Source organism: Miniopterus schreibersii (assembly GCF_964146895.1).
Source record: "Miniopterus schreibersii genome assembly, chromosome: 8".
NCBI classification, from domain to species: Eukaryota; Metazoa; Chordata; class Mammalia; order Chiroptera; family Miniopteridae; genus Miniopterus; species Miniopterus schreibersii.
In genome coordinates this window covers 70,970,045-71,042,133 of record NC_138109.1, presented here as the reverse complement: position 1 = coordinate 71,042,133, position 72,089 = coordinate 70,970,045, and the positions used below count along the sequence as shown (strand labels likewise).

The 72,089-nt window shown below is 43.4% G+C and overlaps 1 protein-coding gene across 2 annotated transcripts; it reads right to left on the bottom strand.

Moving 5' to 3' along the window:
• Positions 1-15,785: 15,785 nt before the first annotated feature.
• On the bottom strand, positions 15,786-71,425 carry ADTRP (androgen dependent TFPI regulating protein). Of its 2 annotated transcripts, none has more exons than XM_081144566.1 (6): positions 71,206-71,425; positions 61,391-61,525; positions 59,455-59,556; positions 33,833-33,948; positions 22,096-22,247; positions 15,786-16,953 (listed from the first exon to the last, which is right to left on the bottom strand). In XM_081144566.1, the coding sequence occupies exons 1-6, from the start codon at positions 71,356-71,358 to the stop codon at positions 16,922-16,924; spliced, it is 690 nt and encodes a 229-aa protein (XP_081000692.1). In that variant the 5' UTR covers positions 71,359-71,425; the 3' UTR covers positions 15,786-16,921. The 2 variants fall into 2 exon arrangements, with proteins under 2 accessions (XP_081000692.1, XP_081000693.1); XM_081144567.1 differs by lacking the exon at positions 71,206-71,425 and adding an exon at positions 63,512-63,839 and having other exon boundaries at positions 16,154-16,953.
• Between the last annotated feature and the right edge of the window lie 664 nt (positions 71,426-72,089).

Genomic DNA, 72,089 nt, shown 5'->3' with positions numbered 1-72,089 from the left:
CAGCTTCTGGGGCAGAAGCAGAGCAATACCAGGCAGCAGGCCCGCGGAGCTCACTGGCATCAGACTCAGTCTGGGGTGGGGACACCTAGAGAGGATCAGGTGGAGGCTGCCCCGAGTCTGCTTATGGGCAGGGTCACATCAGTCCCGGAGGACCCTGTTGCCCTGAGGTTTCTTACATTGACTCGGCGTTAATGGTACATTCCTCGGAAGAGGAGAAGGCAGAGCGTGGTCAGGGGACCTGGCAGTATGTGGAGTACCATGGCTTCTATGTGGTCACTTTCTTTCACAGGCCTGGGCTTGCCTGGGAATAAGGGCTGTGTGCCAATTGATGCAGCAGAATCAACCTGGCAGCCAACCCCTTGGGGTTGACATGAGTCAGAAGAACTGTAGTTCTGTCCCTTCCTTTGATTTATGAACATGGCCTGTGATTTAGCGAGGCCTTGTAGCTTTCAAATTACCTATGAAAATGATGTTTTCATTTAAGGATATTATAATTTCAGTGTTTCAGAAGGCTTGGGAGCATAAAATATAGCTAAACAAAGTTTAAGTTATATTCCCTAGCTTATATAAAAATGAACATGGCTATAAGTGAGGCACTTTTTGTCTAGAAAAACTGATCGCAAGTTAGCACACATGGTTCACTTTATTCACATTAGTGAAAAGTCAGAGCTGTGATGTTTAAACTAGACCAGAAAGTTTCCACGAGAGAGCAAGGGACACACATGTTTGCAAATACTTTGACTTATTGCTTGAATGTGACGTGATTGACACCATGCAGTTCTCTAATGGACGTTCTGATTGGTTGTTTTGGTCAAAGATTTTGGCTGAGAGACAGAGAAAAATAAAGCCTGGTTAGAGGCACTCCTACCTACCAGGGAGTGACAAGTTGGCCAGGAATGAAAAAAACAAACTTAGTGCAAACAAGCAAGCCAGGGGCTGCAGCAGCAGCAGCTCGGTGCTGAGCGTTTATTCAGAATCAGCTACGGTACTGGATTGTATCTTACAATCATCACAAGGCAGTAGGTGTAATTATCCCCTTCTTACAAGTTAACAGTAACCCATCTAAGGCCACACTGCAAGTGGTCAAATGATGATAATGATGACAATGAGGGTGAGCTCTTACCTGCTTATAGTGCTTCTCTGTTTACAGGATGAATTATTAAATAAATGTCTCATTTATGCAGGTTTTGTTATTATCTTCATATTTTTGTGTGTGTAGGAAAACCTGACTGATATTGCTTTTATAAGAAAATAAGCATTAAAATTAATACTTATTAAAATAATAAGTCAAAAGTTTCTCCTTCTGCAGACCCACCAGCTGTGTGACATTAAGCAAATTACTTAACTGCTATGAGCCTTAGTTCCTTGCACTGTCTTTTTGGAGAACAAGGAATGAAAGTGGTGATCGCTGTGAGATGTTTAGTATTGTAAGGGTTCAATAAATATTAAATTAAAAATTCGATTATTAGATTCAAAATTCCTTGGGCTTTTGTCATGGAATTTATTTTACAAAATTGTCTATTTATTAAGGGGTTCATACTTTTGAAACACTACCACTGTATAATAAAGACAAGATGGATTGAAGCTATAGTGTCTGCTTATAGTTTGTAGTTTTGATATTTTCTCCTCAATATATTGACTCAGTAAGTATCTCGTTAATGCCTCCTGTGTGCCGTTTACTGTGCAAGGCATCTGAGATAAGCCAGTGAACCAAACCTGACCCTGCTTTCAAAGAGCTTACTGTCCAATGGGGTAGCCATTTATGGGGATTATTCCAGTATATGAGTGCATTTTAACTCAGCAGTTCCCCTTCTAAGTATTTCCCAAGAGAAAAGAGGAAATGGCTCTACATATGTTCATAAAAGTCTTTGCTGTAACTTTATTTACAATGCCTCAGACAGAAATTGACACAAATGTCTAAATGTAGGAAAATGGGTAGAGAAATTGCAATGTACCCATATAGCCTAAAAGTGACAAAAAAGATGAAACATAGATGTAAAGGCATGGAAAACCTTAGGAACATCATGCCCTTTCCTAAGGGAAATAAGCCAGACACAAAAGAGTACATCCTATGTGTACAATTTATATGGAATTCTTTAAAAGACAACTCTATAGTCTGTGATAAAAGGAATCAGAAAGTAGTTACTTGGGGTTGGAGATGGAATAGGTATTGATGGGGAAGGGGCCTAAGGGAGCTTTCTGGAGTGAAGAAACGTTCTGTATCTAGATGGGGGAGGTGTGGGATAAGATACACAGCTGTATGCATTCGTCCAGTCTCATCACACTGAGCACTAAGATGTGTACTTTTCACTGTACATAAATTCTCCCTAAATTAAAAAAAAACCTTAAGTATTTTGTTTTTATACTATTTATTATAAATAGCATTTTTGAAAGTCTTACTTTCCAAATGTTTGCTATTAATATATAGCAGGACAATTGATTTTTGTATATTGACCTTCTTTCTTCTAACATTGATAAATTCACTAATTAGATCTGGTAGTTGTGTTTTGTTTAAATATAATTTTCTTTGGCTTCTACATACAGTAGACCTTTGTCAATCTTCCATTTCTCTTAACTACCCCCTTATGTTTCCCACTTTTGTTTCTTTATGTTACAGTTGGGATAATTTCTTTTGTTTTATGTTCTAGTTCTCTGTCTTTGTGAATTATTCTCTTAAACTCATCTACTGAGGGGTGTTTTTTTGGTATTTTATTTATTTTTTACTTAATTGTTTAAAAATTTTAAATTAAATTTATTTGGGTGGCATTGGTTAAATAAAATTTTATAGGTTTCAAGTGTATAATTCTATAACACATCATCTGTATATTGCATTGTATGTTTGCCTCCCAAAGTCAAATATCCTTCCGTCACCATATATTTGACCCCCTTTACCCTTAGCTATGCCCCCCTTCCTTCTGGTAGCCACGGTACTGTCGTCTGTGGCCATGAGATTCTGTTTGTCTTGTGTGTTCATTTCTTGCTTTCAGTTTTATATCCCATGTCTGAGTGAAATCATGTAAGTTTTTAACTTATGTTTTTGTGTTTTTTCATTTCTAGATGCTCTGTTTGGTTCTTCAAATCTGCTAGGTCAGCCCTGGCTGGTTTGGCTCAGCGGTTAGAACATCAGGACCGGGACTGAAGGGTCCTGGGCTCGATTTTCAAGTGTGGGAGGCAGCTGATCAATGTGTCTCTCTCACATTGATGTTTCTCTCTCCCTTCCTCTCTCTCTCTCCCTTCCTATCTCTGAAAAGCAATGGAAACAATATCCTGGGTTGAGGATCTAAAAAAAAAAAAATCTGCTAGGTCCCCCCCCCCCCACAAGTTTCTGTTTACTACAGATATTTTAAATCTTTATTTCTTTAAACACAGCTATTTTATAATTTGCCTCTGATTATTCCAGGACCTGGAGTCTTTCAGGATCTGTTTATATAGAGTGTTGTTTTTGCTACTTTTTCTTTCTCATTATGACTTAGTTCCTTGTGACTTGGTTACCATCGACTTGGGCGCTGTTCATTGTCCATGAGACCGGAGTTTGGTGACTCTCTTGAGATGGGAGGAGGAGCCTCTCTCCAGGGTTCCCCATTTGCCTGTACCAGGCACTTAGGGGCGCTACTTCTCTGTAACCAATCCAAATTAAAGTCATGGCTTGACGTTTTCTGAGCTACTCCAGGGTTTTAAATATAGGCTGAAATTTAAAATCAGGGGGCTGGGCTCTGGGTAGAACCACTCAGGGACAGATCATGAATGTGTTTTTTCTCCTTTGCTCTACTCAGCATTGAGACACCTCAATCTCGGGACTGTTTTTTGAGGGGGAGGAGCAGGTTGTTTTACTTCTGGTTTCCCTTTGTTCTGAGGGCCCTTCCTTTAGGATTCTAGGTTAACTTAAGAGTGGGTGTCTACTATTAACCTTTCAACCTGGTGGATCCTGAGCTTTGACTTCTGTCCTTCTTATTCTGCGAGGTCTTCAAAATAATAACACAAGTCCCCCAGCATGTGTCCTCAGGGCCGAAGGCTTTGGTGGCTTTTCTTGCCTTTATTGGTTCTTAGAGCCTCTTAGACTTTAGTCTAGTAATGCCTTATTATCTTGTCATTTCTTTGATGATTTTAAGGTGATTAGAAAATTATTTTATCTATTATCTTTAGTTCACTTAAGCAGGAGGATTGGTTCAAAAGCCCAGCTTTTGTTAGAAATGGAGGAAAATGAAATTTCAATATTGTTTAATATAGGCATACCTCAGAGATATTGTGGTTTAGTTCCAGACAACCGCAGTAAAGTGTATATTGCAATAAAGTGAGTCATATGAATTTTTTGGCTTCCCAGTGCATATAAAAGTTATGTTTACACTATACTGTAGCCTATTAAGTGTGCAATAGCATTATGTCTAAAAAAACAATGTGCATAGGTTAATTAAAAATACTTTATTGCTAAAAAATGCTAACCGTCAACTAAGTCATAATCTTTTCGCTGGTGGAAGGTCTTGCCTCAATGTTGATGGAAATGCAATATCGTGAAGCACAATAAAATGAGCTGCAATAAAACAAAGTATCCCTGTAGTCTCTTTTTCATCATTTCTAAGTAAAAAGTAATTTCCTCTGGCAACTGCCAGTTCTCTCTCAGAATCTATGAGTCACTTTCAATTTTGTTTGTTCATTTATTTTGTTCTTTAGATTCCACATATAAGTGAAACCACATTCTGTGCGATTTGTCTTTCTCTGACTGACTTATTTCACTGAGCACAATACCCTCTAGGTTGCAAATGGTAAGGTTTAATTTTAATTTTTATGGCTGAGTAATATTCCATTGTATATATGTACCACAGCTTTTTTATTCACTCATCTATTCTGAGCACTGGGTTGCTTCCAAAGCTTATGGAAGTAGCACTGCAATGAACATAGGAGTGCACATATTCTTTCAAATGGGGGGAGGGTTGTGGCACTGGCTGAAAGAGGTGAAGGGATTAAGAAGCACAAACTGGTACTTACAATATGGTCATGGGGAAGTCAGTAAAGCATAAGAAATATAGTCAATAATATTGTGATAACTGTGTATGGTGCCAGTTGGCGTACTGGAAATATTGAGGGGAACACTATGTAAAGTATGTAATTGTCTAACCACTAAATTGTATACCCAAAACCAATACATAATAATAAAATAATAATAAAAGGACTCTACTAAAAAAAAAAGTAATTTCCTAAGTTGGTAAGTTTTGCTATGTAAAAATTAAAATTTTTCTTGTGGCAAGAAAGAAAGGAAATAAAGGAAAAAATCATACAGAAGTCCAATAGACATTCAACAAATAGGAACTATTTGAAACTTGTATAAAGAAGCAGAAACTCAAGAGAGAGGACTTATTTTCTTAATGCATTTAGAGCTTTATATTATTACTGATTGAACATAACAAATTACCCCCAAATTTAGTGGCTTAGAACAATATACATTTATTATCGCTCAGTTTTAAAGAGTCAGGAATCTGGGAATGGTTTAGCTGGGTGGTTCTGGCTCACTCTCTCATGAGAGGCCTGTTAAGCAGTCAGCTGGGGGTGCAGTCTCATCTGAAGGCTCACCTGGGGCTGGAGGATCCACTTCGGAGGTTATGCATGTGACTCTTCGCAGGAACCCTCAGTTCCTCACCAAGCAGTCTTCTCCATCAGGTACTGGTTGACATGACAGCTGGTTTCACCCAGAGCAAGTGACGCGAGAGAGAGAGAGAGCGAGAGCTACCGACTTACAAGCATTTTACAAGTGAATTTTGAAAAGGACATACCATCACTTCTGTCATATACCATTGGCCACTCAGACCACCCTTGATACAATGTGAGAGGGGACTGAAAGGGTGTATATACCAGGAGGCGAGAGTCGTCTGGGGTATTTTGGAGGCTGCCACTACAAGCTCTTATAGTTCAATAAGAAACTTTTTAAAAAACCTCAAAACGTAAAAACAGACATAAGACATAAAAGTCTGTTCATAGAAAATACATATAAATAATATATATTAAGATACACCTTAAACATAAAAAGATGTTCAACCTCACTCAACATTAAAATAATGCAAATTAAAACTATATTGTGATACCATTTCTACCCATAAGATTTTACAACACACCGCATTTGGGGATTTGGGGGAATATGGTCTCATATTTTGTCAGGGAGTGTAGATATTGGTAAAACTTCCATGAAGAATAATTTGGCAATACCTATCAAAAGTAAAAATACACATTTCCTTTGATTCAACAGTTCCAGTTCTAGGAATTTATTCCAAGTATATTCTGACACGTGTAAAATGATGTCTCTATGATTATCTGAATTTCCATCAACAGGGAACTGAGTACATAAATTATGGTAATATACATATAATAGAATTCTATGCATCTCTTTAAAAAGATTGAAGCAGCCCTCTTTACACTGATTTAGAATTTTCTCCAACATATGCTGAAATACGTGAAGGCAAGGTGCAGAATAGCATGTCATCATTTGTGGGGAAAAATCTGTATGTGCTTGGACGTGAATACAGTGTCAGTGGAAGCATATACAAGAGATTGGAATTGTAGTTGCTTTTGTAGAGGGGAATGGGGTGGCTAAGGGATTGGATATGAGAGAGATTTACTTTTTATGCAGGCACTATTGTACATTTTGAATTTTATGGTGTGTGCATGTATTAACCACTCAAAAATAATTTAAAAACATTTTTTAAAGTATATTGTAAGAAACCAAAATAATGGTGCCTTAAGCTAAGCTGGTGTCAATAGAAACAAAGAGAAGTAGAATTGGCAGTGCACAATAAATAACTGGATTGGCAAGTGGGAGAAGGAAGAGTCCAGAATGGTGCTCAGATTCCTGCTAACGGTGCTCTGAGTGCATAGAAGACAGAGAACCTAAGAGCATATCTCTGGAAAGAAAATGTAATGTATTTGATAAAGCAGGTTTATAGAAAAGCCACATTTTAAAAAATTCTAGGCTGTTCTTTTCTGTACTTTACTATCTCTACTTGTAATTAGAGACTATAGTTTAAATTTCCTTGTAAGTATTACAGTACTTAGTATGGTATTTGACTTGTTATAGATGCCCAATAGATACTTGTTAGATAAATGTCGGAAAATTAAATTTCTAAACATGTGTATTTTTTTCCAGAAAGTAGATTAAATACTTGCCCAGATATTTTCTGAGCGTGAGTATCAAAGAGATTGAAAATAAACTATATCATCATCTCTTTACCCTGAGGGTGAACGGGCACAGGTGGAGAAAAGATGTAGTTCCTGCAGCAAGCTGCTAATTGGAACAAGGCATAGGGCTTGCAAAACACAAGATCATTTGTTTTAATATCTCTAAGTAAAGGAAAAAGTCAGTTTAACCACCAGAGGGCTCTCATCATTGCATTTAATACCAAAAAATATATATATATAGTTGAAGACTAGAAGAGAATATATATTCTCCCCACACCATTAAATTTATACTACCATTGTAAGGCCATCCTGCCAAAGTCATCTTATTATAAGATGAGAGAAGTTAAACTCAGCAAATGTGCTTTAAATACTCCATGTCCAAATGTCAAGGATGGCCTTCTTGCCTTTGTTAAAAAATTAATATATCTCTAGTGCCTTGTAATGCAAGGACTGCTCGGGAGGCATTCTCATAGGTGGGGTGGCAAGAAAGAGGAATTTGCAATGGGCCACTTCCCTTAATGTAAGCCTACCTGACATGGTGATGTTTGTTGAAATTTTGGTGTTTTTTGAAGACTTAGAGGGTTCTAAAAATGAAGATTATTGGTGTCTATGGCATTTACAATTTTTCATTGCCTTCTCTCCATTTTTATTCTGTTGGGTCATATGTAATGGTCTCTCTCTTTTCTTTTCTTTTCTCTTCACCAGAGGATATTTTTCTATTGTTTTCCAGAGAGAGTGGGGGGGGAGGCAGAGAGAGGGAGAGAGAAACATCGATGTGAGAGAGGCACATCGATTGGCTGCCTCCTGCACGAGCCCTGACCAGGGCTGGGGATCGAGTCTGCAACTGAGGTACGTGCCCTTGGCCGGAATCAAACCCAGGACCTTTCAGTCTGCAGGCTGATGCTCTAACCACTGAGCAAACCGGCCAGGGCTGTGATGGTCTCTTATTTGTACTTCAGGTCAGGGGATGATTGGGACTCCCTCGCTGATTCTGTAAAGTCACACAGATAAAAAGTTATTCTGCCCCCTTGCATCCCATCAGCCTTTTCGTCCTCTGTGATTTAACACTAACTATTCCAGGCTCACAGTGATAACCTGTAACTATCCCGCATTGGGTTAATAGAGCTTTTGAGTTAAGAGAAGGAATGTGATGTTTACTGACGGTGGGACCCTGGTGTATTCTAGGTCCATCATGACATTCCACCCATACTTTATAGTAACTGCAATACAAGGAAATATTTTACCCTCAATTTATGTATGAGGAAGCCCAGCTCTGAAAGGCTGAATGAGTCATCCAAGGTGACAGAGGCTGTGGAAATGGGACTAACACTTTTGCCTGCCTATAAATCTCATGCTCTTTCTGACGTTGCAGTAGCCCCTATAATGTGAGCTGATACTTTGGGCTTTCTTTATCCTGTGGCTGCCACCTTCTCCCCAAGCCATTCAGGGGTCTTTGGCACCGTAGCTCCTTGGTGGAGTTTTAAGGCAGTGTGTTCGGCAGCCCCTTCAAACCCTCTGGGAGTGTGGTTCAATGGTGGCTGCAGAAACAGCGCATGGCTGCTCCCTAGGTGCAGTAGGAAGGGGAGGGTAGTGGCTCCCCCAAACCCCCATCAGCCCAGTGCAGGGAACAGTGATGAGACCCTCGAGGTTCTTTCGCAGTAACTGCCATGATCTTGGCCGTGGCTGTTCTTCTCATTCCAGCTACTAATGGCCTCTGACCCTGGCTGGACCTGCAGGTAAACACCGGGGAAGTTAATGGGCCACTAGATCAGTGATTGTGTGCCTTTCTGTGGACCTTATGTATTGATCATTTGCTTTGAGCTTATACAATAATGGGCCTTGCTCCCAGGAGGAAGGCACAGTGACCCACAGTCTAAAGGACACAAGCTTATGGATTCGCAGTGACTCCTTCACATCCTTTCACCCAGTTCACCTGGTAAGCAGTGTTACTGAGCAGGATGGCAGCGTGAGGTTGCTTATAAGATCTGTAACCTGGGAGGGCAGTGGCCTTAATACCCCAATCAGGGAGCCACGCCCAAGAGCATGGCTTTGTGAGTGTCATTAGCACATTTGCCAAACATGAACACGCACAGCAAAGACCCAGCCCTGGGCAGCCAATCACTAAGGCAGAGCATTTGGAAACGCCAAGTCCCCTTACGGTCACATGTGGAAGAGTTTCAAAGCAGCACTCACATGTTAAGGTTTTCTTCCTGAAATCTGTTCACTGAATGAGCTCATCTGAGGGAGGGCAGGCTGTTGTTTCCTTGATTGGAAGATGTGGGATTTCGGGAGACTCCTGAATGAAGGGAAGAGAGACTTTGGCAAATGGAAGCTGAGGACTTATTATAGGCCTATGAGTCACAGGGACTGCAGGCAGATGATCTGTAGAACAAGTGACTGAGGGCAGGTGCGGAGCAGGGCTGGAGGGCAAACCCAGGGGAAGGTGGAGGAGTGTATTCGTCAGGGTTCTCCAGAGAAACAGAACCAATAGAGTGTGTATGTGCCTTTGTGTGTGTGTGTGTGTGTGTGTGTGTACATACGTGTGTATAATTGATGTAGAGATTTAATTTAAGGAATTGGCTCATGCTACTGAGGAGGCTGGCAAGTCCAGAATCTGCAGGGTGGGCCGGCAGGCTGGAGACCCAGGAGAGCTGAGGCTGCAATTTAATCCAAAGGCTGACTGCTTGTAGAATTCCCACAGGGAGCTGCCAGCACGTCCAGCGGTCCAGGCTCTTCCACCACTGGGGAAGTGGATTGAGGTGTGTAGGTAGATGTGAGAACACCCAACTGGAAAGCTCTGTAGACATCTCCGAACATTCCAAAGCCTGGCCCTGCACTCTGCCTTGAAGTCACCTCTGGTGTTGCATGCAAAAGGACTGGGCATCAGTCATGCCACCAAATTTGTGGAGCATCAGATCAGATGGCTGGGCTCTAGAAGATGGCTAGTAAAGAAGTTTATAGCTCTCCCAGGCAATGTTTAAAACAACCCAATACATATTATATTGGTAAGACCTCAGCTGCTTCCACTTCAAAATAAAATTCAAGAAGTTGGCTGAGAGAAGTTCATCTGTGCGTTGGAAGGATATTTTGCAACGGGTCTTTTCTTTCCCTTGATGTGAGGCTCACCCAGAAAGCCAGATTGTCTTGCAGGGGACTGTGATTGAATTGGTTGTAGATAGATCCCTTGGCCTCTTGCTTTTAGTGTGGTGATATGGGAGGGCACTAGAAGGTCGTGATGGAAGAAAGTCTAGCAGAGGAAAATACAGACAGTAGCCATACAACCTACTTTATAATAAAAAGAATTTTATTTAATCACATGACTTTAAAAATTGGCAAAGTTGAGTTAATGCATGTACATAAAATGACATGAGTACATTTTAGTATGTAGTTAGAAAATTTTTCAAATGGAATAAAATATGCCTAGATTGAGAGTTTTCAGAATTGTGTACAGATTTCTGGCAAGGTGAAGTCATACAGTATTTGTTTTCCTAACTCTCCGTCATCTAACTTCATAACTTGAGCCTTAATAAAATTAAATGTTGAGTGAAAACAAATCCCTAAAATGTAACCAAATCTACCTGCTCAGACCAGGCTTAAGCCTCAGCGGAAGGTTTTGTAAGCTCTTGTAGAGGAAGCGTTTTTTTTCTCTTTTTCCTGTCAGCATCTCAAAGGAGTTCAGTCTAGTAGAGCAGCTGCTAATGAGTGAGCTGGAAAAACAGGGCTCAGTTCTGCATTCCCCAAAGTGCTGCACAATGAAAGGGTGGAAACCTCTAATCCTAATGCAGATGACCTGATGATGACCATGGTAGCCCTATCCTCATGCTATGGCTTGCACATGGCCAGGGCCAAACACATAGTAGGCACTTTATAATTACTTATTTAATGAATCCTACAGTATGGTGGAGTGCAGTGTTGTTCAACTTACTGGTTGCAACCTTATTGTTGGATTAGGAGATCAATTTAATGGCCACAATGTATTTCAAATGATAGAACAAGGTAGAAAATAAAGGGTCTGTCATATGCATTGAAAGTACATGTTTGCATTTCTGAGGATATCAGGAAATATTAAAAGCCAATGGTGGAGTGGAAACTACTGGGGTCAGATAGATCTAGGTTTGAATTCTAATGCCAGCATGAGACATTTGAGCATATTACTTAAATCTGTCTGAGCGTTGAGTGTATTTCAAGTCTATGGTATATTATGCACTGTGCTGTGCGTGGATGATACAGCGGTAAGATATAGTCATGCCCTCAAGGCAGCACATAGTGTGCCTTTAATACATGTAAGTCTCTCTTCAACACTTCAGTAGCTCTGGGACTGCTTAGTACGATGTTTGTGTAAGAAGGGAATTTGGGGAAATTCAACTCTGGCTAAATCTCTTCATGAGCCATTGGAATCCAATTTTTTTTCTTTGCTCTGTTGCTTCTCTTCTCAAGAATGACAACCCAATACCGACTTCTCTCCCCAGCCATAAAACAAGTTTAAATTCCCATAGTGCCAGCCCAGCAGTCAAGACTAGACACAAAGAGTGACGTGTCGCAGCTGTGCCTCCTCCTTCCACTCCAAAGGCATGCAGAATTTTGTTGACCCAAGACCACTGTCTGGCTCTATTTTGGGGCACGCTAACCATAGATTAGGTCTCTCAGAGAGGTGTGGAAAGCCAGACACATACCCAGTCTTTTCTTGGCAGCTCACATGGTAAAATGTTGTGAACTAGGCAAGGTTTGTCCTCAACATCTGCAGCTGACCCTTTCTGAAGCTGTTCTTTTCCTCACAATATCCCCATTTTGCTCTGCCAAGCATGCCCCCTCCCATGTTAATACTTGCTTTCAAATTATGGACTATCTCTCATTGGTAATTGTACATGAATGACTGTAAGTCAATAGGTCACCTCTCTCACAAGCACTTATATGTTAAATTTCTCTCTCCATGTCCCATGGAAGGCTTTACCCCAGCGAAGGATTTTGTTGGTACATTAGCAGGATATATGGGTGGCAGTAAGAGTGGAGACCCTTCTCATGATCCCTGGAAAATCTCCCCACAGGACTGGCTAAAGAAGCCTCCCAATGATAAAGAAAGACAGACTCAGGCTAGACCAGGTCTTGCTGATAGCAGGTATCATCTGCAAGGAAGGAGTGAGCAGGCATCTAAAGAAAAATCATTTCCAATGTAAAGAAGATTGTCTTCAGTGCTCCCCCTGCCCCACTTCTCTTTTAAAGATCAGTCTCCCTGACTTGGAACCTCAAACCCCATACACTGTCCTTGGGGTAATCAGGCCATTCACTGGTCCAATCTGGAGCCTCACCTACATGTGACCTTTATACTCCAGGCCATTCCTCATCCCCTTTTGCTCTTTACCAAAATTTATTTGTCCTGTGTCCCATTTTATCACTATGTTTTCCACTGCTAGGTCACATGAACTATAACTTGGTCATCACTGTTAGTAGGATTCTGGAATATAAGCTGGAGAGAGTATCTTAAATGAAATAAGGAGCCTCATGCTGGGAATATCAGCTTCTAGGAGAGGAGGCAGATATTTGGTGAGGAAGCTTATAGGATTAAGCAGCTGCAAGTATCCTTAAATCAGTCCGTATATATTCCCAGTATGTTATCATAGCGGTGAATCAGGCCTTGTGGGGGATACAGACAACTAAACATGACCATGGCCTCAAGGAGTCTGCAGTTAAGCAGGGTGGGATGGGGAATCCCAGATGCCAAGTACTTGCACCCACCCCTTTAATCATATTTTATCATGGTAGATATGGTAAATATGTGACTTCAAGGGACCAAGGCTCAGAAAAGTAAACTATTTTCCCCATGTTCTATATACATTGTGAGTGGTGGAGTAGGGATTTGGATTCGAATCTGGTCTGCTTCTGAAGCTTATGCTCCTTCCAGCATTGCACACTGTCATGGAACCAGAAGCCAAGAGGACAGATGAAGAGAGGGATGGATGCTGTGCAGGACCGATGTGGCCTGCGATGGGGGTCTAAAGAAGGGAATGAGCCCAGTGCCTGAGAGCAGAGAGAAAACTTTCTAGAACTGGGAAGTGGTGCTCCAGCAAGTTCTGGAGCCATGAAGGACAATATATTTATTCAGTAGTAGCTGGAAGGTCTTTCCAGGTAGGATGACCAGTTTAAGGAGAAGCTTAGGAGTAGGAATAAAAGTGTGCTGGAGGCCAAAGGGGGGAGACTGCATTAAGGAAATGAAACATTCCTTGTGGGCCACCTTCTCATTTTACCGCATCCTAGTTGAGCTGAGGGAGGGAGACCAAAGGCAGGAGAGGTTTCCCCTCGCAGGGACAGACACTCAGCAGGCCCAGCTTCCTCACAGCCCTACCTGGAGCCGCGGCCTCCAAGGAGGAAGCTCGGGGGTCCCCAAGGCAAGGGGCCTCTTCTCCGAGTCCCTAATGACGCAGGTGGCCAACTTCTGGGAGGAAGGGTGAGGGAGCCAGGTGGTTCTCTGTTTTCTTTTCGGAATCCTGGCCAGTTTCAATTTACATAACACAGCTTAATCCACAGGAACCGGAGCCAGGAGGCAGGTTCTTTTCTTTCCTCCTCTCCAAGACACGGAAACCTTGATTTTCTCCCCATACCGCAAGCCAGTGCTGTTAAACAATATTGGATAATTGCACCTGTCGGCCTCCCTATATTGTGCTGAGGAAAAATAATTGCCGGTTTTCTGCTTTGCAGTTTAGCTGTGACTCCATCATTTGACTCGGAGCATGTCATTTTCTCCCATTTTAGGCTGTGCACAGTCAAGCTCGGTGAAAGGACTCACAGATAGCGGCCCCGCGTGTGTGAGTGGGCGCGGGCCTCATTCAGCAACGATTTCTAATTTATACAGCATTGAAAATCCACAGCTATAAATAAACAGTTCTGGCTGGCTTTGCTGCCTACTCAAATGCTTTATTAAAAAAAAAAAAAAAGCCGCCAACTGCATGAGGGAGGAAAGCAAGGTGTGGATATGGGCTCTGGTTTCTGACACTTGGCCCTCTGAGGGGGTCGCCCAGGTTAGGGGTGGGCTCACTGCTCAGCCAGGCGGCCTCTGGGAGGCCTGGCCTCACCTCACTCCTTCCTCGCCCCCTCCCACTCCTCGTGCAGGTGCAACGTGTTTGGGGACTACGGTATATGAAACTGACTTCCTGTTATGACAAGTATTGCAAGTAGGTGCAGAGGAGCTGGAAATAGCTTGAGAAATATATGACTCTTTTTGGGGGTGGGTGGGTAGGCCTAATGTACTGTGTAGGCAAACAAGATAAATCTCCCCAAATTCAAAATTGATGTCACACGTGAGACAGCGCCTCCAGAACATAAGCACGGGGATAGACCTGTGAGGTCCCTGTGGCAGGGGTGTCCTTCCTCCCTCTGCCTGTATGAATGGGTGAGAATTTCCACCAAGTTGGGGGTCCCCCGACCACTGTTTTTGGTCCAGCCTTGCAGCCCTACATACATTTTTGCTTTATGCTTTCAGATGACCATTTATTGCTTTGCTCTGTAATAAAAGGGAAAGTTGGCTCAGGAATCCACCATCTGTGGGAACTTGGACCAGTCCTTTCCCTCCTCTGAACCCAGTGCTGAACTGACACTAGCTGGCACAGGCATGTGAGGACCAAGTGGCTGTTCATATCTCCTCTCAATTCTGAATTCAGTGACTTGTTGATAGCTTGAAAAAGGTCATGGCACAGTGTTTGTACCATGGAAATAGGCAAAAACTGTAAATCAGAACCTTAAAATTTTCTTCCAGAGAGTTGGTTTAAAAACATTTACCAGGACACCAATGTCAGAAACTCAGTTTACTCATTTGTAGAGTGAGAATAATACATTTTCTACCTGTAAGATTTTTGTGAGTATGAAACGAGATCATGGAGGTGGAGTGTGGTTGTAAACTTCAAGACACTACACATATTATTGCTGGTTATGCTGTCATCGTTATTGTTGTTTTTTAAGCACTAATAGCTTGACACAGCCTTATGTGGGCACCACATGCCCTCTAATGAATGTTTAATCAGTGTTCTTCCTAGGGGTTTTGTTGTTTCTCTTTTCTAAAGCTACAGCAGCACCGAGGAAGCTGTGTGCTGATGTATGTGCTCAGAGGGAAATGGTTCTGAGGAATTTCTGGTGTTGGAATAGATACTGCACAGTGGTCAGTCATGCAGAAATCAAGGTTTAATTTGGTCCTGGGGACAGTAAAGCCCACAAATAGAAATCTGCAGGCTCATCCCAGCCAAGAGCTTACTATGACTCTGAGAACTATGCAGCCGGAGTCATCTTTGGGGTGTGGAAAATTTGGGTGATCCCCTGTGGGCTTCATATTTGGGGAATTTCCACTGTGACAACTGCTTTGGGGCTCCTGCTGAGACCAGGTGCTTGGAGCAGTCAAGAAGCAGCAGGTATAGGAAGAGAAGGGGTGTTCCCAGCTCAGTCCAGAAAGACTTGAGTCTCATGTTTATATGAGAGTAGAGTTGGGGTCAAGCAGGCTTCTTGGTGCCTGTCCTAGTCTTCCCTTATACCTCCTGCCCTACTGGTACAGTCTGCTCTCTTCCTTCACCCTGCAAGACCACATTGGCATTTTTGAGATATTTCTGGTGTTGGAACAGATATTGCACAATGGTAGGTTATGTAGTGATCAAGGTTTAATTTGGTCCCAGGCACAGTTTTACCATAATTTACCCATTTTCACCAAATGTCTCCTATATCATGTTTGGTTGGGAAGCCCAAGTACAATTTACTCTGGTGCCCACACCCCAAATTCCCTAGGCCTATGACACACCAATAGATTTGACTGTCTTTACTCACCACATAATTCTTCACAAAACATGCCTGTAAATAAAGACCTGGAAAATTCCAGTAGGAAAATCGAAGCAGGGTTCATGAATGTGCTTGCTGACATTCAGCTCTGTTCAATCATAAACAAAAATACAGCCAAGTGCTCTGTATCAGAGCAATCTCAGCAGTCCTCATAATCACATCACTTCCCACTTAGGCTGCTCCCCAAGTAAGATATACATTTATTTGACAAGTTAATCAATACTTGAATGGAAGAGTTTTTGACAATGTCACTATGTTCAGTGTTTATATCTGCCCTGAATGCTTGCTCACAAGGGGGACAGATTTCCTAATATTTTTATAACTTATTTTCTCATTGCCCCAATCATTTGCTATTATACCATACAGGGTAGAATCTCCCTATACTTTTGCCTAGATTGGGGGGAGGGGGGAAATAGATGACCAATCCATGAAAATAACTAGCTTATGAAAGTGCTTATTTTTAGGAAAGATGGGATTATTAAAAAATGACGCAGGATTGGGAGTTAAAGATCTGGGCAACAAAGCTCCTGGCTCAGTTCTGACACGAACTCTTTGGCCTCAGACAGGTAACTTCTCATCTAGGTCCTCAGCAACCTGTCCTGTAAAGTGAAGTTTGAATGATCCTAAATTTTTTTCTCTGTCTAAACCTTCTCTAACACTGAGTTTATGAATTTCTTTGGCCTATGGTCAGATTTTGACCACAGACTATCCTCCACAGAGTTCAGACAAAGGTAACAAATTCTGAGACAGTAGGAGTTATTTTTGCATGTCCAGCAAGCCTTTTAAAATTCAAGAGTCCTCACCCCCTTCTTAAGTTTAAATGTTGTTTCCCGTCCTTCCTACTTTCTTAATGTTTCTCCACCACCTCCCCATACCAAAAATAAGAAAAAAGAAAAGAAAAACCCTCTTGTGTTTTCTTCCTTTTTAGTTCTTGGAAAATAGCATATAATCACTTCTCCTTCTTTGGCTGCCTCATGTCACCTGTGAAAACAAGAACAGAGAGAGCGACTTCAGATTTCAGGGTTTCCCTAATGGGTTCTTATGTAGGTAGACAGTCACCCTGACTTGAGGCAGTGGAAAGTTGAGGACGCTTTTCCCAAGGCAGGAGGTTGCCCTTCAAGGAGTTCTAAAAACTACCATCACTATCACAAGGGCTAGAAGTCACTCTGCTCTCTCCCCTTGGTGCTCAGCTCATAGCAGCCAGTTGACCCATGGTGCTGCGGGCCTTTGTGCAGGTCTTTGTATCTAATATGAGCCACTGATTGCTGTTTGCAGGTTGTACACAAATATAGAGACAAAGAGATCACATCAAATTAGAGAGGAACTCAAAGACTGAGTAGTCACCTAATTAGGGGTCATTCTGTGACCTCTCACCAAATCAACTTATCAGCCTGGGTAGAAAAGTACTTGCATATTGATTAGTTTTTAGTAAGCTCATTAAAGGGCCTTTATTTGGCTGAAATTATAGCTTTGGATTTCTAGAATTACTTCTATTCAGCCAACAAGTTGTTGTCTCCATATTTAATGATCATAAATCTTTGCATAACCTTTGAAATTTCTGAAGCTTTGTATACCAACCCCCAGTGCTTTGAGTCTAACTATAATCATAACCTCACTTCTTCAACCCCAGGTACCAAGGATTGCAGATTTTATTTCCATTTAAGGAACACAACAAAACATGGAGGGTTGGAGAAAAGCAGCAGAAGCAGGAGTGGAAGTAGTGGTGGGAAGTTCCTTTGGGAGAAGAGAGCAGGTGGCTCCTTCCACTGGACCAGAGTCTCCCATATCCAACACTAAGTAGCTGGATGGAGCACTAAGAAATTCTCACATACCCACCAATGTGCTAGAAAAGGCACTTTACCCAAAAGTGTATCTGTGTGGAGCTCCAACAGTCATTTCATTCCATAGAGACTTACATGGTGTGACTATAACAGGAATAATATTTTCCTTTTTGTTTTTACAAGTGGGGGTGGGTCCTTAGTCTTACATTCTCATGGGGTTGAGCAGTTTCTAGGCTTCTTTGAGTCTTCAAAATTCCTCTCTTACCATGTTTCCATAGTGCTAGAGATAAGGAAACTGTTGACTTAGTACTAGATCATACTATCTTACCCAAACAAAGTTCACAAAATGGATTTCTAACTCTGATTGGGAAATAATGTTATTTGTTATCACTCTTTTCTTCATTGGGAGGTTTTCCTAGGGGAACACTTCATCACTGGTGGTTAGGGAGTTAGGTCCACTCCTGACTTTACTCCTTTCTTCACCCTCATTCGATAGGACCAAAGAGTAGAGATATTTTAAGCCAAACACTTAATGTTCTTCTGCAAGATCCAAACATTTCCTGCTGGCATTGTAAATGAACCATTCTTTTAATCAATATCACTATGGATACTGTATGTAATTATACATCCTGTTATTCCAATAATCAGAACACAGGCTAAGTAAAAACATGCTGTTCACAAAGATTTACACCTATGTATCTACAATCACAAAAGCTACTTCTAGACTTCGAGTTGAAAATTTGAAGAACGTTTGCCTGGTTTTAGTGGGTTGGCCTGGAAAAGGGTGAGAAGGCAGATGGTTAGGGGGATATGAGGTGTTAGAGGAGTGAGACTGGAGCACCGATGAGCAGTCACAACGCAGAAGTAGCAGGAGACAGGTGGAGCTGAGGGCTGGCTGGAGAAACCCTTGCGGGTAAAGAGGTTGAGGAAGAAGGATATGGAATTAACCCAGAGTAGACTATTTAAAGAGAAGAAGTTAGGACAAGAAGGCAAAAATGCTTCAGAAATACATGAGGAGTCATCTCAAGATAAGATTCTTTTCACGTGAAATGATGAGGGACAACACGCAGAGCAGAACTTACAACAAATTTCTTCATGGATGAAAGGAGGCCGACAAGATGTCCTCTAAGCAGCTTTGGCAATAAATCTCCTTAAAAAGAAACCTTCTCTAGAGCAAGTAGCATTAAGGGACGGTTTGAATGTCATTCTGCCCAAGGCACCATAACAAGGCCACTTGGCCAGATCGAATGTTCTATTATAAACTGTCTTTAGGATAAAAAGGATTGATGGTCTCAGGCCTCAGCACATACCCCTCGGGGATGTAAGAAGAGGGGTCATGGGTTCCAGGCCAACATGGAAGTCCTCCTATATGTAGACGAACAGTCAGTTTATTGTCCATGATCCCCAACTGGGCCAGACTGCGCCTCAGGATTTCAGAAGCAGAGATTCTAATTAATCCTAGCTTGGATTAGCTTGCTCTCCTATTTCACTCATGATGTTCTTTAGGAACTGCACCATCCCTGTCAATTGGCATGCAGTTAGGTGGTTGTTACTTTTAATCGCCTTAACTGGGGAAACTGGTAACTTACGCAAAAATAGAAGGGGAGGATTAGAATATCCACCTAGAAAAGGTTTCTGATTTTTGCTGGAGGCGAATTAGATTAACAGTCATTGTGACTAACCCTATGTGCCAGGCCTTGTTCCTGTGTTGTCTCCATGATGCACAAGAGAAAACGGAAACAAAAAGACATTGAGTGCCTTGCACAGAGTCACAGGTCTACAAGTGGGAAGAATAAGGGAGGATCCCAGGCAGCCCAGCACAGAACTTTTCTGCTAACCATGGCGTCACCAGTGTACTCCTTTGAATTTCTGTTCTCATGTAAGGAATCTCAGGTTGTGGAAGGAGAGGAGAAAGTAGGGTTAGCCCTAGTTTTGGACAGAGTAGGTGGCTGCTTAATAGGCATTCCCACAGATCCAGAACAGAGGCTTGGAGAGGAACTCAGAGATAGAGGAACCATGCAGCTGACTGCCCAAGCCTAGGCAATGCTGTAGTATACACCCGCTCACACGGCAGGCATTAACCCGGACCCAACTGAGATGTGCGGTTGCCCTACTTAGAGGGCATCTGAATGGTATTGACACGGGTCACACAGTGGAGGGAAGCCTTAGAGTGTTTTACCCAGACAAGGACATGGGAACATGTGTTTGAATAGATAGTTCTGATTAGCCTTAGGCAATTTAAAAGTGTTCACTGTGCCTGGCCAGGTATGGCTCAGCGGTTAAGCGTCGACCTAGGATCCAGGCGATCGGGTTCGATTCCGGGTCAGGGCACATGCCCGGGTTGTGGGCTCGAACAATGACTCTCTCATCATTGATGTTTCTCTCTCTCTCTCCCTTTCCTTTCCTCTCTCTGAAATCCATAAAGATATATTAAAAAATAAATAAAAATAAAAATAAAAAATAAATAAAAGTGTTCACTGTCATTGAAATTTTAAGTGATCTAACTTCTCTTTTAATGTCTAATATCCATTTCTGATTAAGATCTCAGAATTTAACATCATTTATGATCCTATTTTGATGCTATATAGCATGAATGGCTTTTCACTTATTCTATTCTTAAGGAGTTAAAAGCCTAGAGAGAGGAGAGACACAGTAGTCTCTGTCTGTTTATAGTAGTCTATCCTTCACATAAACATTCACATATGCATGATGTAAATGAAGGCCCAGGGGGTGATGCCTGGCCTGTTTGCTTTTTGAGACCTAATTGTAGTGAAACATTGGATATAGTACTTAAACAACAAGGCCTATTAAAAAGGACTTGTTGAAAATAATGATTCAATAATATTAAATATTGTGAAAATTTTGTTTTTTAATTCAATGGATGTTTCAAAGTCACTGTTTAACAATTTAAAAATTAATCATTGAACCAAATACAATTGATTAAAAAGTTATTGTTCTCTAAGCTCTGAGTAATCAATTATTTTTCTCTGCACATCTTTATCTGCCAAATTTTAAGTGGATTAGTTCCTGCCTTTCTTCTTTTTTTAAATATAGATTTGGGGAAGGCATCAAAAATCTTTACCCAGAATTTCAAGGAGCCAAAACTAGTTAGAATTAGATATCAGCACATCTGAAATGTCAACACTTGTTTTTTCTGCCTAGTTTCCTGTGATTTGGAGTCCTGATTTTTGGGAGTAATTTTTAGTATTCCATTTTTTAAATGCTTTCAAGGAGGATATTGCCATTGGGACTTTCTTAACCAGCTAAATTCTCAAGTAGAAAACATGTGAAAAAGCCAAGTTGTGTGCTTATTTATCCAGGGTCTCAGTCTCCTCTGGGAAACATACCTTCGGAAGCTGTTGTGTGTGTTTTTTTTGCACATACGGCTTATGTTCTCACACCAGTTCATAGATTGGGAGGAAGATGCCGCTTCTGCCATTTCTATTTTGATAGAACAGAATGGCGTGTGGGTGTGTGATGTGGGGGATTGTATGCGACTCTTGCCTTCCTTATATACCAAATCAGGGCAGAGTTCCTGCACTTCTTGGGTAGGGAAAAAATCATGGGTATTGTGCAACCTGACTTTTTGGTGGTTAATTTTCCAACAAAATAATATTTTGGGCATTGGAGGGATAGGGAAAGCAGGGAGAAGAATAAAACTTTCCATTTGAAAATCAACTAAGTTAAGATTATTTTTTTCTGATGAAGCAGCAGCATGGTTCTACCCACCTATAATTAGAAAGCTTAGCTTTCCAACACACGCACATTGCCCAAGACCCTGTCTAAATGAGAACTCCAATCTCAAGCACAGGATGTGATCTTATCTGGTAAATGCCTCACTAAAGGTTGGAAAGCAACCTCGTGGGAAAGGGATGAGAGCTCATCCCGGAAGGCACTGCTGAGGCTGCAAGAGCTAAAAGGGTCATTTCCTTCAAACCAAACCAAATCAAAACAAATAACAAAAAACCTTGACATTTAAACATCTTGTATCCCTCAAGCCCTTCCTTAAGTGGGGAAGACCCTGAGTTCATTTTTTCATGCTGGGGTTGGTGACACCTTGCTCTCTGGGTCCTGAGTTCTCTAAGGGTTCTTTTTAGCCTTAAAGGTAAAGGAAGTGCTGTTTGGGGGAGGAGGGGAGATCATTTGGTAGGGTTCTTTAGAAAGTATGACTCTACCCCAGGCTCTTCCTTTGCCTACCTTGATAAGACCTGTCTGAGACCTTGGACAAAGGCATCAAGCATCACTGCCTTCTGCTTTGAATTAGTTTCTCCTCTGTTTCCAGGAGGAGTGGAGAGAGGGCAAGGAAGAGGTGTCTCTGCAGGTAAAATACAAATAAACTGACCCCATTTCCAGTGGTTGAGCTTCTCTCCAAGTAGGTAGATGCCAGCACTAAAGATGTAGCTGAGAGAGAAGAAGGCTGCTAGACCCACTGGGCTGAGTTTGGCAAACACAGGATACACCCACGTACCAGTCTCAACGTAGATCCATAGGACCCTGCAGAAAATGACAAGTCACAATGATTAGGACAGTAGGGGGAAAAGCTTTCTATTTAGATCAATGAGTTCTAGAGCTCAGGGAAATGAAAAGAAGCCATGGGGGATATTTGTCATCAGTTCAGGTGTTGCACAAACCTACAGAAGTGAGTCTTTTCTAGATAGAACTGAGTCAATGAGACATCCTATATTTCATGGGCTGGGCTTGGATATTTTAACTAACCTATTAAATTCAACTATGGTGAAAAAATATGGGAGGACACTGAATACATCATTAGTCAAAGACAGTGTGGGAGACATGAATCATTCCTTTCCCTGAGAGGTATGACCTGCTGAGACATTGAGCCTGTTAAGATGGTATCCATTTGCTGGCTCTCAACCAGACAGATGGGCTTTGAATTTCTGTACCTAAGAGTCATGTGTAGTTTTCCATTAACTTTCCAAGTCTGTTGGGGTAGGAGGGACAGCGATTGAGCATTATTACTCTAGCACAATATGCCTGGGGTTTAATTGTTGGCCCTGATTTTACCTCCTGGATGAAGCCATGGATGGAGTGTTAAGTAGGAATGGATGGAATTACAGGAGGCTCAGATCTTGCTCATGTGAGGATAGAATATAAATCATTTCTGTAAGCCAAGAGAAGGAAAGAAATGCTAGGAGAGGAGGCACAATGTCTTAAGTGAAGCCTAAAAATGCAGCTTTCTGGAAATCAACTGCACTGGAAGATGCCAAAATCTGAAATAAATTTTAAAATTAAACATGGGGAAGATGATGTATCAGCTACAGTTTATAATTGGTTAAGAGTACAGAATCTGGAACCAGGCTTCCGTGATTCAAATCCTCATTCTGCCACCTATTAGTCATGTCGCCTTCAACAATTTATTCAACCTTTCTGTCCCCTGCCCTCCTGTGTAAAGTGAAGGGTGAAAATATTATGTACCTTATAAGGCCATTGTAAGGATTAAGGGAGTTAACACACGTAAAATAGAGCATTGCCTGGCACATTGCGATCATTTAATAGCAGTTTAAAAGCTTCTCTCCTCTGGGGATGACGGCACAGTGGGAGTATTCTCAGCAATCTTCCTTTTAAGGCTGTTCGTCTCTTGTAACACTTAAGATAGGTTAGGTTATGCTTCATAAACAACATTCAAATTTGGATACCCCAAGTTATCAAAGGATCGAAGAATGAAATTCTGTGCTTAATTAAACTTTCAGAAACCCAAGTGTGATCTTGATTGTTCAAATACTTGTAGTCTGTTAAATGCTTGTGGACAAGACAAGGGCTAATATCAGGGCCAGGACTAGGATGAGGCAAGGGAGGCCCCTATGGCATGAAATTTTAGGGGCCATTTCTGCGTGTCAAAGGACACAATCAACAGAGTGAAAATGCAAGCTATGGAATGGGAAAAACGTTGGCAAAACACATATCTGATAAGGAATTAATATCCTGAATATACAAAGAACTCCTACATGCAACTCAACAAATAACCTAATTAAAAATGGGAGAAGGACTTGAATAGACATTTCTCCAAAAAGGATATACAAATGGCCAACAATCACATGAAAAGATTTGCATTTGCATTTTCCTACAACATCATTAATCATTAGGGAAATGCAAATCAAAACTAGCATGAAATACCACTTTATACCCATTAGGGTGGCTACTACCGAAACAGCAGAAAATATTAAGTGTTGGAGAGGGTGTGAAGAAACTGCAACTCTTGTGCACTATTGATAACCATGTAAAATGCTGTAACTACTGTGGAAAACAATATGCCAGCTGCTCAAAACAATTAAACACAGAACTACTGTATGATCCAGCAATCTTACTTCTGGGTATATATCCAAAAGAATTAAGAGCAACGACTCAAATTGAAACTTGTACACCTATGCTCATAGCAGTATTATCCACAATAGCTAAAACATGAAAGCCACCAAGAGTCCAACTATGGGTGAACAGATAAATAAAATGTGGTGTATATACACAACAGAATATTATTATTAGGTCTTGAAAACGAGGGAGCTTCTGACACATGCTACAACATGGATGAACCTTGAGGATACTATGTTAAGTGAAATAAGTGAATCACAAAAGGACAAATATTGCATGATTCCGCTTATATGAGGTACCTAGAGTCATCAAATTCAGAGACACAAAGTAGAATGGAGGTTGTCAGGGGCTGGGTGGGGTGTAGGGGCAGGGGAAATGGAGAGTTACTGTTTAATGGGTACAGAATTTCAGTTTGGGAAGAAAAAAGTTCTGTAGATAGATGGTGGTGATGGCTAACAACAGTGAGAATGTACTTAATGCCACTAAAACTACATACATAAAAATGGTTCAAAATGAATAATTTCACGTTATGTGTATTGTACAATAAAAATTTTTCTTTAAAGGAGGCATCGCTCTTGGGGGCATTAGGCATCACTCTTAGGCAACTCTACAAGTGTAGGGTTGGCCCTTGGTCCCTAGTCATGGCCCTGCTCTACCACTCCGCTGTCTCAAACTTGCCTAGATGCCCCCCTCATGTAATCAAATATTTGCTAGATTAAAAACAAATGGTAATTATTATTTCAGATAGTGGAATTCTGTGAATGTGCGTCCTGTTAACGTGCATTTTAGAAGGGTATTCACTGCAGTCCTTCCCTCTATGGCTGCTCCTCCCAACAGGTCGGGAGGTGTAAGGGGCAGGAAGTAAACAGTCCCGAGGGGCTTGGGGTTAGGAGTCTGGGGTCAGTGAGGACATCTGAATATATTCTAAGCAGGTTGCATTAATTAGTTCACTTTGTTTACTTTATATACTTGAAATTAGGGCTTCCTGGTTCCCATGCACATTTATATAAGATAGTCTACAAATAAGGACATTGCCCTAGAGGCCTGGAAAGTTCCTGTTTATTTACTTCATTTTTGTTTCCTTCAGCTTCGGGCTCTGGAAAGGAGAGTTTCTGAGGTAAAATGAGGAAGTCTGTACTTTCACAGAAAAAGTGCAGGAAAGTTATATTAGCTGACAGTGAGGAAAGTAATGAAAATACAAATACAATATCAGGCAAGAATGCAGTTATTTAATGAAGGGCAGTCAGTAGAGACCTGAGCGGAGATGTCATGCTCGGTATTGCTGCTTTATGGCTTCCCTGAATATATGGTGGGAGGAGAGAGAGGGAGCTGAGAATGGAGAGGGAGAGGAACTGGAAGAAGAGGAGAAGGAGAGGAAGGGAGGGAAGGAGGGGCTGAGGGAGGGAGGGAAGGAAGAAAGGAGGGAAGGAGGGAGGGCTGACTTAGCATGTCCAAAACTGAATTCGTCATTGTTGTCTATCTTAGTCAGTGTCAGCTTTTCCTGAGCTTCCAAGTATGATCCCTTAAAACCATATCTAAAGGTTTCCACAGTGCACTCATTTCATGATCTCAGTCCAGGCTCCTTCATCTACTTGGGTTTCTGTAATTGTCTGCTCACTGTGCTTTCTTGCTCCCTTCAATCCACTTTCCATACCACAGGCCACCAGTAATCCAATACTCTCTAAAAGAGAAGTCTGTTAATGGCACACCCCTGATTCCAGGGGATCCCTGTTGTTTTAGGAAAATATCCAAGCTCCTCACCCAGCCTACCTGGCCTTGCCCTGTCCATCCATCCACCCTCAGATCTGCAGTCCACTCATATTGAATCCCTTTCTGTTTTTGAATGAACCAAGGTCTGGAGCTCCTAGACCTTCACCCATGCTCTTGTCTCAGCTTGGAACACCTCTGACCTTTTCATCTCCTGGGACACACTTCTCCTTGCTCTAGGTCTGGCTGAATCATACTCATGCTTCAAGCCTCAGCTTAAAAGTCAATTTCTCTAGGAAAGATTTCTGGAACATCCTTTAACCCCCATTCAGTTAGGCTCTTAGCCACATGCTACCTGTTCTGCTCATTTGACCGCCTTTCTCACTAACCTGGAAGCTCTACAGGATGGGGATCCTATCTGTCATGCACGTCAGTTTCCTAAATGCGGGAACACAGCAAGTTCTTCATTAAATGAATGGTGGTTTGGGTGGCTCTACTGGCACCTCTGGTTCCCTTTCAACTGCTGTTCACTGCAGCTGCTCTAGACAGCTCTCAGCTGCCTGACCCAACAAGAGCACCACAGCCCCGAAAAACTGGGAACTGTCCCCGGCAGCCTTCCAAATTAGTCATTCTGATGTTCACTGTATGAACACTTTGAAGAGGCCAATGTTTCTGACCCTCAGTTGAGATATCAATAATATATGTTCTTTTGGAACTGTCTGCAATGTGAATCTGTTTGAGTAGCCAAAATTAACCTTAGAGTCTTCTCATCCTACATCTTATAGCATCAAATGATTATCATGAAATGCATATTTTCTGTGTTTCATCAGTAGGGAAACAGGGGAAGTCTGTGGGTTAGAGATTAGGAGATAGATAGGGATTTTGTGGGCTTTAAGCATCATAATTCTTAAATCGTTAACTCTCATGTCATATCTTTCTAGTCCAGCAGAATAAATAGAATAACAGGACCTTGTGGTCTCATGTTTCATGCTCACTTCATACATGTGAGAGGGTCATGGCTGCACCTAATGCCAGAGGCAAGCACAACCTGCATGTGCATTTGCAAATGAATTCAACAAGTTAGCAGAAGACGCCCCACAGTGAGCATGCCCCTGAGAGCAGGCGACCTGATGATTCCTGAGTGTGGAGCTTTAGTCTGCTGCACCCGTGAAACCCACCTCCCGGTCACACCTAAGTTCACCTACCACCCCAGGCTTTCTGCTCATCCCATACAGAATGTTCCTAACCAAATATGAATACTGACATATAAAAACAACCTCTAGCTTTAATCGCTAAAAAATTAAATCTGATTTTTAACATTAAGTTGTAAGTTTCAATACCATTGTCTTAGAAAGTAAATTCCCATTGTGATTTACTTTACCTTCAATAAATTTTAGGTGAAGCAAAAATAAGTAGATAGGTGATTAATTGACAGATGGATGGATGGATGGGTCGGTAGATAGAATGAAAAGAAATTGTGAAGCTAGAGTGTTAGCTAAATAGTTTACCTGGGTGCTGAAAGTGCTGGCAATAACGAAAGGAGGGATGGCAACCTCTTCATGGCATTTAAAACTGTTGCCCAACCCTCCCTAGAACACTCCCTTCTGGCTTAAAGCTTACTCTGCCCTTCAAGGACCATAAGGTTCTTGTACATTCTTGATTTTCTACTTTGCTGCCCCCTTACCCCTATTGTTCCTTAGGTGAGGGCATTTCCGTAGCATTCACTTCCCATTCCTCTCTCTCTTCCTCCCCTTCCCCTTCCTTCCCCTCCCTCTCCCCACCTCTCTCTTTGCCAGCAATCTCATCCCACCGAAGGGTTCAGCTCCCTGGATCTCTGCAGCCAGGTTTAACTGAATGTAAGTTCCTCTAAGCAAGTGGTTCTCAACCTTGGCTGATGATTAAAATTGCCTTGGGGGCTATAAAACTTCTGATGCCCAGGACATACCCTGAACCAATTAAATCAGAATTTTTTGGAATGAGACTCAGATATGGGGTTTTAAGCTTTTTTTACTTATACCTAAAATTATTTCTTTCCTAACTTTTCTGCACCTATTAATGGAATAACTATCTTCCCAGGCTGCTGACTGAAAATTCTTAGAATTATCCTTGATATTTTCATTTGCCTGCTACATGCCAATTAATGCCCAGAACCTCTGTCACTTCAACAATGCACTTCGGTTATGTCCCTCATTCCTGCTTGTACAGCTGTAACCCTCTTCAGTTTGTTCCTATTTCTAACTTCTGTGGCAGGCATTTTGGGTGAGCAGGAGCTGAGGTTTGGAAAGGAAGGGTGAGAAGCATAGATAACCATTTCCTCTCCTGGCCCTCCACTAATGCCCCTCTTCGAAGTGCATGCTGGCTGGCCTGCACCCCAAGTGTTGATAATAAGGGGAGTTGTCTGGCATTTTCATATTTATTTTCATATATTAATTTACATGAGAGCTAAGGAGTCTTTCTGTGGAAAAATGAGGCTGGGATTTTGATCCCCACGAAGATTTGAGGTTATAATACTATGCATCTAGATGGTCCCAGGAGCTCATATTTCAGGGAAGGGTAACAGTGGCTCTGGGAGAGAATTCACACAATGCACTAGTGGGAGCGGAAGGGTACTGTCGATGGCAGATATGACATGGTGGCTGACCCTGGGACTTAGCTTAGCCAAGCCCTCCAGCAGTTTTTAAGGGATCTCAGGGTATGATGTCTGTATGTGTAAGTGTAAGTGGGGGCATTAATTTAGAGGACTGTTAAACTTGGGGGTCCTGGCAGCTTTGCTGTGGTCTTCACCTGAGAAAGCATAGCATAGAAGACAGTAATCACCTCTGTTGCTTCATACAAACAGCTATTGAGAAGTGACTTTGTGAATATCTCCCCCAAGGCTGGGTTATTGCTGCATATCTGTGCAACACTTGCACTTGGCACGCAGCCCCTTACACACTGGCAGAGATACCCATGGCATCAGCAGACATCTGGTCTACCAAGAGCAAGGTGGTGATGTATTCCAGGCCAGCTGAGGCTCTTGCAGTGGCCAGCACCATTTTTCTATTTCTCCGACATAGGGACACTGGTGGTGCGGCAGTGCTAGCAGTGGGGGTGGAATGCTAAGCTTAAAGCAGAGCAAGGTGGAGATGCTGGGCCCAGAAGACTAGGTACTGTGGCTCTACGGTCTTTGTGGGAGAGCAGTTTGCAGGCCTGTGTCCAACACGGGCACGTGTGAGTAGTCAGTGGATTATGAGAACTCTCTAGAGGTGGAGGTCTCCGAGCACTGGACCACCTGCCGCCAGGTAGAAGGCGCTCTGAGCACTTGGACCTGGGATGACACCGGGACCATGAAATAACCATGGATGAAGAATAAGATGATGCGATTAAAATAGATGAAAAGGGTATTTAAAGCCCAGTCGGTGTAGCTCAGCGGTTGAGCATAGACCTATGATCCAGGAGATCGCAGTTCAATTCCCGGTCAGGGCACATGCCCGGGTTGTGGGCTCCATCCCCAGTAGGGAGAGTGCAGGAGGCAGCCCATCAATGACTCTCTCATCACTAATGTTTCTCTCTCTCTCCCTCTCAGCTTCTTCTCTCTGAAATCATTAAAGATATATTTAAAAAAGAAAAAGGTACTTAAAGAGAGTGGAATGGCGGGAGGGAGGGGGGAGAGAGAGAGAGAGAGAGAAACATCCATGTGAGAAAGATACATTCATTGGCTGCTTCCCACGGCGCCCAACTGGGGCCAGGGGTATGTGCCCTTGTCTGGGAATCGACCTGTGACCCTTCGGTGCACAGGCCAATGCTCTACCCACTGAGCCACACCAACCAGGGCAAGATAGCCTTTTGAAAGCATAATTCTCTAGCCATGTTACTAATCCTTCTCATTCCCACCTCCATGCCATAGAAATAAACAGCAACAATCAAATCTCACATTGTCTAAACTATGTCAAACTGCTTCTCACCAGCCATCCACAAGCCTCCTCAAGAGGGCAGTTCCAGGGTGATTTTCTATCAGTCTCTCCCAGTAAGAGGTCCAGCTAAAGCAAACTGCTGACCATTGTTCTAATGAGATCTGTTCCCCTTTGGCCTTGGGACTATGCCATGTTGCTTCCCTTCTCCTGTTTTTCAAAGCTCCAATCCAGCCAGTCCTTCAGGGCCTAGGCCCCATGCACACTTTTCCCACACTGCCCAGCAAGACACAACCATTTCTGCCCCCATGTGTCTGTGGCTCCTTGTATTTGTTCTGACATTTTATCACTTTCCATTGTGGGTCTTATAATTTGTATGTATGGCTCATCTCCACTTATTAAGTACAAAGCCCCTACAGGCTCAGGGTTAGCGTCATATAACTTTGCTTTTCCCAGAAAGCCCAGCCCTGTGTTAGGGGAAATCTTTGTTAAAAAAAAAAAAAAAAAAAAAAAGAATAAATAAGAGCCAGCAGTAGGAACCTTTGTATTTTCCTGTTCCTTGCCACTGCCTCCGAGAGAGGTAGGTGAGGTGTGAGGGAAGGGCGGAGTGAGGGAGCTGCCGTATTTATAGGTGACTAACGCTTTCCAAAGGAAATGAAAGATTTGCAGTCATTACTACTTTGCAAAGCTTTATTTTCCCACTTAGAGGCCAGCCCTCCAATTTTGCAATCTGAAAAATAACAGAAAGCCAGTTCCACATGTACGGCAGTCCCCATGGTCCCGGCAATTATTTTTAGGTCATTGTGATGTGATTTCTGCGGTGAAATGCACTCCTGGCTCAGAGTCCCTGCCGTTTCTCTGACTTGTGTTTGCTTCTCACGCTCTGTCTGGCCCGGGCCCATGTTCTTGACCTCATTTCTGCTATACCATTTCCCTATTTGACCATCCAAATAGGCACGCCTAGCAGCTGACCCGCAGCCACTTCCCCAAAACATCTCCATGGATATCCACAGTTTGTGGAGCTTGTTGATGGCCATCTGTGGCCGTGAGGGCTCACGGGCCCCCGAGCATTGCATAAGGGTGGAGATAGCAGGCAGCAGAGTCTGAGCTCCCTAAACCAGGGAATGGACAGAAGGGGGGCAGCTTCAGCCAGTGGTGCAGCGTAACGTGCCCACACACAGGTGTATTCTAGGATTGATGGGGCCTGGTGGGCCAAATGCTGATTCACTGCTACATTAATGATAAGAAGATCCAAATCCCTAAGCACTGGGTCCACCCAGTCACATTTCTGCTGGTGCTTCCTTCCACTTGCTCCATTGCATCACTTTTCCATCACAAGCACAGCACTGGAAACATCATCATCATGAAAGCTTTTAGAAAGCAGGGACCATGTTAAGCGTTTTTGCATACCGACCCCTCCAGCCCTCAGCACAATATGTTTTGCACACTCAGTGAGCTGAACAAATACCTGCCACGTGAATAAAGTGGAAAGAGAAATGTGTTTGGAAATAGACCTGCATTCAAATCCCAGCTTTGATCTTTCCCTGGTCCTATGACCTTGGGCATGTCATTGAACCCACTGAGCTTCAGGTCTCCAGTGCTAGCTGATCTCTAAGTCTCCTTGTCCCACCCACCTTCTCTAGTTCTATTTGAAATTGATTGATATTGTCACCAATTGGCTAACATCAAGTCTCACAAATGCCACCAACTGGTCTCCTTGTGCTTTTCCTCGTTAATTTCCATACTTCAGCCAACATCAACTTTTTAATCATCTTTCTTACATGAGCCACATCATTTCATTCCTCTGCTTAAATCTTGTTCCACAGAAAATCCGTCAGTTTATAAGCCCAAGCTCATTGATGTGAATGCATGGTCTAGCTTTTCCCTGTCCTGCAATTCAGTCACACCCTCAGCTCCTCCAGCCCCTCACAGATGCTGAAGGCCTTTTCTCTGCCTCTTTTGACTTTTTCCTACGCATCCTTCAGGCCTGAGCTTAGACATTACTTTCTTAAGAAGCCAGCCCTGGGATCCCACAGCACCCTGTGCTTACCCCTATTACAGTCTCAGTACCCTGTCTTCCCATCGTGTGTGCACTTTCCTTTCTCAGACAGCCCCGAAAGGCAGCGTGGCACCTTGTACGTTCCTTTGTCCTCGGTAACTTAGTGCAGTGCCTGGCACTGGTGAATAATTGAATGGACATATGAGGTGCTCACACCTGACCCCCGCCTTGTGGCACCTCCTCTCACCAACCACCCAGTTCCCTGCACTGTCAGAACACACGCCCAGGCACTGACAAGCCAAGCCAAGCCCTCTGAGCACTCTTTCTCATTTTTTATGGCCACTGACAAATACTGGTGCTCATGGTGCTCTTGTACCTTCTTCTTGGTTTCCGAGGAAGAAGAAAACAAGGGTCAGATCTGAGGATCAATGATCAACTTCCAAGTCCTCAGGTAGTAAAAGTTAACAGATCAAAAGTACTATCTTATAGTTACACTTGGCAAGAAAGTTACTCCAAAAATTACACTTGGCAAGAAAGTTAGTCCAAAAGTTGCACTTGGCTACAAAGAATAAATAACATTTAAAGTCCACACACGCGCGCGCACACACACACACACACACCAAACAAACAAACGAAACCGGAGTATGGAAATTCATGTACATAATCAACCAGCTCCTGCCCTGCTTCTCCCCAACACATACAACAGAAATACCTTTGTAGATATATGCTTTCACCTATTGCAGATCCCAGCTATTCTGTCTTTAGGGATTTATCCCTTTGGGTAAAGCCAGATTTGGCAACTACATGGCACATACCCTGCCACTCTCCATTCTCATGCTATTGACAGATATTGCTAAATGATAACACAGCTTTTTTGGTAGGTCCTCAGAATCCTTCCCAACACAGTGCTCTAGACATCAACTACCAGTAGGTCCCCAACTTAAGCCTTAGTCTCTAAAATGACCTTTGTTAAAATGCAAAGGCCCCCAGCTAGAGAACAGTGCAGATCACTGGGATCTTGGGGTAGATTTATTGAGCAAGTACTTACTTTGAGACAAGAGGAGCAGGAAAGACTTTGGGCGCTCAGGAAAAGGGTGCAGAAGGGTGGGGAGGAGCATCCTTCGTGAGAGGGAAGGAAAGGCATGAAGGTTACCTGCTCTAAGACAAAGGCTGCATGCAGCAGGCCCTGGGAGCCCAAGCCCCTCCAGAATGTGCTCTCTTTCTGGCTTCTGCCTCTGACCGAGCACTGTACCCAGTTAAACTTTCCCACACATAGGGATTGGGATTTACCCAGATTGTCAGATATAAACACTTAGTAAGTCTAGACTAGAGAAGGAACAGCATGATTAGCTCCTGATCTGCAGGCATTATGATTGGCACGCCCTTCAGTGAAGCAACAACATGAGGTAGATAAGAAGGTTCTAGGATGGAAAGGGGTTTTCCACTCACTCGGTGGAAGACCAAGCACTTTCCCTTGATTACAGATCACTGGGCAGTATTTCTGAGAATTCATGTCACCAGGTGGTTGAACGATAAAATCTAGGCCAGCTGCTTAAATGAGCTTGCATGACTCCAGCTAGGCTGTTTTGCAGGCCCCTGGGCAACTGCCCAAATGCCCTCTAGGAGATCCGGTGCCAGATGTTGTTGCAAATAAACCCATAATGATACAGGCAACAGGAATGGACCAAACCTAGCATGCTCAACCTGTCAAATGACTTTTTAGAAGAAATATATTCAGATGCCTTGGATCATTCAGCTCTTCAAACATTTAATTGCACGTGGAACCAAAGAGCAACATTTTCTTGGGGAAAGTAACATGTGTAGTAGCTTTGCAATGAATAATTCTTTGTGAAAAGGTGAGAAGGACTCGTGACCTGCCGTGTGTGTGCGCGGGCGCGTGTGCATGTGTGTGCACGTGTGTATGCATGTGTGTGCATGCGTGTGTGTGTGCGTTTGCCCACCTGTGTATTCTGTTGCCTGGGATGTTTCCATGAGCATCAAAAACAAACAATAAAAATCCTTCTTACCTGAAAAGTTAAAGATGGCTAAATCCCCATTAACTCAACATAAAGGCAGTTTTACACATCACAATGCTTCTGGAATATTCCTCAGAGACTTGGATGACAAGTCTAAGTTGATTTTCTTTCTGCAGTTCTTACCTGCTAATGTAAGCAAAGCTACCGACAGCCAGCAAGGTGAGTCCTTTCTTCTTCGGAGGATAGCTGTGTGGCCTGAGGTAGACTTCAACCAGCGAGAAGGGGAATATGAACGTGTGCTGGAGGAGAAAAGATGACATCATACGGCAGGTGCGTTGGCTTCCTAGTGCTTCAAATTCTCTCTTCCCCCTCCAATCTACCTTCTTCCACAACGACCAGGTGAAACTTCCCAAAACTGAGCTGCAACCATGCTCCTTAGATGCCCAAGGACCTACTGTGGCTCTCTCTTGCTTTTGCTGATCCAAACCCTTGTCTGGCTACCAAGGTTCTTTGTAATGCTCTGTCACGCTCTCTTGTCCTGCTTATTGCCACGGCTTCCCTCTCCTAACGCATAGGCACACACATGCATGCACACACGCACACCCATGCTTGCACACACACTCACACACACACACCTCCAGTGTAGCAAGGCTGTCTCCAGCTTTCTCTGTACTCAGCGTGCTCGCTCCCACCTTCATACTTCCATTCATGCCTCAGCTGTATGCAGCGTGTCTCCTCTCCGTAGCCACACCGTCCATGTTCTCACAGCCAATGCAACCTTCCATGATGCGGTCTCTGAACTTTCCTCTTGCTAATCTCTCTCACCCAACCTCACTGCATCTATAACCTGTGCCGTGGATTCCAGCACTTACAATGTGTATTTGTAAGATCTTGGGGGCCAGAGAACCCATCCTAGCTGCCTCTGAATCCCCTGTTGACTTGGGGCTATGTGACCGTCCTGTTGGTGGGAGGTCGGTGCTGTGGGGGGTGAGAGCCTCCCTCTAAAACCCTCTATGTCTCGCCCATCCCTTCTCTGTCTCACTGGCTCCTTCATAAACATCTGTCTTCTCTCACATCTTTCAAACCCTTAACACTACATTTTAAAAATAATGTAATCAAGGAAAGAGGCCTTTAGTACTAGTAGTGTTTTCAGGTGGAAAGACTACAAAGGCCTGCTCCGCTCTTGGTTATGGGGACTGATCTGGGAAAGGTAGGTGATTTGACTTTATGTGCAGTGTCCTTTCATTCATTAAACACATTAAATTCGCCTCCTGCTGTACTCTGTGCTTATGGAAACATCTAATAGTGTTAGTATTTTACAGTTTTTACATTGACAGCTGTCATTCCTCTTTCATCCCTCTGGCATCCGTAGCCTTTACCTGCAAGCTCCATACCATTCCCATTCCTGACCCCCGAGGCAGCTAAGTCAGCACCTTGGTTACAGCAGTCACTAGGGCTTAGGAATGTCACAGTGCCCACAGGACCATGCTCCCATCCCAGCTATGCTGCCGGAACCCTGGCCACTGCTCTGGGAGGCCTTCGCTGTCTGTCCCGTCATTCCTGTGCTCAAGGGCAGCCCCAGGAGGCAGTAGTTTCCACTTGCCTTACCTGACCTAGCTAAGGTACAGTCAGGAGATCAAGACCCGTAGACGACAGGAAGCGAGACAAGTGTTGATGGGGCAAAGGTGGGACGACAAGGAACAAGTCTTAAGTATAGGGTATTACTGGGCAGAGAGGGCCTCCTGGGGGCCCCCTGTCAGGGGATGCAGAGCAGTTAGGCCCTTAAAGGCCCTGGGAACCCACATTTTAATAGCACAGCCTAGAGGAACAGCATTTCGGACACACCATAGCTTTAATACACTCTGTTTAAGGTTAGTCCTGAACCTACTGACGGGTTGGATATGCAAATAGAAAGACCTCCAGGCCCACTGTCATACCTTGCATCTTTTTTTGGGGGTCAGATTTTAGGTTACAGCTTCTGTGTCTCTACCTCCAATAAAGGAACATGGTGTTGAAAGGCACACTTTTGTACCTGTCCTCGGACTAGTTTCTGAATCTGTCCGAACTTCAGCTTCCTCGGTTGAGAAATGTGATACATAGTGCACATGTGTTAGGGGCAGAAGATTTCCAGCGAGAGTTAGCTGTGATGGTCACTTTTACTGTGATATCATTCATCTCATTGCTGACCCAGTGTGGAGTGGGTGAGATAGTGTTTTGGGATGTCCACAGTACCCATGCTTGGATGCACCCTGACCCATAGCCTGCAGGAAGGGATGGTAGCAGAGCCCTTCCCTCAGCCACCATGACTCCCTCCTCAGCCCACAGCTGGCCCTGTGCTCCCAGCCTCGAAGCCCTGGCAATGCTGTGACTGACATCGATGATCTTTTCACCCGGGGCCACCTCAGGAGGCAAGAGATGGGGCTGTCCTCCCAGCAAAGCCACCGCCTTCATTCTGCCACAGCCAGGAAAGAGCCGACTTCTCTTAGCAACCATTAACAGTCCCGTTATACCGGCCATTGATCTGACAGGTTTTATGAACCCTGTCCACTGTCAGCAGCTTCCGCCCTGTACGTTAATGATCATCTGGGACAGAATTCTTGTAAAACAATGTAGTGCGTTTGCATTAGGAGAAAATGAGTTCACAGTGATTCATGTTTTCACAACAAATAACTCGGGATGCATGACTGGTCACCTCTTCTAGGAGCCTGCCCTTTGCAAGTGACATTCAATTGGATTTCCAAGTGAATTCTCCCTGATGACTTCTGGGAAGCTTGCTTCAGTGATGTCATTAGTGATGGGCCATATCCTGTGGCTTAACACCTACTACAAGGCCTTTAAGAGAACCACATGTTTTGGTTGGGCTGGAGGCAGGAATGAGGGAAGGAGGAAGACCTCATTCTCTGAGCTTTCTAAATATTTAGCTACTGGGAAGAACCAAGCGTGACGCAATAAAGCTCGTGGTATTTCAGATGTCCTGGAATGTCACCTCATGTTGATATAAATTATATAACCTTTGTCCGGCAGCACTTAAAAAAAAAAAAATAAGGAAGAAAAAAATTCAGTAAGAGAAAACTCCAATATGCTTTTTACTTCCAAAAAATCTAATAATTAGGCTGGGATTGACACAAATTAGAATGCTGCCAAAAATTGCTGAAAACAGTGACTCATTCTGTATTTCAATTAACAGTTTCTCAGTTTCCCTTATAAACAGTGAAGCTGACAAAAATTAATTATCTCAGAGGGGGTAAAATATTTCCTTCCAAAGTAAACAAAACGCCATGGGCTGAGACAATAGTATGTATAAACAGAGGGGATGGAAGAAGCTATCTTTCCTTGTCAAGTAAGCCATCATTTTGGTAGATATTTTTCTTTAAATATCTCATTTTAAAAGCATCAGTTAAAAGGACAGTGTTGTTCTCCTTCCACCCTTTTCTACTAAATGATGTCTTTCCTCCTGTCCTTGGTGTAAGGCTTACTTCCATTTGGATATATTAGAGACAGAACTGTACGCGTGAAATATTGATTCACGCATTATATAATAATTGCCATTTAGAGTCCCTGGTTGCAGAATAGCCGTGTAGATAAGCACTAAAATTTACCAGCCCAAAGAAAATTCTTACAAGGTTACATGAGTGGCAACATGGAAAATAATGACCACTCACTTGGACTCACCTCATACCCGCAGATAAGTAGCTGCTGTCAACAGCCTCCCTGTGTGCGAAGCTAAACTTACAATGGGATGCATTTGCCTGGCTCTTGTGAAAGGGGCCGGGCTTAATCACCGAGATAACCCGCAAGCCGACAGCTTATCATTGTCAGGCAGACTCCAAGCGCTGGATCAATAAGGCTGGGATGGTCACACTCTTATCTCTAAGATTCTTGGGGGGGACGAGAGCACTTAATTTTCTCCAGTGAGAGAAATTCAGGGAGTCTCCACATTTTAAGAATCAGATACCATTTTATAAAGGATCTCTGCCTCTTTCCTCTATTTCATTTTCTTGAACTAGCTCTTGTATTGAGTTGACTAAGATAAACAAAACAGCTTCTACCTTCTTGGACTGGTCATTGAGACTTTCTCATTCATATGCTCTTTCTGATGAACTTACATAATATTGCCTCCTTCATGTTTGCCTCTGTCCTCTCTCTTCCCCTGTTCAGGCAACACTTGGATCTGAGAATTAATTTCTTCCATTGGCCCTTCTGAAATTGGTGTCCTTTCCCCAAGTCTCTAAGATAATGTCTTTGGTTTATGGTGCTAATAGGTAGAAAGTTTTAAATCAAGTTTTATTGCACCGAAGAGATCTCATTTCCGGGTACAGTAAGGAAGATATTTTTGCTTAGTATATATTACATAGTCACTTTTTAATTTATTTAAAAAATGAAAGCCTTCACACAATCTCAGCCAAACAATGAAAGCCAAACACATGATCAAAACATCAATTAAAACTTAAACATAAATACAACAGACATGAAAATGAAGGCAAGGCCAACCTTAATAGAATGCCATTTTCCCAGGCTTGTTATACTGTGGGTCATGTTCCTGAAGCTTGAAAACTACACACAGTACTAGTTGTTTCGTAAATCCTTGTAAGGCAATCTCTGGTTTTGACAATACTATCCATTTTTCAGCTAAAAACTTTTACCTCACTCCTTCCCACCTTTTTCTCACTGCAGTTCCTGCCTCCACCCAACTATATTCTCTATAGTTCCTGTGTTGTTAAAGGTGAAATATTGCCTTAAGCCAATCTGATATACGGTGACCCTGAAATGTAGACATAAGCTAAATTGCTTATATTTCTAGGGAAAATTTTTTTTTTTTACTCTTTCACTTACACTACATACAGGGGTCCTTTTTTGGTCTCAAATTCTAGAGTTCAGAAGGTAATTGGATGTGTAAAATTTCCCTTTCCCACTTTCTAGGAACTCAAGCCCATAGACTTGGCACAGCTGTAATTTAAGAGACAATGTTCAATGCCTGGGGAGGAGGGATTGGGAAGATAAACCACCACAGAAAGAGCCACAGGCTTCTCTTTGATCCCCACCATCTATGTAGGTGAGCTGACACAGCCCAGCCTGCTAAAAATTTTAAAACAGAAGCTAAAAACCAATAGTTTTACTTATTGCAGAGGAGTAGTAATGTTTGCCGTTTACTCTAAAACGCATCAAAATAAGATGAGCTGATGGATGATGGATAGACGCAAACATATGTGATAAAGCAAATGCCGTAAACTGTTCACAGTAGAACCTAAGTGGTGGGTAATACAGGTGTTCGCCGTGGCATTCTTTAAACCGTGCTTTATGTCTGAAATGTTTCATAATAAAATGCTGGAAGAAATACAAATAGTCTTAACTGAACTGGAAAGAGAAATGAGTGCTCCATTGGCCCAAGGAAGAAAAGCATGCTGTGATTTATGAACTCGTGTGTGAATGGAACAGGTGGTTAAATGATAACTTTCTGGGTCTTCTCAGCAGGGTTTCTAAGTGATGTTTTACTTCCTGTACTGTTGTCCTTTGGGTTAATATGTAGTTTGGCCAACATCTCAAAGCAGAATTCTTCAACTAGGAAGCTATTGGCTTTCATGGTGTCCAGCCTGGTGAAGAAGCGGCCTTTCAGGTTCCGTTGAGTTAAGGGAAGAACAAAAGAAAGATCTGGGACCTTAGGCCCCACAGTCAGGAGCGTACCTGCCTCTTCCTGCTCTCCTCCTCTCTCTCCTTCCCTCTGCCAGGCACCCAACTTCCTCTGTCTGATTTAACTCTCTGGCAATAATAACAGCCTTAGACACCTGCTGTAATCACTGACTCATTCCCATATCCCAACGTGGTTCACTTTCCCCCTCAAATTCTTCTCCTAGCTGCCTATTCTTTAATCTTCCCCAGCACCACTTCCCTAGTTTTCCGCTACTTTGGTACATACTCAACATTGCAATTTGACCAACCTCCTAAAATAAAGTTTCATGTTGCTACTCCCAGCTCCACAACCTTCTGTGGCTCCCTGTTGCCTCGGTCCCCTGCCTATACCCCTTCTCTAATCCCACCTCTCTCTCCTTTTCCACAGTATCACCACAGGCTCCTTCCTTTCAACTCAAACCAGACTTCTCACTACCCTTATGTTTCACCCTGTCCCCTTCCCTAGAACTCCTTTTTCTCATTAATTCTTCTCTCACAACCAGCCCCACCTGTGAGACACCTTATAATCAAAAGCATACCCATTAACATGTCAAAATATAAAAGAAAATCAGGATCCGGGAGAGCACTGAAACACAAAACACCAACCAGAGACTTGCTGTCCACTATTATTGAGATTCAAATTTAGCAATACCTTTCCATACAGAGAGAGTAAAAAGAGAGAGATGGAATGTACATAGTTCTTTTTTTTAAGGGAAAATAATTTTTGTACTCCTAATTAGGCCTCAAATAAATTTCTACCATTGTATTTTATTTAGGGGACACTAAGCAGTGCTCTAGACTGTGGCCCTATAGCAAAAACAGAGGCCTAGATTCCATAAACTAAAATCTCAAGGAAAAATAATGAAACACAGTCTATTGAGGGGGGTCTGCCAGTAAGGAGATAATATTGTATAAATGTAGCCTTCTGATGATCAGAGCAGTTGGACGGACTTGAGAAATACTATTTCCTTCAGGAGTGTTTTTATTTGTTTTTGTTCCTATTGTGGGTCAGCCAGCAGCCAGCATTTTATTCTGTGTTAAGAGCCCGAAGTGTAGGTATTACGCACCGTTGATGACACGCAGGCTGAATGCTCAGAGGAATTCAGAGAGCCAGTGGTAACGTGGACACCCTTTAACTGCAGATAAAGACTCTCAAGGAGACCGTCCTGCCTCTCGGGGCTGAGCGCCTAGCCCTTTCTGCTACCTCGGGCCCGCGTTACATCCACAGCACGCCCACGTCACATCCAGTCTGCTCAGGAGATGCTGGCTCTCCTGCTCTTCCCACGCTCTCTGGGTCTACGCTAGACTTTTCAGTGCTTAATTATATTCAGGTTGGTTTGTATTTTTTTTGTTTTGGTTTGGTTTTTTGCACTCTCAAGTTCATGTATTTTTTCTTCTATTCTCAATTAAATTTTAAACAACTTGAGGTCAAAGTTCTCCTCTCCTTTTTCAGGACTTCCCTCCACCCTCAGATTTATAAATGCATTTTGACTGACTTTCTTCTTTGAACCTTTGCATTACACAGTAGAGTTAAGCCCTTAATATGGTTTACAAAGGCTCTCTTGATCTAGTCAACTGCCCTGTCTTACTTTCATGCCCAGCCCCCACCTACAGCCTTCACCCTACCCTTACCTCTTGATTGCTCTGCACTCCACCCATAGTCCCCTCTCTCAACACTGATACATCCCAAGTTTATCCCTCCCTCTCTCAGCCATCACAGCCTTCTTCTCACCTTCCAGGGCTCAGCATAGGTATCACTGACTCCGGGGCAGAATCTGACACATGCAGCAGGTGCCCTCCCCTGGCATGGCTGGGCCTTCCTGTGCTCATCCCCTCCCCAGCATCACATTATTGCATTCACCTTCTATTGGACAAACCTTCCCTAGAGATGAAGACAATTCGAAGAAGCTTCGGACTGTCACCATTTCATCTCCTGTGGCTAGCAAGGCACTTAACCTACTCTGGCCACTTAATATCTATGGCATTAGTGAATGAATCAATGAAACAATAGGTGGCACAAGAAGAAGGGGAGGGAGCTCTTCTGCATAGCCTGGGGAGACAATCCAGTGTCCTGGTGTGAGAAGACACCAGCTGCAGTCCAGATTTAACTGACCTGGGCAGCCACACATTGGGCCGTGTCCATAGTAGGGGGGCTCACAGAGTAAATCCCACTTCAGGCTGGTCATCTTTTACCCTTTGTCATGGCTATAGACTGCACCCCAAGTCCCGAAAAATGGGTGCTGTGGGTCACATAGAAACTTGTGAGAAAATGTGACTCCTGCGAACAACCCTTGGGTGTCCACATCATGGCAACTAAACTATAGACTCAATAAAGGGCTATCACCATCCAGGAGTCTGCAACCCTGCAGAAACTGAAAGATATGTAGTCAGTAGAGGCTGTTCTTTGTTAATCTTGGGACCCACTGGCCCCAGACCCTCCATTCTGAAATTGGGCAGGGTGGAAGCCCCCCAGGTTTTGCTTGCTATCCTCTTATACCCCCTCCTCTGTATTAATCTGTAATTCGCCCTTCCTCCATGCTTCTGTGCCTGGCTGCACACAGCACACACGGAGACTTGTTTTTAAGACATAGACAGATGGGCAGCTCTCTAGAAAGCTGCTCCACGTTGGAGGACGATGACTGTTCTTTTCAAGAAAGAGAAAGTTTTGGAAGCATGGGGATCTGTTCTTGCTTTAGAGCCACCATCTCTCAGGCACCATCCCTTCCTCTCAGATATCGTACCACGATGTGAATAAAGGACTCAGAATGTGTAGGCAGCTGGTTTCCCTGGGAGATAACAGTATTTTAGGAAAGTATCCTGTAAGCACAAGCTCTGGGGCAGAGTTCCAAGCTCCTCACGTGACTGATCCCATGATGGACCGGCTTCCTGCCTCCAGCTTTCCCCTGCTGACCCATCAGGGTGTTCCTAACGGGACTCACCCGGGGCTGTGATAGAATGACAGGGGCTCACTGGTGATTTTCCCAAATGCAAATAATTGGCTGATTAAGAGTTAGTCAATATGTCAGGCTGTCCGACAGGCACGTGAACTCACTGTGGGGTCTTAACAGTAGAGGAGGAAATGGCTGGGAGTGGGGCCTAGATATAAATGAAAAAGAGAAGTTGCTTAGGGAATGCCCTCATTCAATATCCATCAAACATGAGAAGTGGTTATGTTTCAGCATGCCAAGCAATTAAAAGGTATGTAAGATATGGTCCTGGAAACTAAAAAATTATGAATTTCAACTTATAGGCACTGTAGCCCTACAGAACTAGGACTAAGCTAGTTTTAAAGCATTATATGGTGGAGGCCCTGAAAGTGATAGACAATAGGTGGCACTGGGTTGAGCACTTGGAGTCCACAATAAGAGAACAAACACAGACCGACTTCTCTTTCACTCACTAGGTACACATTTTTCTGACCTAAAAGACTCAGGGGTTTCTCTTCAACAGCTTTTGTGTCATCTCATACTGTGTCTTATTCTCTCATAGAGTGTCACTAAGTTGTCTTCTGTTCTTTCAAAAGAAAAGTTAATTTTAATTCCCCTTTAATAAAAATAAATAGCTATGTATTACAGACTACTTTCTCAGTTATGAACTGTTCTTTTCTTGCTGAGAATAAAAACTAAACAAAACAAAAAGGCTGTCTATAGGATATAAAACTGAAGATGCTAAACAGGATGGTAGATAAGAGTTTGGTGCTCAGAAGAGAAATTTAGCTGGAAATAGAGATTTGGGAGCCAACAGAGTGTAGATAGGACTTTTATTGTGAGAGTAGATGAAATGACCCTAATAGAGTGTATGAGTTAAGAATAAAGGATCTCAGAGTAAACCCTGTGGAAAAGCAATAGTTAAGCCAGAGTTTCTCAACCTCCACACTACTGATGTTGCAGAATAGATAATTCATTGTTGTGGGAGCTGCCTGTGCATTGTAGGATGTTTAGCAACACCCTTGGCTTCTACTTACTAGATGCCAGAAACACCCACCCACCCCCAGTTGTGACAATCAAAACTGTCTCCAGATATTGCCAAGTGTCCCCTGGAGAGCAGAATCAATCCCAGCTGAGAATCTCTCATTTAAGTGCTGGGTGAAAGAAGAACATCTTACAAATATAACTGACAAGGAGTGATCAGGAAATCTGGAGGTAAGTCATAGAAGGAAACTGTTTCGAGAAAGATGTAGTTAAATGTGTCAAAGGTCAAGAAAAGGCATTAAGACGTAAGTACCAACCCCCTAACCCCCAGTTTTAGAGTCATGAACTCTGTAGTGAGCACACAGGAGCTTGCTCCTTGCGTCCCACATGGCTCGTTCTTCTGTCCAGGGTGACACCCACATTCCTTGTCCAGTCCTCTGCATCTTTGGATTTCAACTCCCTTTTCCTAGTATTCTCAGACTTGGACCATGGAGCCTGTGGAAGCAGGGAGGTTAACATGGATATGTCTCCATGGCTGCCATTGCCATTTGCTCCACAAAACCTAGGGGTGGGTGGAAATCTGGACAAGTTTGTAAGTGTGAAATTTAGGAGCCTAGACGCAGGACAAGTCAATGACAAGTTGGTTTGCTCAAAGCCCTCTATACTTCTGGGAATGCAAGCCTGTGGCATTGAGACAATTTTCCCATTGCCAAGAAATTTGGCTCACTTCCTCATCGTGGTCTTCTTCAGAAAAACAAAACAAAATTTCTTGAAAGGTCACAAAATTCCTTCCCACCACGGTAGAGTAAATGTGAGTTCCTAGATGTGCTTGCAGGGAGACACCAAAACACACAAGCTTTATTCCCAACCAATCAGTACCAGGAGAGCTCTCTAGAACACCTCTCTGAAGTGATGCACTTTTTGGTTTCCAAACTCAGGGGGGAAGAAAAAACGCAAAGGTTTTTGTTTTGTTTTCAGCTTTCAAGTCTGAATGTTCACTGGTAAAATCTGTTCCTATTAAGGCAAGTGAAATTTCCCCTGCCTTTATGAGGATTTTTTATTCTGTCCTCAAAATAAGAAGACTCTTAATTACTACTGAACTGTTAAAATGTTAGGTTTCATGGCAGCTACCAAAGAATACTGGTGGAGTTCCATATTCCCGGATTCACTTTTTACATACATATGCTGATGAACCCCATTACTAGCCTCTTTGCCCAGGGTTGATTAATATCCAACCCTGGGTTGGATATTATCAAGTATCTCTCTCAGGGCCAGTGCTAGCCCAGTAAGAAAGAAGATGGGGGTAAATGGCCTTCCACGCACTTCACAGAGATAGAAAGAGACTGGTTTTGTTTGTTTGTTTGTTTGTTTGTTTGTTTTTAAATATATCTTTATTGATTTCAGAGAGAGGGAGAGAGAGAGATAGAAACATCAATGATGAGAGTCATTGATTGGCTGCCACCTGTACGCCCCCTACTGGGTATTGAGCCCGCAACCTGGGTATATGCCCTGACTGGGAATCAAACTGCAATCTCCTGGATCCTAGGTCGATGCTCAACCACTGAGCCACACCTGGCTGGGCAGAAAGAGACTGTTTTTAAGCGATTCTCCTTTTTCCTTCGACCACCTTCCTTTCATCTGGTTATCCCTGAGGTCCTGTCTTCATTCCTTCTTCATATCAGCCTTCTTCCTTGATTCAGTGGCTTTATAGAACTTTCTTTGGTTACATGAGCATCCAGTTACCTAATTAAGGTCTAAGAATGGTGGTGACACAGGAAAAGGTGAGCCTGGAAGTGGTTCTGCCAAAGAGCATCCATCCCTGAGCCACAGTCTAAACACCACCTCTCCTTCTACAAAATATATGCAACTACTATTGTTAACCCAGGGGAAAGGGCCTTGTCTCCTCTGGTTGCTAGTGGGGGTGGATTTCTTGCCACATCCCAAGAAAAAGAATTTTCTGAGACTCACATGGGTAGAGTTTCCAAAGCCTCATTTCCCTTTGTCCCACCATAGAAGAAGTGTAGCTGGGGCTTTAGTAGAGCTAAAATCAGAGCTAGTGTCCATAGCCTCTGTTCCATATCTGCACAGTCTAACCCAGCATCAGGTTAGCTTAATTTGTGTTTCCCCAGTGCAGTCCATCAGTCCATTGCATGTGGGGTCCACAGGGCCACATGGTTATGGAAGAAACACAGGCAAATGCAAGGAAACCAAGAGCAAGCCAAGAGCACAAGAGAGCCAAGAGAACCCTCCTGTTTAGGAGACTGTGCATTCTCAAATTTTTGAGTGCTTGCAGTGGCCACACCCATTCTGGTCAACGATCTTTGTTTCCAGGTGTGATTGATAGGCAAGTACCTTCCCTATGTCACTCCAACATTACTGGGCATATATCTATCTTCCCTTTGTTGGATCCCTTCCCCCAGTATTTTGCAGGGAATAGGCCAGTGATTCCCTGGGGAATGAAAAGTTGCAGCTTCCTGGTGAAGCTGCCCAAATGACATGCCTATAATGTTTGGCTTCCCCCTTTGCTCCTTTCCTATTACTAATAACTAGCTAAGTACAATGGTATCATTATGAATCTGCCCCTTTCTCAACATAAATTAGTCACTGACATATCATGTTTTTGATATAACTAAAAGCCCCATAGATATTTCAAGGTACTAATGCTCTCCCTGAAATTTCCTCACTTATAACTTTCTATACAAAAGAGCACCTCAAAACATCAAAGCATATAACGTCAGCCACAGATTCTAAAGTCAAGGATCTAAGGCTTTCTCTCTGCCTTCAATGTCCCCTGGCCCCAGCACACTCCCCTTTACACCTAATGAGGAACTCTGGGGTCAGTCAAGGGCACAGAGAAACAACCAGAGTAAGAGATAAAGATTTCATTCATTCTTGTACACAGCAATCTGCAGTAAGTGCCTAACCCATGCCAGCCTGTGTTAGGTGCTGGGGATTAAGTGGCAAACAAATATGTTCCCTGACCTTTAGGCCTATAGTTTAATCAGCAAAATTTTCTATAAACAAGTAAAAAACTACATAGATATCAATCGTGGCATGTGCTATGAAAGACACAAATAAGAATCTATGTATCAGAAGAAAAATAGAGAGACATTAAGTAAGGTAATCACGGAAAGCTAGTCTGAGGAGGCCATTTTTAGGCTGGTGATTTTTTTAAAATATATTTTTATTGATTTCAGAGAGAAGAATAGAGAGGGAGAGAGAGATAGAAACATCAGTGATGGGAGAGTCGTCATTGATCGGCTGCCTCCTGCATGCCCCCTACCGAGGATGGAGCCCACAACCCAGGATGTACCTTGACCGGGAATTGAACTGTGATCTCCTGGGTCCTAGGTCAATGCTCAACCACTGAGCCAAGCCCTGCTAGGCTAAGCTGATGATTTTTTAATAGTGCAGAACACTAGGAAGGCGGACTATTTTCCTATTTACTGTTGACCCTTGAACAACGCGGGGTTAAGGATGCTCATTCCTTTCATTCTGGTCACCGATTCCACATTGCCAAATCCATGGCTCCTATTTTTGACCCTATCTTACTTAACTCTCAGGAGCATTCATCATAGTAGACCTCTCCCTCCTTGAAACTATGCTTTTTCGACTCTATTGATAACACAGTAACTGGTTTTCCTCCTACCTCAGTCTGTAGGGCAATGCTCTTGGGCCCTGTTCCATTTGGAAAAGTACATACTCTTTTTCATGTGGCTTGAATGGCATTGTCTGCCCTGAAGAAAACTAATTAGCCAACTCCACAACTATGCCCCCGCCCTGCAAAATCCTGGTGACAACCAGGACAGGGCACAGGAAAATGAAGATATAATGAGGTTCACCCCCGCTTCAGGTGGTAGAAAAAGGGATGTTCTCTTTCATGTCTTTCTTTTCATCTTCTCATAGAGTAAGCAGCTCAGAAGATGATGCCAGAGAAGGGGTCCCAGAAAAGTGACCTAGCAGCAAGCTGCCACCCTGCTTCTAGTGTTAAGTGAAAGAGACAAGACGGCTCAATCTAATTTACTAGAATTCAAGGGAGTGGGAAATTGAGGGTGTCAGTGGGGAGCAGCGCCTATGTTAGCAAAGTCTCTATCTTGGGGGAGAGCTGAGGGTTTGGTTACTGGTTAAATGTCTCAATGGGGTAAGTCCCAGTTAACAGTTAGGACTTGTATTTCACACCTCCCCTGGACAGTAGGCCCAGGCTGTTCTGTAGGTTTGTGTGCAGAACTCCCATGTTGACATTAACCAGAAAGTAAATCAAGCAATCCTGGGGACATTAAAAGCCAACCTTGAAACTTTAATTATATATAAACACATAAACGGTATGCATCAGAATATAAAGAAATATCAACTTGTGCTTAATTGCTACATTGCCTATCATGGAAGGCAGGAAATTCGATCACCTAGAGAGATCCCTTTATGATCAAGAGCCTTTCCTTAATTGCCAGAACTCTAAGGGCTTCCCCACCAGGGACAGCTGCCAGGATTAGAAAGGAGAATACATCACCAAATTCATCTATAATCACAATTTAGTATTATTCAATAGGAGGAGCCTGTGAAATAAACCTTAGGAAACAAGGCTCTCGTCCAGTATAAAGGGATGAATGCAATGGATTACTGAAGCATGAGTTCTCTTTGTTTATGCCTACCCCTTAGAAATGAGTCCTTCAGAAACTTCACATTTTCGTCTCACACGTTTTCTGACCTTACCACACTGTCGCCTGCCCCACATGTTTGACTACATGATTAACTGGAATAGCCCAATTAGGGGCTATTGCACAAGGTAGAGCTTTGTGCCTTCAAGAACAGTAGAAATACTTCTAGGGGGAGGTAGCTTAATCCTGCACAAAAGGCTTTCCTGTATTCATGGATTTGCATCTACCCCACACCAGGACCTGTTCCCATGCTTTCCTTTACACTGTAGAAGAGTCTCTGACTGTGGACTCAAATTCTCATCAGTTCGTTTTTCCTATTCAGTTTTCCCCCTCCTACTAATGCAGAAGTTGTACACTCCATTTTTGTGGGGTTATTTTAGTCCTGATAACATGCTCATTTGACTTGGTAATGGCTAATACGTCATTGTCTCTAGCATCTTCCCACCAGCAATCCCAGGAGGCTTTAGAATGCCTTAATTTCAGCCATTCCTCTGGCAATTTATGTTCTACTGTCATCCAGTATTTTAACCCATTCTTTTTCTAAGTTACCATACATTAAACAAATTGCTTGCCACTGCTTTGGATATCTTGACCCTCCCTTCTGAGATCTTTTTCAAGTACATCCTTCAGCATTTTCCATTACTGAGGGTCTGGGGGTGGTCAAGTCTGTTTTCATGTGTTTGAAAATGTCTTTATATACTTTTAGTGAGTAAATAGTTTGGTACTTTTTTTCTTCGATACTTGGAAGTTATTATTCTACCGTCTCCTGGCTTTTTTGCTGCCATTGAAAAATCAGCTGTCTAACAGTAATTAATTTTTGGGAAATCCATCTTCTTAATCTGGCTGCTTCTTGGATCTTCTTTTTGTATAAATGTATGTGGTATCATACAAGAGGCTAGATGTCTGCCCTTTGTCCAGTGTGGCATTTTGGGGGTACTTCTTGAATCTGAGGATTAGTTTTTCATAAATTCCAAGAAACAATCAGTAGTTCTCTCTTTAAATATTGCTTACACCTTACTCTTTGTTGGATACTCTTCTGCTTTTCTTTACTTTGGGTGCATTTCCATTACTTTCTTGTAAGTCAAGCATTTAAAACATTTTTAGAAATATTCAACATTGTAGGTGTCTTATAATCTTTGTTGGTTTGCTTTAGTCTACTGTTCCACTCTGCAGCCTGAAACAGAAGTCACCCAGAATTTTGATTATTTTGGATGCATAACTTTCTCCTCAGGTTAAGGTTTGTGGGCATGATTCAGAAGGAAGCAGGAATTTTATGGTCATGTACCAGTCACAATTGCATTAGGAACACAGAAGTTCATCAAGGGATTCCAAGGAGGAAGGTTTTAGAGCCTAGGGAGCTATTGGGAGGGTAGGGCAGTAAAAGTCAGGAAATTTCTGCTGGAAAAGGGTGATTTCAGAGAGCTGACCAAGAAGCTGTGGCAAATCTCAAGTCTCTGGAAGCTGCTACCATTGATCTCAGCAACTTGTAGTATAAAGTGTGTGGTTCCTAGGTGTTTGGCCAGCAGCCGCTGCTGACCCTATATGTGCAATCTTCCCACACAGCTCTTCTCAGCTGCCACTGGAGAAGCATGGGTTCTTCTGTTCCAGCCACACTCATGAGAATGCCTCCCACTGGCTTACTCTCACCTGGGACCATAGCAGAAGGAGATTCTGGGAGCTGTGTGTGGCTCCAGGCTTACCCTCTGCTACACAAAGGAGAATGGAGAAGGCGTGATAGTGATTTTAACTGGACAGCAATTTGGCATAAGTCTTTGTGTATCACTGATGCAACTTTATTTGCTCCTAATAACATTGCTGAGAATTAAGAACTAACACACCCATTTTAAGGAACCCCATACCCAGAGAGGTCCAGAAATTTTTCCAAAATCACATAGCAAGATTATGGCAGAAATGGGGCCAGAATCAAGGTTTTTCTGGTACTGAATTCAATTCTTTTCATGAAATAAAAAATTAACTTGTAGAAAACATGAGATTATAATTTCTGCAACTTAGACAAAGAACTAAGAAATGTTGCCATTCACCCTAATGTGACTTTTAGGAATCAACCTCCAGCACCTTTCTTCCTAATAATTTATCCCTTTCAACTTTTTAGCCCCAGAAGAAACTTAACAGATGTAAAAGGACATTTGTGAAGGTAGAATGTGATTCCCAGGTGGCTCATCTCCTGATGACCTGTACCCGGGGATGTCCTGGGTTGTCTGCGCCATGCTGTAAGAGTCACCACCTCAAAAAAAGCCACCGCCATTATTTCCATTGGAAATGCAGCTCAGTATTCCAGTTGTCAAATATCATTCAACAAGTACTTCTTAAGCGCCTCTCTTGCCAGGCTCACAATTTCCGTGATCATCATGGTATTTTCATGCTACTAACTCTGACATTATTAGGTTAGCAAAGTATTTTAAAATATGCCAGTAAAAGTATGCATATTAATTAAAATGTTCCTACATATAAGCCTTAAACTAAATTCCCTGAGCTGATTGGAAACAAAAGACTTTTATGAAATACTATTTGATAGGTTAAGTATTTTGGTATCTCTGCCAATCATTGCTACAAATGAATATTTATTGTCAAGCATGAAAAGAATAAAAAAGGGAACTATGAGCATATTATTGTCTGTTGTGGCCTTATGTTCTTAAGACAACAGCAAAAAGAGCATTTCCAAGCAATGGCCAGGACACCTCGCCCCTGATGTAGGCCTGTTTTCATTCTGTTTTAAACATTCATAATTAAACGGACGACTCTCTGCATGGATGGATGGAGTATGAAGCAACATGTTTATAGATTTTTGTGTTAATGGAGATGCTTTTTTAAAAAAAAAAATCTTTTAAAATTGAGTTTTAGAGAAAGAAGAAGGGAGAAGGGGGGAGTGAGAGAGAAACAGTCAGTGCATGGGACGATGCTTAACCAACTGAGCCACACGGGCTAGAGCAATGGAGATGCTCTTTGGTGGCATACAGGGCACTTTTAGTTGTCAGTCCACACTGTTAAAGGGCTGTGGGTATATACTCGGCACTCAGTGCAGAAGCAGCGGGCATGAAAACAGGAGCCCCACTTTGAGCAAGCCTTTCAGTTGTGCTCCTGCCGTTCCTGTCTCCCACGCCTCCACATGCACGAGCTCCCTGGAGAAGGAGCTCTTCCCTCTCTACGCCCTCCCTCACTTCGCTCTGGCTTTGCTCTAGAGTAAAAGTTTAGAGAAAATGGATGAATCTAGCAAATACATAGAAAGAAGGTGAATGAAGCTGGTTAGTAAGGCTGGTGATAGGTTGGAAGAGTTGGTGAGGTTTAGGAAGAAGTTGGCAAAGCACGTACCTGTGTGTAAATGAGCATGCCCGTTGGATTGGGCGAGGGGAATGAAGGAAAGGACTCAGGATTAAAAACACTAGACATTAAGCATCCGAGAGCTAGGAATCCACGTGTGTAATTTTGGGGCAAGTGGAATCACCATCAAGACGACTAGATAACGCCCTGCAGAAATATTCCACTGGCTGATTACACAAGGACCTGGAGGTGAGAGGGAGAGAGAGGACTTGGACAAGCTTGAATTCTCAGTTAAGCACAAGACTCCTCGGTGGGCAGAGAAGATGAAGAGACCCGGGAAAGCAGCTCCCTGTTCACGGCAAGCACAGGGCTCCGCAGCTGTCAGGGTGCCTGGGTTATGTAGCAACTAGAGGCATGATGGGGCTCTTCTGTGCTGCCCTCTAATCAGGAGGATGTCTACGTGAATCTGACAGGGAAGGCTCTCTCACCCTCACCCACTGGGCAGCTCTTGGGCATTTTTACTTCTGTTCTGGGATCACGGGCCTTTAGCTCTTTCCTATCCACTTAGATTTGGTTGTTTTTCTCTTGGTATTTCAGGAGTGTTTAGGATCTTCTGTAATGAGTTTCTGCATCCTGGTTATTTGCCAGCATAAAGTCATTCTTCCCGTCGGTAGTATTACATACAGTTGCCATGGCAGTGAGATTAATTACATCACACAGGAGGAGAGGAGACCACCAGCAAACCCTCAAAGGCACGGAGTGATTTCAACTATTCAAATTCCTAGTAACTTTTAGAAGACAGGATATATTTTTTGATTGCTGAAAACTTTTTACCTTGATTTTGAAATCGGGATGTATATTCTAGTGGTATTCTTCTATTTTAGAAGCAGGCTGCAGATAGAGACTCACTGGACAATGGAATCGTAAAGGCAAGCTACCCTTCAGCACACATTGAACGTTCTCTGAATTGGAATTTTTTAAAAAGATAAACTTTCACCATTTTGATTCCTGCTTTCAAGAGACAAAGAAGGCAGGCACTGTGAATGCTTGGTTCTAGTTATACAAAACCTTATGTGGATTGGTAATCCTTTGGCAGCTCATTATCAGAATCTCTTCTATTTACCTTAAGACTTCCTGGGGGGGCAAAAATGCCTTTATTGTCCTTGCTCAGCTAATTCTGCTTCTTAATCCCAGTTTAGCACCAACATTCTCTGCTGAGCTTTAAGCATTCATTTACCTTCTCTGTGTTTCCCAGGTAGATGCCTTTGGGGAGTCTAACCTACCTTAGAGTCAGAAGTGAATGGAATGAATAAAGGGATGGGTAGAAAGTGCTTTAACCAAGAGGACAATCCATAAATAACACTGTAGTGATTAAGCCTCAAAAAATATCCAAGTAAACATTGTGGGCTGCAAAAGCTTCCATACCCATTGCTCAGGAGCTTCAGAACAGTGCTCTGAAAAAGGGTCTTTCCTGTGGTACACCACTGAAGATCCATTCATTGGCCTAACTAGTGTATCTCCACCCTCCGAAGAGTCACATGAAAAGTTATTTACCAATACCATTTTCTGGTCCTTGTGGGCCGTCATATTTTCTCTTTCTAATGTGGACCTCCAGGTGGTCTAGAGTAGAAACTGCCAGAGAAGATTTTATAATTTAATGGTACAACAAATATGAAGGAGGGAGAGGTCATGAACCAAGGAATGTAGGCAGACCGTAGGTGGAAAAGGCAAATTCTCCTCTAGAGTCTCCAAAAGGAATACAGCTCTGCAGGTACCCTGATTTTATTTCATAAGACACATTTTGAACTTCTGTCCTCCAGAACTATAAGTTAATAAATTTGTCTTGTTTTAAGCCATTAAGGTGATGTTAATTTGTTACAGCAGCAAAGGAAACTAATACATACAGCATTATTAAGGCTCTCCCCACAACTCCACCAAATTGCTCTCATACCAGGGAATTCTATTTTGCCAAATCCAATGGAAAATTTCAACTCAAGTCATCTTACAGTGTCATCTTCCTTGACCTCTCAGCAGCTTTTGACATAAAATACTCACTCTTTCTTGAAACATTTTTATACTCGACTTCCAGGAGACTAAACTGCGTTGGGTCTCCTCCTAACTCATTGGGGCTTCCTTCTCAGTCTCCTTTGTTGAATTCCCCTGTTTTCCCTCCCAAGCACTGAAAGGGCTAAGGCTTAGTCCTGGGGTATAGTTTCTAACCATTCTTACCCCCTAGGTAATCTAATTTTACTTTAAAAACAATCTTTATGATAAAGACAACCAAATTTATGTCACCAGCCCAGAACTTTCCCCTAGGCTCACATGTCCAACTCCCTATTCTGCATCTAGATTTTGTTGTCTAATAGGTATATCAGAAACAACTTCCTTCTCTACAATCCTTTACCTTTCCTAGCATCTCGATCCATACTCCTTCCCTGTGTCTTAAGCTAAAAATCTTATCAACTCCACTGACATACCCCTAACCCAAGCCTCCATCATCTCCTTCTGCACTTTGCAAACACATCCTAACTGGTCTTCACTGCTCCCCTCCCTCATCACATCTCCACTGTGCCCATCCTTAGTGTTCATCTTCTACACAACAGTGAATGTGATGCTCTTGAAATGCGAGCAAGGTAAATAAGTAAAATGGAATGTAGATAGACATGATAGAGAAATTGATAGACTGATAGATAGAGACAAATGCTGAGGAAGAAAGAGGGATTTATATAGCCCTAAGCACTATATATATATATAAAATACACACACAATATATATGTACTGTGTTGGAAAGGGACAGGTAAGGCCTGTTCCTCAGTCTTTATACAGTTTATAGTTTAAGCATTGAAAATGCTTCCTCAGCAGGTAAGGTGTCCCTGAAAAGATGCCCTCCCCCATCATACTCAGAATAAAATCCTAACGCCTTATAAACCATGTGAGGCCTGGCTGCAGTTCTATCATTCGCCTCTTCATTCAGCTTGAACCGGCCACACTGGCCTTTTTGCTGTTTCCTGAAGATGCTGGTATTTCCTCTCGTCTGTCTGCCTGCCTGCACCCTTTGTCTGCCAGAACATCCTATGGTGCCTCTCTCACATTATCCAAATTTCTGTTTAAATATCAGTTCATCAGAGAGGGGTTCCCTGACCACCCTGATTGCCCTACACCCTATTAAACTTACTATCTGTGCAAGTGTGTGCCTTGTATCATTTATTTCTTGTTTACATGTTTATTGCTATCTTCCCCACCAGGTTGCATGTGTTCTCCACAAGGACAGAATTTTAGGGGGGTGGGGGGTCTTGTTTATTTCTGCATTCTCAGCTCCTAGAATAGCCTGGTACATAGGAGACACTCTCTATATAAGATTATATATATATATATGCAGACTCCCTATGGTGAGATAATACTTTTACAAAAAATGGTGTCAATAAAGGTGTGGCTTACAAAGATATTTATGTGGGATTTACTTTCTAGCCATCCCACTGTGTGAGAGCTGCATGGTTTCCATTAACTTTGGACCATGCTTCAAGTGTCCTCCAAAGGACCTCACTTCCCACCCTATGAGTGACACAGGCTGGGGCACTGTATCAGCAGAACATACTCTGGCTCATGTCTCATATGTAGAAACAGAAGTAGATGGGGGTGGAGTCCCCCATGGGAACCCTGACCAGGTCCCTCCTCCTTTTCAGACATGGGTTTTCAGGAAACTAATACTAGAGGGTTTTGTTTTTGCTTTTTAACTGTTCTGAATATTCTGCAGAACACAGCCTCTGGTTTTAGCAAGTTATAAAGCTGGGTGTGTGTGTATGTGGATATATATGTGTGTGTGTGTGTGTGTGTGTGTGTGTGTGTGTGTGTGTGTGTGTGTGTGATTAGAATGAATATATATGATTAGATATATAATGTCTATAATTTAAGCTTTTTGAAGTTAGAAACCATATCTCATATTTCTCTTGTCACAGCACTAAGCACATAATAATGACTGTGAAAAATGAGTATTCTTGAGTTTGTCTTTTTGGTACGATCTCAGCATTAGGAATCATCTCAGGTCCTCTTTTAAGTATATGATCAGTTATGTCAGAAGATCTTAACCCGAGGCCCATAAATGGAATTTTGAAAGTCCATAAACCTTCTAAAATAGTAACAAAAATTTATGGGTATTTTTTTTTCTTTGGGAAAGGGTCCATAGATTTCCTTAGCTTCACAAAGGGGCCTCTCTTCTCTGAAGGTTAAAAACAACTGAGCTACCCAGAGATATCTTGATCATGGGTCTCCTCTGCCCAGAGGAAAGGCTGAGGTGAAAAGCGAGGATGCATGCAGGAGGGCCCTGTAATGCTGGTGGACAGAGGGTGGCCATTTAGTGCTCCCATGCCTGCAGTTCATCAGGACTCACCCACCTGTACTTAGCAGCCCAACAATTTCATATCAAGGTGGGAGAGAAAAATCTGAGACTGTCTGAACTGAATGATAGACAACATCTTGTATGCTGTGAGTGAGGAAGAAACTGGAAGGGTTAGCGTTTCGCTCCCTTGACATTTTGACTCCCCACTGCATTCTGGGGAGGGCTCTAAGGCCTTTCAGATTGCTCAGTCATGACCCACATGATATTTTTTCAAGTGATAAAGGACAGCACATTAAGTATTTTGTGTATTTTCCAATTTAAACAGCCACAGTAAGACCTGACTCTTAAGAGCAGATTGTTTGTAAACCCCCATTAATTTAGTCTTTTCAGTTCTAAAACTCTGATCTTGGAGTGAGAGTTTTACATAATAATAGCATATTTTTGTAGTCCTTGATAGTTTATGAAGTATTTGGGTTAGTGTAGGTAGCTAGATATTAATAAGAAAGAAAGCAAAGGGATCAGACATCATTGTCACACCAGGAAGCTACAACTTCGCACACTCCAGGGGGTCACAGCATTGCCCCAACAAGGATTAACACCCTTCCCTTCCCCCATCTGGTACCGGATTATGGGGGGGCGGCAGGGGAAGGTAAGCACATCACAATAGAAGTCAAAATGGCCCAGGGAAGGTGCCTGACCATAGAGGCCTGTCAATCTAGCCTGGGGAAAGAAGAGATTGGTTGGGAGGTGGCCCCATCCGAAGCCCTCAAAAGCTTGGAAGTCGACTGGATATTTTGAAAAAGTGCCTAGACCATCCCATGCTCCATATAATATAATCCCAGGGAACAAAGAAGAGCCCTCGCTCACCGGCTAACCTGCGCTGGCCTGCTGTGCTCATGCATCCTCCCTCCATAGCAATGTGGCCTTAGCAGCCTCATGGCCAAGGCCACGCAGACTCTAAACGTAGGCTCCAGGCTGGACCCTGTGCACACACAGCGACAGGTCACCGGGGGGAACACAAGCTGAGCTGGCCGGTGGTGAGGAAGGCTGGCCTGGGCTGAGCTCTAGCATGGCACAGCAACTCTGGACAATAGCTGGATTTCTGGCCCCGATTTTGCACAGCGGGGTGGGACATTGGGATCCCAGGAAGGGCAGCCATCTATTTTCACCCAAATAAACCTTACCACCTGGCCTCATCCTCCTTGTGGGTCCCCGAAAATGCTTTTACTCGCAACAGGGCAAGCACCCCACTTCCACCGGCAACACTTGGACCATGTTCTCAACAATCATGTACTATTTTCAAACACAGAGGGGCTCTGAGGGGGTTCCCTGATCTATCTCACCCCTCTTTGGGCGCACCTTAGGTTGATTTCCTGAGAAGTACGTTCCCCAGCTCCCTTCAAGTTAGCATCTGACGGTTTCCTCAGTTACTGAGCCCTCTTCCTGCTCTTTAAATCTGCCTGCTCTCATCCTGTCTTCAGAAGTCATTTATTTAAGATCTGAGGAACTAATGTTTTCCTGGCAAACCTGGAGGGATACTTTGCTGTTCTTTCCCTTCTTTCATCAAGTCTGGAGACCTGCTTAGTGGTAAAACAGTCAGATTGATCTACTTTAAATCAGATAGCCCAGCCGTCTGAAGTGGGAGTTCTCAGGGCACCAGTGAATGGCAGCCTGTCCATGGTGGATGCAAATATTTCACTGATGTTACTGTTTGGTTTGAATACAAAATGAGGATGGAAAATTGTCCATTAGAGATGACAGTCAGCTTGAGTTGTCCCACTGCAATGACAAGTCTCCAAGGAACTAGAAGGAACTGGGAGGATTCCAAAGGCTTGATAAATCATGAAAGTTTTAAAACTGCACTGTGTGAAAGGGGAGCGTGGTATTTCTTAATTTGACAAATATTGCTCATAAAACCCAGGGCGTCATCACAAATGGCAAGAGGGGAAATATTTCAAAGCTGAGGCCAAAACAGCAAATATAAGAACGGCTGTGAAATGAAGACTCTTTTCAGGAAAGTATGACACCAGCTATGTGTGCCAGTAATTCTGACAGGTATAAGAAAAAGGAGCGGTACAGGAAGCCATTCCCTGCAGGAGCAGGGCCAGCCCCCCGCACACGTCGGCAACTAGTACCAAAGGTCCGGCCTGGCTGCCCGTCATCGCCCTGGAAGAAATCCAACCTCACTTCCACTGGAAAATGGAGCCTAAAGAGCTAGGAAGCTTGTAATAGTTGCAGGAAAACAGGAGGTGAGTTCACAGAGCCTGGATAAGGTGTGATATAGGCAGTTGGTCCCAAATAAAGGACACTTTCAAGATTCTGCCTTGTATTTTCTCTTTTTTAAGTTTATTTAGTAATATCTAGCTCAATCAGTTGTCCCATGTCACTTCATTTTCTTAAGTTTTGGTTTATTAGCATACACATGGGGATTCTGGATTTTTTAAGTGAGAATTCTCTTTGCTGTGTTCATCAAGCAGTCTTTTGATTGCCTAATGAGTTATGAAACAGATCAAACCACATTTCTGCACTTACCACAGCAAAGACAAGGGGGAGCAGAATTTGCCTTGGATTTAAATCCTAGTGTCCCACTTACCAGCTCAGTGGCCCCAGGCAAATCACTTTACTTCTGTGAGCTTTTCTTTCTCTAATTTGTAAAAAACAGGATTAGAGTTGCTATCTAAAGAAGGCTGTGTGAATTAAATGAGCTTCTATTTGAGGGACATGCTTAGTAAAGTACCATAAAAAAACAGGAATGTCCCCTACATAGGTGTCTCAGATTAATATCAGTGGGAGTTAAGAAGGTGGTCAGGCATTCCCTGAAGGAAGTGGTCAGACAAAAAGAAGGTGGTAGGAGGGGCTCCCTGAGAGGGGAGGCTAATTTCATATACAGGTTTTAGTCCTGAACTCTAAGTTAGATTAGCACTTGGATATCTCAGTAATCAGTATCTCTCTGAGTACATGGTTGAACTGAAACTACTTTTTTACTGAGGACGAGGCGTACAGAGGGGCAGAGTCAGTGGGCTGAGCTGCTTTTTGGGATCGGTAACCATGTGTGTGAAGACAACGGAAGGGTTGTAGGTAAAAGAAAGTCTGTGCTCTTGAGGAGCCTGATAATGCTACTCCCTTGTGATTTCCCTGGTTTTTAAATGTCATTTGCTTCACAGACTCTGAAGCTTCACCCTGAATTCCTAATGTGGAAATACTCGTGTGAGTGCGAAGCGGCTAAGCTAGGATATTGGGTGATTTCCTCCTGCCGGTAGTGCCGGTGACTCAGGCCACCCTCCATCCAAGACCTGGACTCTGCTCCCACTCTGCAGAGTCCAGACCTGTCCAGGCCACTGCTACTGCTGTTCAGACACTAGCAACCTGAATATCTCAAAACAGCCTTGTTTACTATTTAGCCCTTTAAAAATAAGTGCATGAATTAAAAAACAAAAAAACACAAGAACAGGAATGTATTCATGGAAACAGGTAAATAATAATTTCACCTGCGAGGAATAGCCCTGATGAGGCGTTAGCTACGAAGCTGCTGCTGAGCTCTGAGATGTTTTTTGGCTGTTGGGGTGGATTTTCTTAAGCTTGCTTAATTCCATCCCTAGACCAGAATTTTCATGACATGTTGCTTGCTGAAGTCATTCTCTTTCAGGACTGCAGCCACCCAGAAGCTGCTTGCCCTTACGGGTGCCTGTCTTTTCAATGACTTCATAAGCAACTTGGCAGAGTCCTGCCTGGACATCCCCTCTGCGCTCAGTGGCTGCAGTTACAGCACCAGTTTTTGTTCATTTTATATCCTCAATGAGCTCTTTAAATAAATAGTGACAGGATGGAGAGGGAGGAGTGAACCGGATGCTGGGGCTTGAGGAGAAGTTTGGAAACATAAAATAAGGCACTTTGGAGTTCAGTGTCAGTACAGAGGCCACTGCCTGTCTCCATTCACTAAGTGTTTCCCTCACTTACCATCGCATGATTGAGCCACAGTGGAAAGATGCCGTCTAGGACCTTAGGGTAAACAAGGTCTCGATCGTAGAGAAAGAGGATCCAGAATGACAAGAATACAAACTGGAATATAAAACATAAACATAGCATTAGGTTTGTTTCCAATCAGAGCTTTCTGAGATAACCAAGGAAACATAGCAAAATCAAAATAGATACCTGTTTTAAAGACATTAGACGAATGTAAAATAAAGAAAAAATTCCCATACGGTAGAATTGTAATATCAATTCTCTGGGGAGTCTGGAGAGTTAGGGACCAATTATTTGCCATTGTCGCAGGCAGGGAGGATGTGGGCAAATGGGATTTGTAGAGCAAGTATGGCACTCCAGTTTCGCTTTGCAGGACACCTGCTCCTTCACCCCCATACATCTGAAGGCCAAATTTGTTTTCCCTAACAATGGAATTTATTCATTTTTTAAGGCTTAGAAATTGAGGCTTTGGAATTTAAGAAGATAAGAAAATTGGAAAATTAATAGTGTCTTTTCCCCCCATCTCTACACTGACTTTGACGTAGAGAATGGACCCCTTGAAAAGACAGCCAAGGGGTAAGAAGGATGAGCTGACCCTAAACCTCTGAGCAGTGAACAGAGCCAGATCTCAGGCAACTAGCTAGGAGTTTGTCACCACGCCCCTCTCCCAGCCTTCTGCTCCCCCTTGCCGTGTCTATGTAGGGCCTAGGCAAGGAGAGTGTGACACTCAAGACACTTCGTGTGGCTGCTCTCTGCACTCCTGGTGAAAGTTTAAAGAGAGAAGTCATTGGTTAAAATGAAATGACTTCCCAAGCTAGTTAACTAACTGAGAGCTGGCTCCCTCCATTGCTCAGAGGTTTAGGGTCAGCCCATCCTTCATACCCCTTGGCTGACTTTTCAAGGGGTCCGTTCTCTACATCAAAGTCAGTGTAGAGATGGGGAAAAAAGACACTATTAATTTTCCAATGTTCTTATCTTCTTAAATTCCGAAGCCTCAATTTCTAAGCCTTAAAAAAACGAATAAATTCCATTGTTAGGGAAAACAAATTTGGCCTTCAGATGTGTGGGGGTGAAGGAGCAGGTGTCCTGCAGAGTGAAACCGGAGTGTCATACTTGCTCTGGTATCTGAGAACTCAGTGTTTGGAGAGTTTCGTTTTGCATTTAAGTTTGAAGTCTCAGTACTATAGGAAGCAGGACAATGACAGGTGGAAGGAGGTAGTCACGTTTAATTATAGGCCCTGTTGGGCAGCTGCCTTGCTTGATTTAAGTTTGTTTCCACTCTAACCAATGAATGAAAACATAAGCAATGTCACAGAAGTGCCGACAGTGTCAGCAAACAACCTTACTCTCCATTGCTTGTGTCTTGCTTCTTTCCAATGTCCATTCATTCAACAAAATGAATGAGGCACCCATTCTGTGCCCCACACCAGGTATTTCAGACAGATTGTCTCTCCCTCTCTCCTCTCAATTGTCTTTTTCATGTGTCAACTTTGAAGTTTCTCATACCTTTTTTTTAGTGGTTTCCACTTGCAGAAGTAACGTGTTTACTGTAGCAAGTGAAACAAGATGTATAAAAGGGTAAATTAATTATCTTTCTTCCTAGCACTCTTCATTCCCATCACCTTGCTGGGACCAAGGTTATCTCGACTGTATTTTGATTAAGAATGGTCCTTTAAACGTCCCTATTAGACAGCAATAAAGATCTTGTATCAAACATTCACAGAGACACAAAAGCTAATGATAATTCTGTCAGTATGTGCTCTATTTCCTGAAGACACTGGGCACTGTGATGCAGTCCTCAAGATATTTATGCAAAAGGCGGTCACTCTGGTCTATAATAACAGACTCTCAAACAGCCTTGCCACCCAGGAGACAGGTTCATGCACATGCACATGTGTGTTACATTGCAATATACATCTTTGTAACTCACTGTGGATACAGGAAAAGCCAGTGTGGTGAAAAGCAGGTCTCTGAAGGCAGTTATGAACTTAATGTCTTTCTTCTCTTTAATTCTTTTCAGCACATCTTCCAGGCAGGCGACCCCAAAGAAAATGGCCTGCAACAACTAAATTCATTACAACAAATGAGGGCGTTTTCATTTGCTTTAATTAATGCATTACTCACCAACATAAAGCTCCATCCCTCTGGGAGCAGTGTTGATTTGAGAAGGAGGGGGGGCTGTTGGCTGTTTTGGTTGACAGCCAATTCAAGAGCTAGTCTTGCAGCTCACTGGGCCCTGACCTTGCTCGCTAAAACTGATTGAGTACAGTCGTTTAGGGGGTAATAATGTGTACAGTATTTAGTGTAATGGACTTGAGCTAAAATGGAAACAAATAAAGAGTCAGCTTAAAAGGAGACTGTAATGAGCTAGATACCTTGGCTGCACAGAGGTGAGAAAAACCAAATCAACAGCAGAAGGGCAGAGAGCCACATACAATGGTGGACATGTTCTTCCTGGAAGAAAAATTAAGAAAAGCGCCTAGTGCTGCACTCTAATCAGAGAAGCCAGAATCAGGGTCAAGAGCACCATGAAACTGTGCTCTCTTGAGGCAGATGCACAAAATGGCATCTAGCTTATTGGAGGGAGAAGCCAGTGTTCCTCCTTCATTAAAAGGGGGTGCCTGGAGGCCTTCCAGAGAAAATCTGCCTGGGAGAGTGGTTTAAATCCACAGAGATACAGCAAGCCATGGGTGCTGGTCAGTCACTAACTACTGTGAGGTCCTCGAGCTCATGTGAAGGAGAAGAGGGCCTTTTCTAAGGCAGTAAGATCACCTAAAGGCAAACTCAGCCCACTCTTAGTGTTTTGCACTAACCCATGACTTCTAATACAGAGCTGGGGTTGTTTTTGAATTATGCTTGCATCAGAATTCATTTTACTCCTTGAAAGCTCTGGATTGGTACAAAGGGGTCAGGACTCTGCTCTGAGAGTTTACACCAGGCAAGTTCTGGAGCCTGAAAACTTGATGGATCAAGTTGGCTACTGGGGAATGAACTCTGGGGTCTGGACTCTAGGGAAGCTCTAGAAGAGTTGGCCACCTGCCACACCTTGGGCTGAAGGTGTAGGCAGGAGAGGATCCAGAGGTGGACTAGGTCAGGGATACTCCCCAGGTAGGTCCTGGACCAGCAGCACCAGCAGCATCCAAAAGCTTGTTAGAAATGCAGGACCTCAGCCCTATCCAGACTATGGAATCCGAATCTTTGGGAATGGGGCCCAGAAATTTGTTTTTTTTAACAAACTCTTTAGGTGATTCTTATATATGCTAAAAGTTCTAGAACCACTAGAACTTAAGTGACATAAATTCATCACTTAAAAATCCTAGTGACTACTGAAAGCTATAATAGCTGAATTTTAATGATGTATTGTTATGTGCCAAGTACTGACCTAGGCTTTTAATTTCTAATAATCTTATGAAGTAACTCCTATTATTATTCCCTCTCTTAACCCATATTACAGATGAGGAAACTGAGGAATAGAGAGATGAACAAATTTCCTTAAAGTCTCAAAATTGGTAAATGTCAAGGCCAGGATTTGAGACTCAGAGCCTGGTTCTTGAGCCAGACTTTAAAAAAAAGTATCAGATTTCTAAAAACAGTTCAGATAAATAACTGCAGGAGGTCAGAAGAGAGACAATTATCTACAGGTGGGAAAATTAAAAATTACTTCAAAAAACACTGATGCCTGATTTCCACTGACCCAGAGATTTTAATTTAATGGGTCTGGGGGGTGGCCTAGGCTTTGGGGGTTAAAAAAATTCTCCCAGGTGATTCTAATCAGGGCAGCTAAGGCTGAGAACCACTGGCCCAGAGGAACTTCCACTTGGAAAACCAGACCTGGCCTTCTCGGGAGTGGAGGGGTTGTGGAGAGCTAGGATGTTGAACCCTCCTGGCGGGATGAGATTGCTAGAGAAAGAAGAGGGAAGAGAGGGAAAAGAAAAGTGGAAGGTGAATGCCAAGGGAATGCCCTCATCGAAGGGACAGGAGGGGTAACAGACCAGCAAACCAGCTAATAATTATCAGAAGGTGGGAACCCAGGAATGGACAAGAAACTCACGGTCCTTGAAGGAGAAAGCTTCAAGCAAGAAGGAACGTTCCAGGGCAGGGTGGGCAATTTTAAATGCCAGAAAGAGGTTGCCATCCCAATGCTTGTCATCTGAGTCTGCCACTTGGCCCCTAGGGCTGTAGAATTTGAATGCAGTCTTTCGCACATGGATATTAGATGCCCCTCTCCCCACCTCCAGCAGCTCTCACCTCCCCCCTGGTTTCACTTCCCGCTCCTCAGGCCACAGCAGGCAGCTGCTCTAGCTAGGAAAGGCAGGCACGGGGCCTGGGCTCCAGGCGAGGAGGCCTGCACTGTTCCATCAACAGCAATTAATCACGTCCTGAGCAGGGAGTGTCTGCCAGGTTTTCCCTCTTTGGGGAGAGGCTGCCTCCACCCAGCATGTGAAGTCCATGTGACCACTTTCCTTAGCAAGAGCCTCCTCAGGTCATCATGAGTCAAGCTCCTCCTGACTTTCTCTTGCCTTTCCCAGTCACAGAATGTGGCAATTGGGTCGGGGAAAAGAACACATTACTCAGAACTTCCTCAGCTTGTCCTTCATCAGTAAAAATTTGCTGCACACGGCAGACATGCCAATCACTCCTCCCCCTCCAGCCCCAGCTCATGCTATTTCGCAGGCATGTGCCACAGTGTAAAGATAGCGACCGGGTGTGCGTGACACAGCCTTTCCCCGTTGGTCTCAGTCCTCACTGATGTGCCATCCTCTGTATCAACAAGGGATGTTTACAGAGCCCTCGCATAGGAGCCCAGGAGGGAGCAGCCAAGAGAAGCAAGTAGGCAAGAACTGGGGCACAGAGGACCACGCTGCAGAGCTGGAGGGCACCGAGAGGGGGCGCCATGACCTCCCCCAGTGAGGAGGTTCCTGGGGGCCTGAAGGATAGGTTTGGATCAGCTCACGGAGAGCACAGTGGCCTGCTTTTCCTCTAAGGAAAGTACGATGAAACGTGTTACAGAACGTGCGTGGAAAGAATAGTCAAGGGAGAAATTAGTGGCTATTATGGGGTGAATTGTGTCCCCTGCCTCAAAACTGATAAGTCGAAGTTATAATCCCCAGTACCTTAGAATGTGACTGCGTTTGGATATAGGGTCTTTAAAGAGGTAATTAAGTTATGACTGACGTCTTTATAAGAAGAGGTGATCAGGACACAAGACACATAGAGGGAAGACCGCATGAAAACACAGGAAGGAGGTGGCCATTTGCAAGACAAGGAGAAAGGTCTCAGGAGACACCAACCCTGACAGCTCCTTGATCTTGGGCTTTTAGCCTGTAGAACTGAGAGAAATAAATTCCCGTTGTTTAAGCCACCCAGTCTGTGGCATTCTGTTATGGCAGCCCGAGCAGACTAACACAGCAACATTAAACTACGACAGCAACAACTGGCCTTGTTTTAACAACATCACTATCATTTACATTTTTCGACTATTTTGGCTTCCCAGGAAAGTAGAGCTAATGGTATCTTCTTGATCAAGGCCAACTTCAGAGCCGCTGCTCTTTGATTTACCTTTTTTTACTAGCCCTTCCCTAATTCTGTTTGTTCTTTTGTGCCTTTTTCTGCAATGTTGCTGGTCTAAGTTTGCTAGATGTCTTCCATTTTTGTTGCTTGCTGACAAATTTACCACTAGGAGAGCTGAATTTACATTTTTATAACTAGTGCAATTTAAGAAACCATAGCTAAAGGATATTTAGTTTTTATGTTCATGTGTCTTCAACAAAATTCACAAAAATCTTGAAATCACGGAAACTTAGTCTCTCTAAGTCATCAAGTTTATGGCTTTGCCTTTAAGCCAGAATCCTTTTAAACCATCGCAGGAAATGAGAATTTTTTTCTACGTAAAACATAATTCCAGAGAGGGAGATCCCACAAGTTTCCTGAGCAAGACATTACAACTCTTATTAGATGAGTCAAGTAACCCAATGCCCAGCTCAGCACTCCAGGCCTGACTTGAACAGGCCGGTACTTTCTTAGTTCTTGCCTTGAAAATGATACAATACTTGCAGTGAGAGACTATTTCAGAATAGAACAGCAAATGGGGACTAATGGTGATGAGTATTTTTTATAACTGTGGTGCCTAGGGTGGTGGCACTTGAGGCAGGTAGAGGAAGCTTTTGCCAAATATATCTGTATTATATGTGCATACTATTTCAACCCTCATTGATGCATTTAGCTTAAGTGAGAACTTGAGATCAAGGATGGGAAAGAGAACATAGGGGAAGGTGTGAAGAACACAAGCTGGAATGGTGAGGGGGGGAAAAGAGAGGAGAAACCAAGAACACCGAGGGGCAGGTTGGAAAGAATTATAAGAATGCTTGGCCAGCGTTGTACAGCTGATGGGCAGGGGCTTCAGTGAGTAGTAGGATGGCTGTAGGTTAGACTGCCCTTCAGGCCTGGCCCTAGAAAGTGCTCTTCCTAGTTAGAAGCAATTCTGGTCATTTATTCATGCAACCAGCATTCACAACGTGCCTGTTGGGTGCTAGAAATTGTATCAGGCATCATTCAGGCCAGGGCAGGCTCTAGAGTAATACGTTTTTATTAGGACAGAAAAGCAGGCAGAGGAGGAACCTTTTCTGTTTGTTTATTCTTTTACAGTATGTAGATCAGCATCCTTGGGAAGCAAGCCTGAGACTCTGAGATCTGCCTGCGGAGTGCTCATTGAGGGTGCTCAGACCCTCTGTGAGAGCGGGGGAAGGAAGTGGGGAACAGGACAGAGCAGCAGGAAAAGCTAAAAGGCAATGTGGCTGCATGGAATCAGCTGATCCCTGAAGGAGCCCTGGAGCTGAGTGGCCCTTCAGAGTTGTCTTGGAGCTTGGCCTTTGCACCCCAAACCAACCAGTCATTGGACACAGCAACCCCAGGGAGAACCCTAAGCCTTGGACCCCAGGCAACTCCTTCCGCTGAGCCCAGTTCTGGAACAGGCACTCAGCTGTGTCATCAGCAGCCAAAACTTCTTCCAAGAGTTAGGGGATGAGTACCTCAGTGCTGGGGAGGTGGGATATCTGAGTGTCACCCCTCAGTATCCACTACATATAAGGGCATTGAGGCACAGATAAATTAGGCAACTCACTCAAGATCCCACAGCAAAGGAATGGCAGAGCCAGTATTCACACCAGGCAGTCTGACTCCAGAAGCTAACCTTCAGTCACTCATCTCTACACCGTGTGTAAACAATCTGCCAAAGTGCTGTCACGGCTGCTCAATGAGTGATAGTCATTTCATTTGGATGTTGGTGGTGACTTACGGCCTCTGTCAACCCTCACCCTTTCAGCGTTCTGAGAGCTAGAAACAGTGGCCTTAGCATTTTTGTAAGATAGACAGTTAAGTGTATTTCTGACTGTTGCATTTAAGAGTTCCACAGATTAATATATTTAACCTAAACATGGACATTAAAGGTTGGCCCCAAGTATTAAACTGGGTTCTGTAACATAAATGGATGCTTGTCTTCTCACTGTTCATGGGGCTGCCTTGGAGTTTGGACCAATGGAGCATCTTCAAGGATCTCTCTTCTTCAGGACCTGCTTTGCTCTCCCTGAAAACCTGTGTGATGAGGTCATGGTATTCATCATGGGAGCTTGAGGGTAATGAGGTCAGAACTGCCTGTGGCTTGGGTAAATTAATGGAGAGGGGAGAAAGGTCATGCCTCTGGGGTGGGGGAGTGGGGAGCAGGGAGGGGCCCACCCAGAATAGCTCCTGGACAGCCCAGTTACGTGGAACCACTCCTAACAATGTTTCAGAAGGATGATCATTTTTAAAAAGAGGAAAACCCATAAAACTGTGTGAACTCTGCAAGCCACATTGTAGCTGAAAAGTCCCCTACATCCGCAACCCCCCAGTTTGCCTTCCCTGGAGTCAGAGACAGTCGCTGCATTGAAGTGGAGTGGCTGAAGAGGAGGGGACAGACAGTGGTGGAAGACTGAGGCGCTGGGAGCCTGAGCCGACACGAGCACCCTGAGGATGCCCACAGCACTGCCTTGTCTCCACCCGAGCTCCGGGGGCGTCCCCAGTTAGCACCAGTCACTGCTGCCCGGTTGAGCCTGCAAACTCTACCTCCAGGACTGTCCCAGTGCTGAGGGCCTGCAGCTGGGCAGCTGCAGCAGGGCAAGCAGTGGCTCCATGGGGAGCCGGAGCATGCAGCCTGCAGAAGGAGGGAGGTGAGCAAAGGGGAGGGTGGCTGGCCCTTGCCTGGAAGCATGACCCACCAGCCACGGCGCTCAGGAGACCCAGGCTTCACTAAATCACCCTCCCCTCTGCAGCACCGCTAAAGAGGAGATGACCAGAAGCTCACCGCCACCTCCCTCCCGTCTTCTCTTGCCTTCTCCCACTGCTTACACCCTTCTGAGCACTTCCCACAGGCCACACTATTTATCACTCTGTGATTATGAACTACTTTTATTTCTATTTGACAGATTTGGAAATGGAAGACACAAAGAAATACCTAGCTCAGGATCACAGAGACAGTAGCTGGTGGAACTGAAGCATCATTCCAGAGAGCTCGTGACCCTAAAGCTCTGCTTGTAACCACTAGGCAACACTGCCTCTCCCTCCCAATAGAGAATTGGCTGCCTCTTCCCTGGGGTCAGTTTACTCCATTAGGCAGAGACTCACGTGTCCCATCTCTTTCCTTTACTCTCTTTAGGCACTAGGCATGAATAAGTCACCATGACCAATTCTCAGTAGCACCCCCTCACACCTCCTCTCACACTGCTCCCTGTCACCAACCCTGTTCCTTCCCTTTGAATCCCCCGGGACAGCTTGAGGAGGAAATGAGGCACACTCGGAATGATGACTTCCACTGAGGTGGACTTTGCTCTTAAAAGGGGGGCGTAACTGATATTCAGCCAACTAGAAGGTAAAGCAATGCAGAGGGGAAGACTGTAGATTTCCTGGAAAGCAGGATAGGGTACAGACTTCAACAAGCTTACATAAAATAAATTTTTAAATCTTATAGGAAGCTGAGACCTCTATAACTTTATAAGCACAACTATTAATCATTAGTTAACACTAACCATTAGGAAACACAACCATTAATCAGCCCACTAGACCTAGAAATTTTAAGGCCCAACATTTTACCTTAAGTAAAATTTGAAATCTATCCTTAAATTGATCCTCTGGAACACATTCAACCCATCTTCACCAACTGAAAAACTTTGCATTGTCACACTTTCAACATGACACCTAACAGAGCTCAGAAGGGAAACAGCCACAGGTGAGCCCCTCTCTGCTCATTTCAAGGGCCAGAAGACTACTTGCTCAGGAATGCAGAAAACGCTAAGGTCAAGTTCAGTCCACAAACCAAGTCACCCAGTTTCTATTATGGAGGTACTGTGTGCAAGCCATTGTAGCAAATACAACTTAGAATCGTAGACTGTTAGGACTCGCAGGACCTAGGGGACAAAATTCCTGTTTTGCAGCCATTTACAATTTGATCGGAATATTAAGATTCACATGTGGGTGGCAATTAGAAAACAACACTGGACAGCAATAAGCAGACATTGACCATGCTATTGAAACTCAGGGAAAGAAAAAACAAAGGGCTGGAGTTGGTCAGCAGAGATTTTAAAGAGAATATGGGATTTCAGATGGTCTATGAAAGTAACAAAGTGGTGGAGAGGCAGGTAGGCCTTTCATTGGAGGATGGTGTGAACATGGGTAGAGTAGTGATAGCAAGAAGCCTGGGGGTCAACACTGGAGGAGACACAGGCATTCCCGGAGAAGAGAGCAGCATTCTTGGGGAGAGGGGGTCCTGAAGGCGGGTTAGTGAGCTTTTAAATCAGGAAGTTGAAATTGGTGCCATAAGGCCAAAGGGAGCTGCTGTAGTGTCTTGAGCAGCAGAGCACATTTCTTAAGCAGGCTTATGATGTTTAAAACCAAACCAAACCAAAAACAGTGCTTTGGAAAGATTAGCCTGGAATCTGAGTGGTAGATGGATGGATTGGTAAGGAGAGGACAATGAGATGATCTGGTCATCCAGGTAATTAGAGCATGTAATGAGAGAGGCAGTAAATTTGGGGAAGATGGAAAAACATAGGATTCAGGGGCTAACTAGTTAGGGAAGCAAAAGGGGGATTAACACTGGGAAATAATAATGTCTGACAAAATAAGTGGGGTTTTTCTCCATTTTTTAGAAATGTGGGAACTCTGGGGCATGTAACTGATGTAGAATTAAGAAGTCAGGGAGCTAGTTTGTGGGAATAGGTGATAAATCTGTTCTTAGCCATACTTAGCGTGAGAGGGGACCCTGGAATTTGGATTTGATAACACCATTAATTCTGACTACAGACATGCCTCTCTTTTCATTGACCATTTTTAATATAAAGCCAAAAAATACACAAAGCTGAGGTTTTTGCTGTATTATTTTAGCTCCACAAAAGCATTTCTTTTGTTGTTGTTTTCTGTTTTTTATTTGTTTGTCTTACTCCCATAAAATTCTATGATTGCAATGAGTGTCACCTTGATATTTTCAAGCACACTAAAACTGTGTTCAGGCCTTAGATTTTCCAGGCCAAAATCAGAGGCCAGCAAATGACCAGAGAAGGAGCAGCAGAACCTCCAGCTTTGCTTGATTTGAACTTCCTGAATTTGCAACCCCTTAGCCTTTCAGAGTCACTGTTTCCACTATGTGTAACCTCTGGTTAGGAGTGTGACTCCAAAGGATCGGCGGGTCTTGTTCCAGCTTCTGAAATCAGATGTTGACATTGGCACTCTACATTTTAGTTAAAGATATCAAATATTAATTAGCATCCCCAAAGGATGTGCCATTTTTAGCTTTTAACTCTAAAAATATGTTTGCGTGTTCCCAAAACATTTTTTTAAGTCTGTTTTTCTCCCATTCATTCACACTCCATTCATCAGAATGCGGTCAGCAGAGCTAGAAAGACAAGAAGGGATTGAGTCATGTGGTTCGTTTGTAAATAGTTGAAAATCTGTATTTCCCATTTGGTTGGGGGATTTTGTCCTTGAAGACAGAGCCTTGAGCCTATGAAAAATTGAAGTGGGATCTGAACATGGCAAAATGTGTTTGCCTTTCTCAGATAAATCTGTCAGTCTGCATGCGCTGGAATATGGCATTATCCCTCCACTAGAAATTCCACTTCTTGTGCAGCATATGTCCTTCTGCCTTCCTCACAGACTCCCCCAGCCAAGTTCAAAATCCCCCTGCATTTGTAGTCAATCTCATGGTGAAAACATTTAGTCCCCCACTCGGGATCAACTGAAAAGAGCCCCAAGATACGTCTTTTCAAAAAGCATTTAAGCCGGGCCAGGCTTGGCTCAGTTGAGCATCGACCTAGGATCCAAAAGATCCCAGTTTGATTCTCAGTTGGGGCACGTGCCTGGGTTTTGGGCTGGATCCCCAGTCAGGGGCGTGCAGGAGGCAGCCAATCAATGACTCTCTCATCATTGATGTTTCTATCTCTCCCTCTCCCTCTCCCTTCCTCTCTCTGAAATCAATAAAGATATATTTTAAAAAAAACACAAAACACCATTTAACAATTAGCCAGACCAAAGTGTAGCTATGGATAACTTCTAAATTGGGCTCCTCAGAGCAAACTGCTAGGTAAAAGTGAAAGCCAAAACTCAAAAGCAGTGAAGAAGGAACAGAAATAACGCAGCTTTGTGTTTAACAACATGTGAAGGTGACGCGCTCTACTCTAGGCAGGCAGACTGCTCCCTGAGACGGTGGCATGGACTTACCAGATTAAGGAATGTCAGGTACTTCCACTGTCCGCCGTTTAGAAAGACTTGGGATTTCTGCGTATCCCTTCCTTTCTGTGAGATGTGGTAATTGAGGAAGATATACCAGCTCATAACAAGGAAATGGTAGACGCATGTCCAAGTCCTCTCCATGGCTCAGCCTGGCCAGGGAGCTGGGAACGCCTGGAGTGGCTTCTGTGTCTGGCGTCCTTCTGCTGGGTAGGAGCTTGTAGCAGGCAGGAGAGCTGCAAAACACACCCCCTGGGATTGAGAGCTCCAACAAGATTGAATTTTGCTTCCCACAAAGGCTCCCTCCCGATGAACTTTGTGACGGGATTATTGTTTGTTTTCAGATGCCCCATTAAGATAACAGGTGGCCTGCAGATTTGCATAACTGCAAGGACCAAAGCAAGAGCTGCTCTTTGCTCTGCCAGGCTGGGGTGGGGTATGGTTAAGTGACCTTATTATAACTACCACGAAACTGATGAAATCCCGTCGTGGCTGCATTCTCCCTTCTGTCCTGTTCACTTGAGCACAACAAGGAAGTTGCAGTAATATCCCTTGAGACAATGAGGGGCAGGTTGATAAACCAGGAGGGAGAGGCTGTGAGCATGTTTAGGACATGGAGGGAGGTGAGTAGAAAGGGAAAGGGAATTGACCTGTTGCTCCTGAGGTCTCTGAGGCCCCATAAAATCTGAAACAACATTTGGACCTCCAGGGAGCAGTTCCAAGGGTTGTGTGTGTGTAAGTGTGTTTGGTTGATTGGTTTTCGGTGTGTTTTTTGGGATTTTTTTTTTTTTAGTTTTGTTTCTGTACCCTGGAGAACCAAGGGTTACCCAGGGCTGTCCCAGACATTTTATTTGCATAGGTTTTTCTATACCCTG

Bases quoted from the DNA above. Each gene is read 5' to 3' on its own strand.
- ADTRP (XM_081144567.1), bottom strand. From the start codon at position 63,667: ATGTGCGAAAGACTGCATTCAAATTCTACAGCCCTAGGGGCCAAGTGG. The intron at 61,526-63,511 runs GTGAGTTTCTTG...TAATGAATTTAG, and splicing joins AGCTTTCTCCTTCAAGGACC to TTGTTGCAGGCCATTTTCTT. The intron at 22,248-33,832 runs GTAAGAACTGCA...CATTTTCTGCAG, and splicing joins AGCTTTGCTTACATTAGCAG to GGTCCTATGGATCTACGTTG.